The 72,089-nt window shown below is 33.7% G+C and overlaps 4 protein-coding genes across 20 annotated transcripts; 3 read left to right on the forward strand and 1 right to left on the reverse strand.

The window, feature by feature from the left end:
- Positions 1–12,827: 12,827 nt before the first annotated feature.
- On the reverse strand, positions 12,828–35,563 carry LOC105317929 (uncharacterized). 15 transcript variants are annotated; one of them, XM_066071571.1, is made up of 21 exons: positions 34,515–35,530; positions 26,818–26,918; positions 24,517–24,546; positions 23,854–23,971; positions 23,729–23,746; positions 23,170–23,195; positions 22,877–23,017; positions 22,106–22,201; positions 21,911–21,972; positions 21,010–21,132; positions 19,139–19,249; positions 18,687–18,698; positions 16,660–16,765; positions 16,330–16,473; positions 15,993–16,098; positions 15,482–15,567; positions 15,232–15,307; positions 14,592–14,680; positions 14,260–14,329; positions 13,835–13,975; positions 12,828–13,477 (listed from the first exon to the last, which is right to left on the reverse strand). In XM_066071571.1, exons 1-21 carry the CDS (start codon positions 35,118–35,120, stop codon positions 13,364–13,366), a joined length of 2,376 nt encoding a protein of 791 aa, XP_065927643.1. In that variant the 5' UTR covers positions 35,121–35,530; the 3' UTR covers positions 12,828–13,363. The 15 variants fall into 15 exon arrangements, with proteins under 15 accessions (XP_065927643.1, XP_065927655.1, XP_065927651.1 ...); XM_066071583.1 differs by lacking the exon at positions 34,515–35,530 and adding an exon at positions 32,660–32,820; XM_066071579.1 differs by lacking the exon at positions 34,515–35,530 and adding an exon at positions 31,281–31,871.
- A 3,364-nt stretch (positions 35,564–38,927) lies between these two features.
- Positions 38,928–49,068, forward strand: LOC105317928 (uncharacterized). Of its 3 annotated transcripts, XM_034477036.2 has the most exons (8): positions 38,928–39,301; positions 40,177–40,305; positions 42,773–42,938; positions 43,690–43,829; positions 44,656–44,769; positions 44,924–45,061; positions 45,569–45,609; positions 46,160–46,640. In XM_034477036.2, the coding sequence occupies exons 1-7, from the start codon at positions 39,262–39,264 to the stop codon at positions 45,571–45,573; spliced, it is 732 nt and encodes a 243-aa protein (XP_034332927.2). In that variant the 5' UTR covers positions 38,928–39,261; the 3' UTR covers positions 45,574–45,609; positions 46,160–46,640. The 3 variants fall into 3 exon arrangements, with proteins under 3 accessions (XP_034332927.2, XP_034332926.2, XP_034332925.2); XM_034477035.2 differs by lacking the exons at positions 45,569–45,609; positions 46,160–46,640 and adding an exon at positions 48,991–49,068; XM_034477034.2 differs by lacking the exon at positions 45,569–45,609.
- Positions 49,069–54,290: 5,222 nt separating this feature from the next.
- LOC105324468 (kelch-like protein 24) lies at positions 54,291–56,494 on the forward strand. Its single transcript, XM_011423548.4, has 2 exons — positions 54,291–54,449; positions 54,934–56,494. The coding sequence occupies exon 2, from the start codon at positions 54,938–54,940 to the stop codon at positions 56,441–56,443; it is 1,506 nt and encodes a 501-aa protein (XP_011421850.3). The 5' UTR covers positions 54,291–54,449; positions 54,934–54,937; the 3' UTR covers positions 56,444–56,494.
- Positions 56,495–64,607: 8,113 nt separating this feature from the next.
- On the forward strand, positions 64,608–68,433 carry LOC105317927 (uncharacterized). Its single transcript, XM_011414741.4, has 2 exons — positions 64,608–64,662; positions 66,131–68,433. The coding sequence occupies exon 2, from the start codon at positions 66,169–66,171 to the stop codon at positions 67,678–67,680; it is 1,512 nt and encodes a 503-aa protein (XP_011413043.3). The 5' UTR covers positions 64,608–64,662; positions 66,131–66,168; the 3' UTR covers positions 67,681–68,433.
- The last annotated feature ends 3,656 nt before the right edge of the window (positions 68,434–72,089 follow it).

Raw genomic sequence — 72,089 nt, forward strand, 5'->3', positions numbered from 1 at the left:
CAAGGAAGAAGCTATTGGCTTGTAAGCTGACATTGTGTTTGTATGATTGAGTTCTGCTTTAAAACATAACCCACCTTTTTCGTCTAATCAGCAGTCGATAAAAATTAATATTCAAATAAGTGATGTTTTAAATCATTTAAAATTTTTTTCACTTTACAGCGACGTCACATTTCGATTGACAGCTTTGATAGTCGTAACGAAAGAGACACGGTACATGTATCTGATTGGCGCAGAACTCTTGATCAGCAAATGAAAAAAATGGTTATGTTCTAAGTTAGGTTATATTCTAAGTATGATCACATTTAGTAGAATTAACGCGATTAAAAAGGGGTGAAAGGAGTTCCAACAGACCACAGGATATTGCGTGTTAAAATTTCTGACGCATAAAAGTGCCTAAGATCAATACACAGCTAATTTTCTTTTTGCATACAGCTTGTCGCCACTCGTTATAAATATAATTATAAAATTAACAAACAGGGGATCGTTTTATCTTATTTGTCTTGTGTAAGCATAAAAAGTAAAAAATTTAAGTTTTTCAATACCTGCTGTCGTGTTTCATATTAGGAATCAACTTTAATGTTATGTGCAAGACGTTATCCTGTTCAAGCTCTTCGACACACATGCTTAATATGAATAATCGTGCATAATGGAGTTATGCTATTAATTTTTACACCATTCGACTAGCAACTTTTTTATTCCCCTACCGGTTTCACCGCAGGGGACTATAGCTTACATCTGCGTCCGTCAGTCCGTCTGTCCGCCGTCCGGCTGTCTGTGTGTCCGTCTGTCTGTCCCACTTCAGTTTCCCACACTTTTATCTTTATGCGTTAGAGGAATGGTATGAAATTTGCTGAACAGCTTCAAAATGTCAAACTACAGATCAAGTTTACACTTTTGTAGCGTCTGCTTGACATATTTTCGAGAAAATTATTTTTTTATATTCCAATTTTTTAATGTTCGGGTTCGTTGTCGGGTTCGGTGTGTATTGAATAAACGAGGAAAGTATGTAGTCAGTAATAATAATATCGTGCATTACTTGTACCATTCCTTTTATTGTTTCTAACAAACAAATAAGTTTTGTAAAATAGTGTCAACCATTGTGTTGAAAATTTTATCGACAGGGTGTTTTGTATCATTATAATCGGGTTCGTTATCGGGTTGGTCTGTTTATTCGGGGTACAGAAGACGGTAAGAAATAATATTTTGAATTCTGCATAACAGTGCATTGTTTTCACAAATTTCTACCAGCAAATACTGAATGGACTTATGGCGAAATTACAGGAGATGATATAAAAAGTATTATTTTACCCCCTTTTTATTTAATTTCAATATCAACTATGTAGTTTGAATTTCCTCTGCTCTTTTATCTCTGATTAAAGCATAACATCTCGTTTATAATAGTTTTGAGATAGATGTATGCTTCGAAGCTTTCATAGAATAATACAAACGGGTAGAAGACTTGTATTGCGTATGCAATACTCTCAGAATGCTTGTTACTAGCAGTCAATTATAATGGTAAATATAAACTTGGGTTTACTAATTTTAGGTAGACTGATCAACATCGAAATGATCAGGCCGGTTGAAATAACATAAGAATAAAAGACTAAGTTACTACTGCGGAATCATATAAAATAGGGGGTGGTAGTTTCCGTGAATTGCTAAAATCATACAAATTCTTGGGGACATAATTTCGTGTGTTCTTTTATATCAACAAAAGAAGATATGACTTTATAACCGTAATTTATCAATTCGTGGAGGAAGTCATCCTGTGGATGAGAAGTATCAACGAATTCCACGAAAATTGAGCCATCACGAAATCTGATAATCCACAATATTTCTCTATTATCATATTGTCATTTTTTAATGAGAATAATAATTTTAATTGATACTCAAAATTACTTTCTTACAATCATACATTCTTTTTGTTCTCATTATCAAGTTTTAGGATTTTTTTTTTAATTGGGGCGTGCAAAGCATGAAATTGCATAAATCTCAGATACATTCTTATGTTTGTACAGCGTTACATTATGAATTAAGTATCGTTTTAGTAATTTACAAACAAACATCACCACTAGAAAACCAAGATTCATATTTTGGATGGGATTTGCTGCAAAAGTAGTATTATAAGACAGTGCTTTTCTTCAAATTTTGTATATGAATGAAAAGGAATGGCTGAATTTGATTTGTTATTGTCTTCGTTGATTTTATTCACTATGGATTGCTCTTTTTCTGTTCAAGTGAATATAATGAGTACAATGATCTAACATTTGTTAATGATGATAAAAATTTCTTAACTCTTAATAACTATGTTAGATATCGTCATTTTAACTCCTCACTGACGGCAAATTATGCCAATCAACAGACTAAAGATAGCCCATAAAACCTATATCTATGGTTGAAAAGTACTAAGAACGAAATGTTTGAACCTTCAATTTCTTATTTTAATCAAGAATACTCTTAATTAAACTCCATAAAATACAATACTTACTACAGTGTACAGTGTATATACCATATATTTATTCGAGGGAAAATAGTAGGAACAATAGTCACGGTCTTATTAACATAAATTACGTAAAAAATGCACAGCGGTTACTGTGGAATCATTATTTTTCGTGAGTGAGCAATATTTGTGGCTTGTGTGTGAACCCTTGCATACAAATGTACATCCCCACAAACGTTTATACAAGCATTTGTTTAGTATTTATTTACAAAATAGAACTTGGTAAAGACAAAATTACGTCCCCACGAAATAGAAAAGTGTTGACAACCCACGCACAATGACTCCACAAATAAAACATTCAAGGTTTAAAACAAAAATACTGCTACTCTTTCAAATAACGACTTACTGTCTTTGTATATGTATGCAAAAGACAACATCAATATTTATATGTAAAAACAAACGCAAAAAAAGAAACAGATGGCAAAATGTATCCTTCGGCCTGCAGCTTAATGGTGTATGGAATACGACCAGGGGTAAATCTTCGTACACCCTTAACGAGACCAGGTTAACTAATAATATCCATGTGTATACGACAACATAATCAGAATTCTAAACAAAAATTGCATCAAAATATGAAATACTTGAATTGCGACTTTCACATCTTAGTCTGTGTTTTAACCATTCAGTCATTTAGAGTATTTTATTATTCAAATACATTGTAATAAATAATATAACTGGTTTCAATCGTTCTGACCGCGTGACAATTAACTTTGTATTTTCAGGAATTTACTGATACAAAAATATTAGTTTCAACTGAATAATACAGTATTTTGATAGATATTTATTCGAAACAATACTTTTTTATTACTTCATTTGTAATCTGTTAATGTTTCTTAAAATGTAGATTAATAAATTCACTTGGGTTATGCAATAAATAGTGCCAAATAAATGAAAACTGAAACTTGTCAGCCAGCCATTCCAAGATTTCTATTGTTGTAACTGAAGGAAAGGGAACATTTCTCCGTGATTGTTTCATTGCAATTAAAAGATGTTCACCTGAAATTATTCCCATATGATATCATGATCGAAAATTGAACAGAAGAAAGTAATCGGGATAAGATATGAATAAATGATGCTAGAATGTCTTACTAAAAGTCATATTGAAAAAATTAAAAGCATGCAGCCCTTTTCCTTTTCTCTGAACTGAATTTTAAAAAATAAATCAGTGGGTTCACACTATGAACTACAATGTTTACGAGAATGAACGATGTTTCTTTGTCTGAATCTTTGGTAATTTTGTATTCAAAAATTAAGAAACGTACATTGTTAGCCAATGATGCAGCAACTTTTAAAGCGTTTAGCGCCAAAATGATTACAGTGACGACAGTCATTGGCAGTTTAGTGTCACGTGCAGACACAGATGTCTGTGCAGCCTTAAATCTGTTACAAAAGAAAATTATCAAAATAATCATAAGAAGTATAAATGACAATCCGTCGAAGAGGGTACTAAAGATTATATATTTGAGTCCTTTACTTCCAAATAAAACGATAACCGTTAGGTACCCGTATAAACCACTAAAGACAGAAGAAAAAATGAAGCTAAAAAGAACCCGAGATTTCGTAAGATATTCTATGCTTCTGAAGGGATGAACAAATAAAAGATACCTTACGTATCCCAAGATGAGCACTCCAAATTCAGAGAACAGATCAAAGGACTGTTTAAATATCTCGAAAACTATCATAAAACTTGCATAAGTGCATGCTCCTGGATGAAGTTCTAGAAAGAGTTTGCGAAAATAGGGATTAAATAAGAGAGCTATTATATCACCTAAAGCAAGATTAAGGACACAATAATAGAACGGTTTTCGTAATTTTTTTCTCATCGGAATATACAATATCGTGATTAGGTTTCCTATTATTCCAATCGCTATCATAATAGGCGGAACTACATTATTATCAGACATTTCAAACATCATGTTTTCCGCAATGTATGTAATATTTATCAGTCCAATCGTTTGGTTAGTAATTCTGGTTTCATTACTCATCCCCGGAAAATTTTCCATAAGGAATGCATTTGAAGAACAAAGAAAGTCCATTAATTCCTTCTGCGTTAGGTCATGAGTCGGGAGCAATATATTCCTGTGTTCTGTGTCAATGGTATCGTTGTGTGTTTCTTCAGTGTGTATCCATTCAATGGTGCCTTGAATTCGGTTGACAGGATACATCAGCAATAATAATGCCAGTGACTGGAGGAAAGCATCCATACCTGTTATTAAATAAAGTTAAATAAAGACCAGCATTTAATTTATAAGATACCAATGACTGCTGTCGCTCTATTTACAAGCCTTCAACAATCAAACTTTACCAAATAAAATCGAGCATGTGTCCTTAGAGCCTTACTATTTAGATGTTAACAACTCAGTTGTGATGATTTTCAAACTTTTACCCATAAATGGAATAATTAGTCTTAAATAAACATTTCATTTTTTTTTTTTTTTTTTTTTTTTTTACAATTTTACAATTTTACAAAATAATACAACATAGAAATACTTGCTATACAAAATATCACCATTCTTAAACAACCATTAAGCAATCACATAACAATAATATAATATAACTTTATTATTTCGCGCAGGCGCGATAATTGCGTGTAACCTTTAACATTAATATGATACTATGAGTGATGAACCTTTTTTTTGGGGGGGGGGGGGGGTTTGTTCATCTCTGTCCGGAATTTTCTTATTGCTTTCTTAGCCTATTCTTTGAAATAAAACACAATTGTTTGGCTGAATATTAAGAGGAACATCACAGCTAACTGAAAAAAAAATGTTTATGAACATAAAACATTTATGGACACTGATTCATATTTACTACCTTTAACTGTATAAATTAAATTGTCAGAGTTTATTATTACGCATGCTCAGCTTTATTTCAAGTCAATGTTTACATTAAGTTCGACAATTGTGTCAAACGGAGCACCACTATATCAGTTATCTATAAACCTTTTTATTTCAAACACGTGATTAATTTTTTAGTGTGTCTTATCTCTTAATTTTAATTTTGTTCAAGTCAAATTTCAGTATTATTGTCCTAAAACAGAATTTCAGATTTTAAAAAAAAATGTTTTGAATAAAAACAACTGGGAAGAGGGTCAATCCCCCAACAATTCATCTCAATTCCCCATGTCATGCATGCACGTACACCATTTATTGATATAAACTGTTGTTCTGAATATTTATCTTTGATTATTCCTAACACTAAGAATAACTTTTCTGCATATAAACCTAGGAACATTGAAAATTATACTTTACCTAGGTGTAGAACAGAATTATTTAAGAAATTGATTATACCGAACACTATTCAATTGTAGAATACATTAAGTATAGGAGTAGGAAATAAAACTTCTGTACAAAGAGTTAAGAATTCATTAAATAAATCTAAAAACAGCTAAAGCTCCTCCCTTTTTTACACATGGTAAGCGCAAGCTAAACATAAAACATACCAAGCTAAAATACCTTTGCATAATCAATTATTATTTACACAAAATAAATATCATAGAAAGCAGTAATTGTCGGTGTTAATCACCCGAAGATGCTAAAAAATATCTTAAAATGCAAAAATTATACTATTTATAATTGTTAGAAATATTTTTTGCTAAATCCGCGACAACCGGACCATTTTCATATTATTAGCTCACCTGAGCTAAAAGCTCAAGTGAGCTTTCCGGTCACATTTTGTTTGTCTGTCTGTCTATCTGTCAGTCTGTCCGTCCGTCCGTCTGTAAAATTTTCACATTATAAACATCTTCTCCAGAACCACTGACCCAATTTCAGCCAAACTTGGCACAAATCATTCTTTACCTAAGTAAATTAAAAATTGTGAAAATTAAGGACCACACCCTCTTACAAGGGGAGATAATTAGGAATTAATGAGAAATTTTGATAAATTTTCAAAAATCTACTTCTCAAGAGTCATTTGGCCAGGAAAGCTGAAACTTATGTAGAATCATCCTCAAGTAGTGTAGACTCAAAGTTGTGAAAATCATGACCATTGGGGGTAGGATGGAGCTACAATGGGGATCAACTTTTTACATAGCAATATATAGATGAAATCTTTAAAAATCTTCTTCTCGGGGACCATTTGGCCAAGAAAGCTGAAACATATGCGGAAGCATCCTCAGGTAGTGTAGATTTAAAGTTGTGAAAGTCATGACCCTCGGGGGTAGGGTGGGGTCATAATGGGAGGTCGAATTTACACATAGGAATATATAGATTAGATTTTTAAAAATCTTCTTTTCAAGAACCATTGAACCAGAAAAGCTGAAACTTATGTGGAAGCATACTCAGGTAGTGTAGACTCAAAGTTGTGAAAACCATGACCATTGGGGGGTAGGATGGAGCCACAATGGGGGTTACACTTTTTACATAGGAATATATAGAGAAAATCTTTAAAATCTTCTTCTTAAAAACTATAAGGCCAGAAAAGTCTGAAGTTGTGTGGAGGCATCCTCAGGTAGTGTAAATTCAAGTCTGCTAAATCATAGTCCCTGGGAGTAGGGCGGGGCCGCAATGGCAGGATGAATTTTTACATAGGAATATATAGCAAAAAGTTTTTAAAATATTCTGGGAAAGTTTTCAATCCAAAAAGCAGTAACATGTGTGAAAGCACAGGTTGTGCAGATTAAAGTTTGATGAAACCATGATTCCCTAGAGAAAAGTGGGCCACAAAATGGGGGGGGGGGGATTATAGGGATAGAGTAAAATTTTCTTACAGGTACAACAACAAAAGGGGCTTTGTATTTACACCAAAAATAATATGTGGGTAAAAATTGTCAGATTTTAAATTTTTTGGCAAGATCTACAGTACTAAGTTGTCAAGATATTTTGATTTTGATATTATAATGCTAATTTAATCATTTTGAAACTCTAAATGCTCTGTAATCTACAAGGTTGAACACATAAGTTGACAATTCTTGCTCACGTGAGCTATGTGGCCCCTGGGTCTCTCGTTATTACTCATCTTTTATAATGAGCCGAGTAGTCATTATCCCTTGATATTAACAAGCAATTATTCTTATTAGTTCAATTGCATATCAACGAAACTTGTAAATTCGTTTGAAGAGTACCTGCAGTGACGGTCAATTTGATATTATGGAGTGATTTTTTAATTGTCTAATAATTATATTTTATATTAAAGTTAACTCCCTTTTTTTAAACAAAATTAATTGCCATTCATCTGAAAAGATCCACCGGAAGGCGCAAGTGTCTATCCTCCAATTTTGGAGGATAAAATCTATCCTCCAAAAACGGAGGTTGCCTAAACCAGATATATATATATATATATATATATATATATATATATATATATATATATATATATATATATATATATATAGAAAACTTGATGAATAAAAACACAAAGTCCGAGTAAAACATAAGCGCTTTCATTTTCATCTTCAGATGTTTAACAACTAACCAAGGTAACACCGTTATTTTGACGTCATAATAACGTTAGCAAAGTCTCTGGTGTTGATATATACATATATATATATATATATATATATATATATATATATATATATATATATATATATATATATATATATATATATATATATATATAGTATCGACCAGACCCAACCTAACAGAAAGTAAACCCCAACTAAACCCTGGGTTTGATTTCTGGGTTTACTCTGGGTTTACTCAAGGTTTACTAGAGTGGACCCAGAGAATACCCAAAGTGAACCCAGAGGGGACACAGAGAGTAAACCCGGTGTTATATAGTGCCTTTTCCTCCTAGCCATTTTTCCTCCCGGAAAAATGGCTATATAGCAGTTCTTCCCCCCGGAAAAATGGCTTTATAGCAGTTTTTCCCCCACGGAAACCTGACTATATCGTGGGCTTTCCCCCTTTTTATAGCCAGATTACCCCCACGGAAAACCTACTATATAGTGGATTTTCCCCCATTTTTACTTTCCGGCCATGTTTATGTTGGACCATTCGTGACAATAATTTGCAATAACTGATATGATATTAATTTCTCATAAAAAGGATAATTATTAATACACAGAATAAAATACATGGATTTTCAAACCCAAATATGAACTAAGGCATGCGCCTTCATAACATTCATGTGTCATCATCGTTTATTTCACCTGTTCTCACACCTTTTTGGAACACCTTTTACACGGATTTCGGAATACCTCGAATCTTTTTCATCTAATCGATGCTTACAGTTTTGACCTCGACGTTATGAACACGTGAGAACACATTTGAGTGAAAATACGCCGGTTTGGAACTTTAATTTTCCAATGTATTACCATCAATGTATAAGTTTCTCCCAGGGAACTAACTGACCAATCTTGACTTAATTTTGTAGAGGAAGGGAATAAAAAGTAGAAATATTTTACTCCCTTCGACCGAAAGGGAAATTTTAAATTAATACCGTTAGAATTGACGATCTTAAAAAATATTATATATATCTTCTTCTAAATATCAAATGGGAGACGGGGTGCAATGATATGATAAGAAACTGAAATGTTTTAGTTTTACTTTGATTGATGGGGTTCTAAATCATGGGTAAGGGGTATTTTAATTATGTATTAAAAGCATGTGTTAAATTAGTGTTTACCATTTCGTTTTAAAGTTACGCATATTCATATTTTTAAGCACATTTTTACGAAACACGAGATTTTATGATGTAAACATTTAAAAAAAAATGAAATGTCTTCACAACCAGAACAATGTCGGTATCTTTGCTGGTTACTTTGGAAAATGTGAAATGGAGCCTGAACTAACCTTATGTATATTTTGTTACTCACTATTTGTTAATTTTTCCACTTTTAAGTTTGCAACGTGATTTATAAATATACAATTTTGGAAACGATGCCATATAAATCAAGATATACATCTAAACATCGGGCCCTGAAACATCAAGGGCCCCTACCCTGAGGACTGGAATTTTCAGAGTCATCTTCAAGTGGTAAACCACTGCCACTATAAAAATATGGTGATATGGTCATCTCTAGTTTATGAGACATTGGACCCTAAAGAATATGCACTATAATTATTATAATAGGATTTAAAAAATTGGGCTTTGAAACATCGGAAACAATATTTTCTCTAAAACAGGGGTTAGCCTGGATGAAATTTTCACAAACAGACAAACAGTCTGATAAATTTATCAAAAAATTCTTAAAACATTCTCGCTTAATATAATTTCAGAACACAGAATTATGCATATAAGTGTATAACTTGTAAAACCAAGTACTTTTTTCAATAAATTACCTAAATTAAGTTCTATTTGTAATTCCATTACACACATGTTCAATTTTCAGCATTGTCTATAGAAATAATAAATCGGCAAAACGAAACTTAACCTGTACAGATGAATGCAGATATACATGTATGCAACCTGGGAGTGTAGACACAATGATTTTAATCCTTACTGGATTTCCATAAATATTTTTGATAAAATCTGAAGCAAAAACGTGAGGGAGAAACCCTACTATGGGGGAAAAACTACTATATAGTAGCTTTTCCCCCCGGGGAGAAAGGCTACTATATAGTAGGTTTCCCGGGGGGAAAAGCTACTATGGGGGAAACTCTGCTATACAACACCGGTCAAATATATATCCCTGAAAGCAGAGGCAGAAGGATGTTAAGATTAAAGACAGGTCTGCTTCAAACTTCAGCGCATACTGTTGACCTCAAATACAATTTCCAAGTAAACCCAAAATAAACCCAAAGTACCCGAAATAAAAACTCCAAGTGGACCCAAATTTTCAAAATGTAAACCCAGAGTTAACCCCAAATAAAACCCAAAAGTAAACACGGGGTTTAGGTGGGGTTTACTAAAGTGTTAGGTTTGGTCTGATCGGTATACATCTTACCTCGATGCCTGATAATTTAATTGGCAATTTCAGGGAAATGGAAACCTTCTCGACCAGTAATTTCTAAAAAGTATGGTCCGATGTAGAAAGTTACCTGTATGGTTACCTGTATGACACATTATTATGTACATGTAAATTAACATTTTAATTCAATGTCCTTTAAACGTTCAGTCTAAAACATTGTTTCTAAAATGAATACTTCTGCTATTTAGTTACCTAATAGTAAATAAACCTTATAGTAAACAATAAGTTTTCTTTCGCATAAATAAAATTTAAAAGTTTGTTTTTTCACCTGCCACTGATTATAATTTTGATTAGATAATACACATGCCTCTTTACTCTAAATGCTCTGTAATCTACAAGGTTGAACACATAAGTTGACAATTTTTTTTTTGAATGCAAAACTATTAGTTATTGAAAACAAACAACTTTTACCTTGTATCCACAATCTTCTGTCTAAACCTTCAAATTTTAACAAATGAATATATACCATTTTTTTTTACACACGTGACATTTGATCATTACAGTGGTTATCATCTTTAAAACGAAATTATTTTTGTCTGAAATTTCATATAGTCGAATAGTTGACATTCTGAAACGAAAATTGTCAACAGTGTACTTTATCCTGAAAAAAATTGTTGATACCTTGATCCTCATTCCTGTCATTATAGCATAAATATAGGATGAAATCTTTTCAAGAGAAAATTATCTTCTCTGTGCATAATGATCATTATACATTATTCTGACTTTTGTTAAAGTACAAACCAGAACAACAATCACGAGATCATCGTTAAGTCATTATTTTCCATTAAATTCTGTCTAGGTCACTCTAAGGTGTGAGGAAAAAAATGTATAAAATATAGCTCTAACATTCTAGTTTAATATTTTCTACGTTGTTAATCTACCGTGGATCAAAAAGATCTTTTTAACTGTGCCTCTTTTGTACTCCTGGTAAATTCGACTCATTATAGTCCGATAGATTAAATGTGAACGTTATCAATACACTATAATATTCTCATATTTCCCTGTCATCTTTGAAAATCAAACCAGCATTTGTATCTAGAATTATATTATCAGAGTTATCGAATGCAGCTAATTGTGGGCAAGTTGCAAGGAAGCTAATTTCGTTTCTGTTGTCTTGTAAGCAATCCACGTTGTTATTAGATAAATTATGTCTGACCTTAGCACTAAAATAACCTTTTACTACCACGAAATATTTTACTTCGAGGACTTTATCTCTATTTCAAAGTCCGGTTACTGCTAGCTAGTCAGTTATTGTGAATACATCCGTATACCCATAAATCAAGTTTACTCTTAGTTTTCATTAATCAGGCTCTTCCAAATATTGTTGGTATTACACACGTATTTCATACGTTTGGTATTATTATCATTATTTATTCGAAAGCTTAATTTTGTGATAGTTGCTTGTCAAACTCTTGGTTTTTTTTTTCTTTTTTGTCCAACAAAAACAAATGTATAGACAATGTTGCACTTTTAACTTAAGTGTGAACTGAAAATGCACAAAGTGGAAAATTCATAACCTCAGATAACTTTCTTATCTCAAGGTTAATGTGTGATTCCAATTTAAAAACCAAAAATTTAAAAAAAAATAATAATTAGCATTACAAGAGAAAATTGCACCACCCAAGACAGTAAGGTAGGGTGAAGTCAGATCCAGAACTAAACTGTCTTATATCTATACTACTATATTAAAATAATAGACTCGATTTTTTGGGCTTTAATACCGAGAAATCGGAAGAGTACTGTCTTTTGTTTTATATATTTTTAACATCATTGGTACTTGGAGATTACCAATTTGTTTTTATTTTTTCTCAATCAGGCTTCGCTAATTAATAATCAACAAAAATTCCTTTAAAAAATCCGGAAATCGTCTGAATTTTTCGGATTTTACAATCTTGCGCATGCGCATTAGATTCACGCTAAATCACGGGATGCTCTTTAGTTTATGTTTCCACAATATCACATGTGCATGGATAAACTAAAAAAAACGATAATACAAATACGTGTAAATTTTCATTAAAAATTTGCTATATATTCTGTTCATGTAAGAACATACGGGATATAACTCTAAGTGCGTTTTAAATGAACAATTCCGAGAGTTCTGAATGTCAACATGATGTGCAAATTTGATGCATCTATTCTAAAAATGCCCGACATAATATCCAATGTCAACCCGTGCACGCACGGGTCAAAGTCTAGTCCTTATATGAAAGAATTAATTTTCATTTTGATAGAAAATCATTCTCATGAACCTTACCTGGTACTATCTTTTCAATAACTAAAATTGAGATAACCTTATGGTTTACTGGGTATTTGGTTCCCTCAATAATCTTCAAAATCTTCACTTTCGGTTATCGGTCAGATTGTTGTTTTTTGTTGTTGTTTTTGTGGTTTTTTTGTATTCATAAAGACACTCTAGAATTTTGTAGTGCCACTTGCATGTAAAACAAGAAAACTGAAAATAAAAGAATGAAATTAACATTGTAGTAAAACTTTATTTCTCACAGAGAGAGATAAACATGATTTTATACATGTACATCATGGAATAACGTACATACAAAAATATAAATAAACCTATACACAAATTCACACAGAGTTACAGCACTTATTATATATCTATAAACATGTACAAAAGACGGTTTGTTTGATATCACAGGTTAGCTTCGATGAATCGTTGAAACCTACAGCTTAAATGGAATGAACATTTAACACACATAATTATTGTAGTTAATAGCGTCAAAAGTGTCCATACAATAATTCAAGATTTATTACACGACAAATGCATATTTCTGCTGTGATTCAAATATCACGTGAAAAACTTTTAATTTCACCAATTAAAACTTCTCTATCACATCTCAATTTAATATTACGCATAATTTAAACACAAATCAATAAGTATAAATAAGTATTTCGAATGGTACACGTTTCAGATGCTTAAATTTAATGAATATATGGTCAATCCGACTAAATGGATTGAATTGGTAGAATATGGACTGTAGTTGTGCCCGCATTTACTGGAATCGCTGACTATGAGGCAACGCACCAGGTCCAGGCTTTAGTTTCAAACTCAGAAAATATGGAATGTGTGCTAGGAACTCGATCTTGCTTATTTTTGCGCCTTCGTCCTAGATTTTTTTAAAAAGTAGAAAAAAGCATATGTTATCTATACTATACTCAGGATTTTATTACAATTACAATAAAGTTGAGTAAACAACTGATTTTATATGATATATCTTGTCTTTTTTTTCACTATATTCTGAATGCATAATTAAAATAGCGCAAAAATTACAGGCACTTGTCGTAATACTTGTTAAATAGGAAGGCCAATTGGCTTCTATGTTTATTTTCTTCTGCTCAAAATTTAACAAAAATCTATTTTTATGTTTTCATAAAAAGGGTCTTTAGTTGCCCTTTCCCACTCCAATTCCCTGTTGCTACGTGCCAGAACTACGAGATTTCAAATGGTCGTACAATGCACTTACAGGGTCCACAGTTTCAAGGATCTTGTTCCAGTTGGTGTCGTCTGCTGCGAGATCCGTTTCTAGGGCCGCGGACAGCACTTCCTGTAGAGACTCGAGCGAGATTTTCCCGCTGTGAATTCTGTCCACAGACTGGAACAAATCCTGCAAAGAAGGGGCAAGTTGTTAGTATTTCTTCAATTTGAATGTTATTTAGTACAACTGATACAATTTCATGCGTATTGGTATTTGTGTACTCTAAAATAACTTATTATTAAAAATAAAATATTTTTTTCATTACTGATGCAAATATCTAAATACGTGAATTTTAACTTTAATTTTAATACATAGTCTTTGATTGTTTTGTGTGGGGTTTTTTTTATAATTAAAATTGGTTATTTTACCTTATGTGAACTAACATATATTACGCGATTTTACTTTTTACTTACCACGTATTTAATAATTTGATCATGTAATAAAGCGAAATCTAGATTTCCAAAGCTGTCTGCTGCTTCAGATCTGGAAATATACAAGAATAAACACTCTGTAATTAACGTGATATAATTTCATTTCTATGAGCTTCTTAATAGGATCCTATGACATTTCATTACACTAATATAATTGTTTTAATATAAATTTGAACCCCTTAAAGTATAGCTCTGGTCCAATCTTTTCATAATCAAAGTTTGAAATTACATTCTTGCACTGTCTGTTCGCTGACAATTACAGGATAATGCGTGTTGAAGACATTTAATTATTTGCTGATGCGTCAGTGTCTTACTTGAGGTCCTGCACTTTCTTTGTGAGTGTTGACATGGTCATGAATTCGTCCACCCCAAAAAATGTACTGGAGCTAGTGATATCGTATACCTGTAAAGCAGTGAAGCCAAAATGTTAAAATACCTATTGATCTGTTCAATGTTTTAGATTAGTTTTGTTGATTTAGGTCTTCCGATTGAATATACAAATTAAAAACATTCGAGATCACCACCACTGAATATACTGAATAAAATAACTTCAGATCAAATGAAAATATGCAGATTTGTCATTCATGCATTTATAATAGAAAAAGCAATCCGGCGAAATATGATGCCGTTATTAAAAAAAACCATTTAACAAGCCTTGGACTTTCGATAGGATTTAAGTAACTATCTTTTTAGGCATCAAAACACGTTAAAATGACGCTGCATTCTGGTGAAAAATATACACTTATTGCATTGTCTTAGCTCTAAAACCAGACAGATCTTGTTCAGTTCAAAGAGCCATGGTCGATTGTGCAGCAGTGAAATAGACAAGCCTACGTCACATTGCTATTTGACACGACTACCCAAAGTCCAAGCTCTTCTTAAAATGGTAATTGTTAAACTGTTGAATGCATTACACTAAAATAGATATAGTTAAATTGTATGAAAAGTTCTCACCTGTTTGAGGAAACGTTCTTGCTGAACTGACATCTGCGGTGGAAGTTGGGATTTGATTTGCTGATACATTAAATGCCTTCAATGATAACAATTTTAAAATATGAAATAATTTAAATTATTTAATAATTTAGATTTTATTTAAAAATAATAATGATTATAAATGTAGCCCTACATTACATTTATATACTGTCATATAGTGAAAATCTTTAAATTTTTCTATATGTTTCATTTAGCACGTGTACAGTCATACCCGTCAGCATCTGTGTCCAATTTCTGGAAAGTTTTTTTCAGCTCATCTCTCTTTTCTTCCGGCAAAAGATGTGAGAGTTCACTTCCCTGTTTCATGAAGAAACGTATAACATAGTCTCAAAATTATGACAAAAGAATTTAAAGCATGCGTATTTTATACAGGTTACATGTATTAACTGGCTTTTAAGACAACAGTAAATATTCGAGTCCGGTAAACAAGTTCGAGTTATCGGGCTTTGAATTTAAGGTAGTGGTATCAGGTGCATGCAAAAGACACACAAAAAAGAAATCGGATGCTATATCTGTTTAATACATTCGATAAATACTTTCGATTACTAATCATCAAGGAAATATAGCAAGTAAACTATTTCACACAAAACGCGATGTCTTGATAAAACATAAGGTTTATTCGCCATACTTTTTCATTTAAAAAAGTGTACACAGAAATCTCGACTATATTTTGTTTGGGTCAAATTCAATGTTGATTTGGTCAACATGTATGCATGCAGTACCTTCAGGGGGTTGGGCGTCGCCGCTTTCACCGGGCTATCAATCAGCTTAGATCTCCCGGAGAGGCGGGACTCGATTCTCTCCAAAGCCGCCACATCCTCTTCCGGTCTAGGAAAGTCAGTATGATTAGAATGTACTATGTAAGTTAAATTGTTCAAAGTTTATATTGTCATTCAGATTTTTTTTTTAATTTGCAATAAATCCTTTATTTTTGGTGAATCATATTTTGCCGGTTAACTATCATAATGACATGAAGGCGTGAAATGATTGTCGGAATAATGGTATCGATTTACACAAAAGTACAGACGTGTAAGGTGATATAAGTCGGTAAACACTTACAGGTTTTCTTTAAGATTGTCGATCTGCAAAGGATTGGTGTCCGGATCCACCATGGCTTCTGGTTTCTCTGTACCACGTGACTTTGGTAAGGCACCAGCAGACGGTATTTCCACTCTCTTCACTGCATCGTTTCTTGTGGAAAGACTACAGCATTGAACAAAAATAAAATTGGTTACAATCGTATTAGAAATGTAGTTGAATCTTTCGTGATTTTAATTAGGCTTAAGTTTGATGTCGCGAGGAAAATTTAATTTAGGATCCTAAATCATTAACAGAAATATCCCTTTATTCCTATTTTTATTTTTACAAATACTAGTAGTGTCCTCTTACTTGAGCTGTCTGTCGTTGGGCGGTAATGTCGTGCTCCTGTTGACCATGGGATCCATCTTTGATGGGACATTTGTCCGTGATCGCTTCAGGTAGGCTGGACTCATACCTAGACAACGACCAAAATACATTTAGCATTCACTGTTCTTTACATGGCTCAACATAAACGTTGACGAGAGAGACAGAGATAGGAGGAATATGGTTCTCTCAGGTAAGTTTGTTAAAAAAAAAGGCAATGTTACTGGGCAGAAAGAAATTCCCGTTAGTTCTCACACGTAATGGGAAGTTAATATGAAAGTGTTACAAATATATAAGGTCATACATATACATGTACTATATTATTAGAATTCAACTGGTTAGTTGGCTACATTGAAAGCATGCAAGACATTACAAAAATTGACTAGACTATTGTTCTAGAAACATGGCTGCAATTGAATTTAGATGCCGATTTTCTAGCGCACTTTGCGGACTGTTTGAGACTGTTGGTGAGATGACATGATGAATCTGAACACTCAAGATCATACACAGACGGACATACTTACATCTGGACAACTGAAGCAATATAACGTTTTTACAAACTACATCCGTCATTTTGTTGTTCTCTGAATTCGTGCTTTCTGCAGACGACATCTTGCGCACTAGTTCCGGATCTCGCGTGCAGATATTATAAAATCATGCTCGTATCTTTTTAGCATTTTTTTGCGTGTAATTCCAATCGAGTTTGGGGTTTTATCTTGCTCGATAAATCATTCATAACACAAATATAAAAGATTTGGTTAAATCCTAAAGCCAGTTTAAAACACTACGAATGGCTATAATCCTCTTTGTATAAAAACCATAGTGTTAATTAGATACATTCAAACTACGATCATGCAAGTAATTAAATCATTTGATTGTTTAAACTCTTTACTACATTGACCCAGAGGTTAGAATTTAATAATCCTTAAATAATAGGTTTGAGGTCAAGCATATAATGGGCACAAGCAAATCAGGGGGCAGTTGTCTTTAAATTACACAATTCGTTATCCTCTTGTATATTTTGTTTGTACACCTTTAACACAATGATCCAATTTCAATAGCGATTGTTAATTGTAATCATTCCAGCGATTTGGTCCTCCTTGACGAGAAGAATTTCATTGAACAAAATGAATTTTCCTGAGACTATACCCCAAATCATACAATAGTTCGATATTTTGTTTCTGTTCTAAAAATCAAGTTTCCATTCTAAACAGATCAAAGCCAGAAATATAACCGTAAATTCTAACTTGGTTTTTTTTTTTTACTGTTTCAAAAACAGTGGCATTACTTCATAAAATACATTCACCGCAGTTTAGCTTTACACGGTCAACGATTATCAATGATAATACATGTATACTCTTCATCTCAAAAAGCTTATTCCTAATGTGTAAAATATATTTGACTACATTTTTTAAATGCTGTTCCAATATGGTCAAGGTGAAATACCTTAACCTTTGTCAAGAAAAAAAAAATAGCTGGAGTACTTGTTAAAAAAATGACCTGGCAGAAATACATTCACTTCACTGAAAAATTAATTGTAAGAACAAAATTGATAACAAGTAAGCTTGTAAGTGTTAGTACTGCCAAGTTATTTGGAGTCTTTGCAAAACATGCTGCTTTAATGATAAATATAGCCAATGGAAAGAGATTCAACACTAAAGATAAAGACCTGAAAAATGTTATGAAAAATAGACAGCTTATATAAATATCTCAGCGATCAACGGGAAAAAAATTATCAGCCTGTATAAAAGATAAAACTTTAAAAAAAAAAAAATATATAAAATCACTCGGCTGTAAAAATTTTTACAGAATCATGCATTGGTTTATAGTACTTGTAGCTTTATTATGATCCATGATAATGCGAGATGTTGATCAAAATAAAAAAGTTTCAGAAAGGTTAGCTTTGTTTGAGGTTTACAGCATGCAGCATTAAAAGAGATGTAAAATTCAACATGAAGACCAAATAACTTTGCAATAAAAACACTTGTACATCAACAAAGACATCAGCTTACCAAATTTTCGACCTATTTAAAAAATTCTCACAAAAATGTTGATTCTTTCTGGAGACAATATAACAATTAGAGAAGAAACATTGTAAACTAAATTTAATTAGTATTCAAATCTATATACTATTAATTTAACAAACCATATTGTTCTTCATATCTTACAGCATCAATGTTAATTAAATTGACCATCGGTTATAAAATTGTATAACATAGTATAACAGTGCATGGTCAAACTTTATTTTTTAACAAAAATTACATCAGAAGATGAAAATTTTTAAAAAAAAATCAATTAACATCACGTACAAGTAATATATGTACATGTAATATACATCAAGTACAAATTGCAAAAGCAAAAAAATAAAAGTAATATACTTTTTTTTTTAAAACTGAGGTATAAATTATCATAAATGTGCATGAGTCTCTTGTTCAAAGTCTCGGGAAAAATGAAATGAGTGTACCTTGGCGAGCGAACTGATCTCGTGTCCACGGTCCGTCCTCCGAGAACCGAGGCGTTTCTTGGGCCATATCGTGGTTTTTAATGGAGATAGGTCTCCGGCCGCGCTGTAGCTCTACAGGCAAAGCACACAGGGTCAAAAAAGCTCATCATTTTTGGCATGATCGCAATCGTTGTTGTTGAAAAATCGGAAATTGTTTTTTTTTTTTTTGTAATTATTTCAAGTGCATTTTGCATTGGACTAATGACCTCCGTTCATTTTGTGTTCAAAAATTGAAAATATTATTTTACTAAAGTGATGTAGATGCACATATTGTGTATATGCTAATTAAATCATATGATCCTTTGGTGTATGGATTGAAAATTTTGCAAACACGTCATCGGGTTTTTTTTAGCACAGCATATACACATACGTGTTAAACAGCACTCTTACCAGTCACAGCTCACCACACACGTCATTACACGTGAATTGTCTCTCAACAACTACACTTCTCAAAAGCTCGGAAAAGAAACAAAAAGCAGCCGATACGTAAAAAGCAGAAGCAAGCGGAACATATATAGACACAGGAAATGACGTCACAAAGTACAGGAAATGGTCGGTTATATAGGATTTTGTTTCAGCGATGGTGTTTCACACAGTAAATGAAGAAAGCAGAAAGCTTGTTTTTTTTCAATCTTCCTCCTTTTGGCGACTGTTTAATCTATCTGGGTAGGATGGTTGACACATTAGATGATCAGAATCCATGTTATTATAAACACATCAATCAAATCGGTATAAAACAATATACTGTGTAGTATTTATGCTTAACATTACTTATTTGCAGAACATATCATATACATTACTTGCTTATTTAACATAAGAAGTGATCTTTATCAGAATCTTAAAAACACTGTACAAGACTTTGACAATTCGAAATGAAAACAAAAGAAAGCGACTAATTGAAAAAAATTATAAAGAGACATGTGCAAGGGAAGCAAAGAATATTCAACTGTGTGTTCATCATGTGATCAAACCTGCGGGAATGCTAATTCTAGCTTTAATTTGATCTACAGTGCGCTTTTCTCTGGCTAACAGAAGAGGTGATTCAGAAGAACCTGAAGAAGGAGTAGAACAAGTCACGTGTGAGTCACGTGGTACGCAAAAACATAAACAGTGCTACTTTATCACAATGTTACAATACATAATTCATTTTTTGGAAATGTGACAGTAAAATACTACATGAATAATTACATTTTGTTTTTTAATTTTTTTTTCCAACAAATTCGTTACACATAATAATCTAACAATTTGAAAGTAAAATGCACATGTGCCAATAAAATTTGATTTTAAAAACTGTTTATAGGTTAAAGAATTAATCAAAGAAGTGTTATATGTATTATTGTATATTAATTTTGTCGTTCAGACATACAATTCGAATGTTATTCATTTGGATTTGCTTGATATAAAAAATAAAACTTTAAACTGTTTTGGAGATTTTGTTTCCATTGGATACAAAATGAAACGTTCGCCATTAAACTAGACTTGGAGTACTTTTTGATTATTATATTCAATTGTTGAATAAAACTGATCTCCTTCATTCCGATGTGTACAGATCTTTTACTTCCTATTCAAAAACTAAACACCAACGTCTAAACTACACAAAACTACATTGTCACGTCACAAAACTACATTCAAGAAAAGCAAGGCTTTGATTTTGATTTTTGCAAAACGCTACCTTGAAGCACAATTACAGCAAATGAAATGCATGGAGGTTAAGGGTTAATCCGGATGGTTTGCAATTGGTGCGGGGTTAAGAATACAAGGTAAAAGGTGTTTACCACAAGTCAATCAAACAGTGGAAGCCACGCAGGGATTGTTTAGCATTAAAATTGTACCTATTATGTTTTTGTTGACAATTCTGGGAAGTTGACCGATATTTTGCCTTAGCCTCGATCTGGGCAACCCAGTATCTGGGTCAACGGCTTGCTTGCCCAGACGGTGACTAGATGGAACTGAGGCTGAAATTAACATTTTGGTAAGGCTTTAAAACAGGGTGTCTTAAATTATCTAACCAATTTAAATGTAACATGTCCCTAACTAGGCAATGTGTCTTGGCCATTTTCTACCTATGGTAGATTTTTACTTCCTTCGTACCAAGAAGAGTTTATTATAATGTTTTAAATTACATAAAGAAAGTGTTAAAGATGTTAAATTAGATAATTTGAAGTTGACTGTCCATCAGTCTCATCAATTGAAAAAAAAACTATAAATAATATCAATAATAAATACTTTGATTTTATATAAAATCCCAACTTTTATGTCCAAATTGAAATAATTTATCAACATTTACAACTATAGAGAGTAACTGCGTACGTAGCAACACAAAGATAATATCACTTAAATATTATGTATCAATTTGCAATAAAGTAGTAGCTTAGCTTTTTATCATTACTATCCAAATATTGACTACATAACTCATGCGCGGATCAAGTAGGGGGGATGGGGGGGGGGGGTCTCCTTTTTCTTAATTTTACATATTATTATAAAATTACTGAAAATTTAAATATCCCTCGGCGGCCCCCCCCCCCCCCCCCCCCCCACTTGCAAAAATTTCTTGATCCGCGCATGTACATGTAACTAGTATTTATAGTAGCAGAATACAGGAGACAGGAACAGTTTAAACAAATTAAATTTGATTAAGATATTTAATGATAAAAATTAAACCATAACTGATAAAAGAAATTATATAAAGTAGAAACATTTAAAGATTAAAACAAAAAAAAGGAGACAACTCACTGTCCTCGTCGCTGTCATAGTCCAGCATAGGAGCTCGCCGAGGCCTCAGAGACGAGTGTTCACTGTACAAAAAAAAAAGGAAAAAACGAATCTATCAGTGTATTGGTCAAGTAGAAAACAGTAGTTATTTTGGTTTTTACGATTAAAAAATTATTCAAGTTTTCTAGTAAGTACTGAATAGAAGCCCAAACTTACTCTGGCAAATGGAACCCTTTGCCGTGGAATAGATCCCGGGCATTCTGTGGCATGATCAGAGACTTTAGTTTCTGTATCTCCCTCTGGATATCAAACCTACAATGAAAATATTGGTCTGAAAATGTCGCTTTAAAGGATGAACTGGCATACATGCATATGAAGGCGAGTACTATTAAATGAAGTAGTTACTATAGATCAAAAGACTCTCCGAGGCCTTTTATAGCACACGGTATACAGTAGAGTTAGATACAGTCATGTAGCACTACAAATTTTTACATTTGCCTAGTCAAAATTAGTACTTCCTACAATCATAGAAAAATGACATGTAACATAGTTTACGATTTTATATTGAAGTTCAGGCACGTAACATTAAGGGGGGGCTGCCCCCTCCCACTTTTTTGTGCAGCAAATATGTTTCTAAAATTTACATACAAAAAAAAATTAAAGTAACGTGGAGTTGCCCACCTCCCCACTTTTATGGGACCATGTAAAAGACTGAATTGACAATAGGGAAGTAAACTATGAAATTGAAATTGAAGATATACTTGCTGCCCCCCCCCCCCCCCCATCCCAATCCTCCAACGCATTAGGATTTTCAGGATTTTGGAAAGCAACCTTTTTCATTTCTTTTTTTTGGCTTGTCCAGATTGTTTGGATGAGCACCCCCCCCCCCCCCAACACTTTCAAAAGCGATGCTACGTGCCTGAAGTTTCATGTACAGTAACTTATCGATGCTTTTCTTGGTGGTGTCAGAAGGTTATCATATCATACCTCTCGGAAAATTCCACCTTTTTGCCCCCCATCAGGAGGTCGAGCTGTGCCCTGTGAGGTAGCATTTCTCGTCGTCGTTTGATCCCCCGCAGTCTCTCCATATACTCCAGCTCTGCCCTTAGTCGATCTCGTTGACTCATGCTGCAACAGGGGTTCAGGAGTCAGAGTCAAAAACAGTTATAATGTCTTGCATCTTTATGGGGTTTTTTTTACAATTATTCTATGAGACATTAATTTTAAAATAATTTATTAAGCGTCAATGGAAGAAGCTTGGTGGTATTTAAGGTACGTACCCCTCAAACGACTTTGGGGCGTCCCACTGGAAATTAAACAAAGGTACTTAGTATGTTTCCATTAAAAAACAGACAGGCAGATAAATGAATTTGAGTTCAGATTCTGGAATGATAAGCTTAAAGCTAATTTAAAAAATCACAATAGAGATCACAACATGAATTTTCTAAAATCTAGCTTGCCACTGACAACATGGTATCCGAAAAACACGCAGAAAGAAAATATCCGTAAACAGTCGATGAATTATTATACACGTTCAATTTTAAGGAAACTGCAAGAAAAATGTATTGTGGAATCAACATTCTCGGAATTGGCTAAAGGTGTTTAGAGATTTCATGAAAATCATTGCTACATAAATTTACCTTCCCAAGATCATGTTTTGCATAGATCTACATTTAATTCCAATAGAGTTATCTTTTACATAAACATTTATCTGTGAAAGATTTCAGTCAATACTACTAATAAACATTGGCCACTATGATATAAATAAGAGTTGATTCCACAGCATCTAATATCGAGAAAAAATTCTAGCCAGTCATCATCATATTAAACATTATTTACCACCAGAGCTCCGTCTCTCTAAAAACATGCCAAAGAAATCAGTCAAATTTCGGGGTAAATCATCTAATTTTAAAATTATTCTATTAAACAAAGTTTTATGTAAGATATGCTTTGGAACTACTTACTTGATACCGATCTGTATGCAGAATCACTCCGCGTTTTGAACCTAATGAATATTCATAACCTCCGAACGAGTCTAAATGACGCTTAGGTATAGGAACCTTCTTAAGTAGTGTGGAAGACCTGTTACAGATTCAAAGATTATTCCTTTTGATTAAAATATTTTAGAAAAAAAGCACATTATTAATAGGTCATAAAGTCATGCAAAAGGATTTTAAAAATCCAAAAAAAAAAATAATTTTTCAGATGTGTTATAACAAAATCATGATGATGAAGAATTCTAGTACAAAGAAAATAAAATTTCAATATTATTTTCACGACAAACAAATTAACTGTATATGATCAACATCAAACCATGCTTTTTTAGTTTTCAACCGCATGCCTGCTATGCTAACGTCAATAAACTTTTATTAAAACGCTGAACATATGAAAGTTTCTATCAAAAAATCAAAATTGGATTCTCAGGTAAAAATGTCTGTTTTCTGGAATCTAATTTTTGAAATTAATTTAACTCCGTCGATCAAAATAGATACAGGTTCTTTTTGTTGTATTTCTGTCCATGTCTAGTATGTAAATAGCCATGAGAAACATCCAACGGTTATGTTATATCTTAGTTTCAAACTATCCAACATGTTTCCATGTTAGACACTTCAGATTTCCATACTTACTCCGGCCCTATACGGGGAAGCGGGGTTTGCCTGGGTAGAAAGAAATGTGATGGTGACTTTTTATGTATATGAACATAAAATCGTTAAGTCCAACTGTGTAACAATGAATGGCATTCGATTTAAATACTTACGTTGGTAAATATATCATTCAGACTACCTAAATCTAAATTTTAGGACAAAACTGTATACTGTACATTAGAAGTTCTTCACAGACAACATGAACACTCTATACCTTGACTTTTTTTCTGATAGTTTCTTTTCTTTTGTTTCGTTTTGGGTTTTTTTTAAGGGTTGGGGGAGGGGTTGATATATATATATCTTCTTTTTTTTTGGGGGGGGGGGGGGGTCGCTTGGGGTTTTTTCAAATTGTTTTCAACTTATGTAAAATGCGTGCATGTATTTCTACATTTTGATTTAATGTAACATAATTATGTTAGTTGTTTTTTTCTTCATTTTTTCATTTCCCTACCTTTACCAACCCCCCCCCCCCCCCAAAAAAAAACTTCGGGGGGGGGGGGGGGCGGAAATAAAAACTGGACAATTATCATCAAAATGATCTTCAGTATCTGTAGTATTTTGAAATCTGCGTTCAGCTCAATGGGGTCTAAACACAAAATGCAATTAAAACAAACATGACATTCATTAAGTTTAAATCACATGTGATTTGTTGTCACATTCTTTGTCTACTTTAATAAATGCATTTATGCATATTCATGTAATAATCGATGTTGACATCTTTGCCCTTTGACCTTTTTTCCCTGATTATCTAATGAATACATCGAATAATCATATTTCTATAATTCCTATTACCCATAAGGCGCCAACAAATGCCAGGATATATATTGCAAGTATGGCAAAAGACGTTTTATGTACAAAATTACTGTTCTCCCTATAAACGACCTAGTTTGATACAAACCTACCAACATAATCAAAACATGCACCCCATAGGTTCTTAACTTAAACAGACAAACAGCAACGCAGAAGCTTTGAATGCAGAAATCTACAGATTGTTTGGCCTTTTAAATACAAGAGATTTAATCAGCGCAAGGTATTTTAAACGATTAGTCTGATATAGGGCCCCCCTTAAATAAAGAGGCGCATTGCCGGTATGTTGTGTGATTTAGAAACGTTCAATATGTGTGTGTCCATATGAATTATACACAAAGTTTTCTAATTGACAATTTGTTTTACTAGCTCTTTATTAATCCACAAACCATCTGGCTTTTTTTTCATACATGCAGAAGTTAAACATTTGTCAGAGTTTAAGACATAGGTAACATAAATCAAGTTGTGGGGTAATAGTCTTATTACAAGTAACGCGTTTGCTGTCTGTTAAAACTGTCAATTGCATAAACGTATCTGCATGTGCAACTACATGATTGTTATACATTTTTATGAGAGTTTCAAAAAAAAATGTTTGCTTGATATTTTTCATTTTGTATGATGAGCTTTTAAATTTCATATTCGTAATAAATCTAAGTAAAAATCCAAAATAAAACAAAGTCTTCAAAAATTGTATATGTAAATTTACGTAACCATAACGATTATGAAAAGACATAATACATATATCATAGTGTATAAGGTAATCTATTAATTTGTTTGACATTGGACGTGATTCGATATGTGTAATGATTTTCTATTGACAATAAAATGGGTGTAACCTCAACGTTTTAAATTTCTGTTCGCATGCATCATTTTCGAATACATATGTACCTTCATATAAAGGTCTTGGTAATGAAGCAAAGTAGTATAAAACTGGTGCTGACAAAATTCTACTCTCGTGACATGATTTCAAAGCACCATAGTGAATCACTGACTGTTTTAGTTAATCTTCCACTATGGTTTCATGTAAATAACTGGTATACGTTTCAGTGTATGCACAGTTGATAATTTTTCCGGCATTTCTGAACTGAACCTCGAATGGAAAATGATATGCAAAGTCGGATCAACTAATTTGGGTGTTTATAGCAATGGTGGAGGCCCAATACATCATTTTGGTGAACGCCTATTGTATGACTAGGTTTTAGTAAATGTGCATCTACATATATTTACAGTGTTTTTAATGATATTTGGAAGGGGCAATTGAAACTTGTTCGGATGTATGAATACATGTAACCTATAGTCTATATTCTATACATATAGTCTACTAACATGAAGTTTTGAGGTTGGTAGGGGACCGGTTCGGGTTATATATAGTCTATACTTACATGAAGTTTTGAGATTGGTAGGGGACCGTTATACTTACATGAAGTTTTGAGGTTGGTAGGGGACCGGTTCGGGGTATATATAGTCTATACTTACATGAAGTTTTGAGGTTGGTAGGGGACCGGTTCGGGGTTGATGTTGAATTCGCCATCCTCCATCGACGTTCTTGTCCTGTTAGTATAGGACATATGACGAAACTGCAACCAGACAGATTGATACAACTGTAAACACAACCAGACATATAGATACAGCTGTAAACACAACCAGACATATAGATACAGCTGTAAACACAACCAGACAGATAGATACAGCTGTAAACACAACCAGACAGATAGATACAGCTGTAAACACAAACAGACAGATAGATACAGCTGTAAACACAACCAGACATATAGATACAGCTGTAAACACAACCAGACATATAGATACAGCTGTAAACACAACCAGACATATAGATACAGCTGTAAACACAACCAGACAGATAGATACAACTGTAAACACTTCAATGTGAAGTACAGCCTTATGCACGTATGTAGCCATCATGGTAAGCGTAATGAACAAAGTTGATCGCAAATTTACTTTGTCTGCAAAACCTTTATTTTATGATAAATTTAATGATCTATACAAAATTCTCAATTTTTATATGGGCATTCTAACAAAAGATAAACCAGAAATACGAAAAAAATCGCCAAACATCGGAGAAAAAGTACATGCTTTTTTTAAAAGTTGAATTCTAAACCAAATATTTGCTTTGATTAATTTTGAATCATTCACATGCTACAGGTACATGTATAGTGCTGCGTACCATACTCAAATGAACCTAAACATATACATACATGTACCGATATAATGGTACATTATGACTTATATGTGTGTTTTAGTCTTTGCTCGTGGTAGCATTGTATTACGTTGGTTTGCGTGTACAATACTTATTAGGAATCCAAACGCATCGATGTCAACCAATTATGCATTTAAATTGACTAAACATGTACAAGGCCCTTGTACTTTATCAAAAGCTAAAGGTTGCAAAACGCAAGATGGTGTCAAAGGTAAGCAAAGCATTTTAATATACACATAATATAATCTATAGGACATTAACATTAATTTGGAACTGAAACAAGAAAAAGTTAATATGCAAGACGTTAGACGACTTTAAATTTGAAGTTGGTTGAGCAGGTAGCCTACCGAGCAATAGTAATCAAGAGAATTTGCCTTATCGCGCTTTTAATGAAATTGATAAAACAATATGACTTTTTTCTGGCACATGACTACGTTGAACACAATGAGCAACATGTATACCTCCGGTACTTTGAGTTTCGTGCCCTCTAGTACGAAGGTCGTGATTGGTCCAGCGGGGTTAACATTTGAGGGATAAAGGTCGTGAACACTAAAGGCCAATTCACCACCTCCCTCCATCATGGTCAATTGTAATTGTCCTGAGTGAAACTAGTATTTAACACAGATCATTTAAATCCGGAAATCTTGCGAATTCACTGTTCAGTCTGAAATGACATCCACACCATTGTGAAATCGCACACATCTTTTTAACACCCTCCGGACAAAATAGTCATTCCACACGGGTCTTACTTTTACACCCTACACATTTGCGGAACAAGACTGAGTCTCCACGAAAACCTCTAGGCACAATCGATTTACAAAATAAATCGATTAGATAATTAACCAAGTTTTGATGGCGGTCTTTGTTAAATTAAGATAGTAGATGAAACAATATCGGAGGGGCATTGTTTTTGCTAAACCGCCATTGTTCCGAGCGGCGTCCTTAACAACGAGGGACCCTACTGAACGCTACCATCCTCCCCGTGCATTCGGCGTACATCTCGAGTTTTCAAAACCGCTCGTTTGTGACGAATGTTAAATATCCCTTATCGGACAGGCCTTTACAAAAGGCCTGTGTTTTATGAATTGATATGAGGTTCGAATTTTATCTATCAAAACATTTATTTTACGGCGGGTCGCAGGAGTTCTTTCTTCCCTATGCAGTCACTTTGCTTTGCCTTTTTTTCAAATTTTATCCATGTGTGCCAATTGAATTTATTTAAAAATCTCTGTAAGCAAATGTTTTGAATAAGTTGTTTTTTCAATATCTATGCATATATAGCCTTCCATTAAGATTGGAGGATTTTAATTTAAATGTAAATATTTCAAGACTTTAGCACTTGATACAACTTAAAGGTGTATTGATTTTTTTTTTCGTCAATCTCTATCGTCATAAAATGTCCTGAGAGAGAGAGAGAGAGAGAGAGAGAGAGAGAGAGAGAGAGAGAGAGAGAGAGAGAGAGAGAGAGAAAGAGAGAGAGAGAGAGAGAGAGAGAGAGAGAGAGAGAGAGAGAGAGAGAGCACATTTAGAAATGTTCAACCGCAAGACGGTATATAAGAATTTGATATTAAATGACAAATTATTTCCCTGTTTTACCATGCTTTGGTTAGTAAACGAATAAAGTATTCTACATTGTTTTATTAACCTGAACAATAATTGTCAGTTTACTAACGTATTCGGCAAGTTAAACATTAACAATCAAAATATGAGGTACCAATGCGAAAAAAAAATATATGATATTAAAATCCAGTCTTCAAGGCAAAAAAAAATCATGCATTTTCTTTGACCACTTCAAGAACACGTGCCCTGTACTGTACCTTAAGTAAAACATCCGGTAATATATTATTCATGTATCAATGCTTACAAATGTATTTATACGCCCCATGTATATAAACATCAGAAGTTAACATCAAAGAGAAAACTATTGATCAAAATTCCAATTTTACCTTTTACGATGTTTGTTATGTATTGAATTTAAATACATTCTTGCGTTTGAAAATTTTACTACAATACTATTGAATATTTTTTTTCTTTCATGTATGTTTGCTGAAAATTTTTAACACTGATTTGCCATTTTGACTGTCCACTCAAGTTTTGAATTACATGTAGCACTACTGTAAGTTTCTTTTTCCTTTCTGTTCTTTTTTTATTTTGAAGGGGGGGGGGGGTATATAGCATTTAAAAAACAACGTACATACCCATGCAGGTGCTTGTGGACAGGACAGTGCACTACCCCCCCCCCCCCCTTTTCAAATTTTTTCCATACATATTTTCTCTATGTTTTGTTTTCATTGTTTATTATCGTTAACAACTCCTTGTATATGTCTCAAGTAGAAAAATGACGTTTCCCTATATACTGAGAGAGAGAGAGAGAGAGAGAGAGAGAGAGAGAGAGAGAGAGAGAGAGAGAGAGAGAGAGAGAGAGAGAGAGAGAGAGAGAGAGGGGGGGGGGGGGCTTTTTACATTTTACACCCTTTTTTCATCCATCATTTATCCCTAATCCAACTCGACGGATCTTCATATAAAACATACACTTTTTTAGGCATAGAAATATCCATAAAAGTAAACATTTTAATTTCTCGGAAGGGGGGGGGGGGGCCAGATTACGTAACGTGCAAAACAGACTGTCCTAGTTACACGGAATTAATACTCCTGGATCAAAAAAAAGCATTGGTGACTAGGTGACGGAACGCATCAAACGAGAAAACTAAAAAGTCGCTATCCTACATGGATCCAACACGCTAACCCTAGCTTTCAGTTGGCATTTTACAATGCTTGCCAAAACTGTCCTGATCGAGCGAGATTTACGGCTTTTATCTGAGAGATAAAGGCATTTGCAATCAGAAAAAATAAAGCTGTCGTTTTCCGTATGTGTGTAATCGTAGCAAGAGATCTTAACGGGTAGCTTTCGATCGATTTAATAGAGACTTTTTGACACTGTAGACATTTGTCGTTGGTCTTCCCGTAAGATTGAGTGTTTAAACTGAAATTTTAAAGGAAAAAATAAACGTCGTAGCCATAACGTGATGGGAATCGTACGTAATTAGCTCCAGGCAACATCTTCTGGTCTTGAATTCTTCAACTAAACCACTATGTAAACTTAAAAACACTTTTTAACAATTTTCCTGTCACGACTAACTAAGCATGAAATGAATTTCAGATGGCAATCGATGAAGGGTGAAAATGATAGATTTAAACATCCCCTGCTAAGTTCTTAGCCTGTTTTTAGGTCTTCAAAAATGATTTACATCATATGAATCAAGGGGCTTTTTTCTAGAAATGTAAAATAATATAGAGATGAATTTCTTTTTTTTATACATGAACTTAAATTTGCTTCATTTTTAACAGACAGCGATGTATTTTTTTCTATAAAATTAGGTTAACGACAAACTTAGAATTCGTTGATTTCTCCTCTGTTGACGAACGTTCCGAGATTTGAGACTAAAGCATTAAAAAAAACTAAACGTGAAAACTTCTTCAAAGAAATACCTTATCTATGAATACCGAAATTGTTTCACATATCGAATCAAACGCCGAATCAAATGCCATGGTAATTTTGAGAAAAAAACAAAACAAAACAAAAAACCAAAATTTGACGAAACAACTGAATTCCGTCAATTTGATATCGGCCTACATAGATTTTTCAGCAGAATTCAGCAAACTAAGAAGAGATTTAATAATCTAAAGGCTTGGAGTTCATACAAAAGAATAGTTATAGTACCTTGGATCCAGGCGTGGTCATGAGGGGGTTTTGTCGGGAGGGTAGGTCCGGGAACATACTCTGTGATTTCTGTAACACACACTCTGGACATCGCGTTGGGGGAGCGTCGTATAACACAGCCTTGGTGCTCTCCACCACTAAAAACGCCTCCCTAGCATCCATAATGATTTATAACCCAACACTAATCACTATATAGATCACTTTTTTGAGGGGGGTTTTTCTCCCTCCGAATACCTATATTTCATATTCTGATAGGAATGTCAACATATTAAAATCCGGCATGTAGCAACTCCGTTCTATTACAGAAGAAATCCAGCAAATGGACTCAATTCAGACTTCATTTAAAGCCCTTTTTGAGACATCGAATTTTAATTTCTTAAACGAATTTAGACCCGTTTTTGTGACATAGAACACTTAAGTTATTGCAACATGAGACTGGTTTAAAGCTACGTTCCTCGGCTGTGCCTTTTGTGGATCATCGTATGATAAATGCACTGTGTACAAGAGAAAACAGCCCTACTACCTGGAGACTAGCTGGAGCAATAAACACTCTTAAAAAGATCGAAAACCGAATTTCTTTTTTAAAGCCTGTCTACAAACTTCTTAGAGCCCCATTCCTGACTTTGGTATCTGCTGATGACTTGCTAATCTTTCAAAACAGATCAATCGATGAGTGTTTATCCTATATATACGTGCGACACTACATGAATTATGCAAAAAAGGCAGGATCTAATATCTTTGCCAAAAACAATTCGCAAAAACAGACTATCTTCAAGTATACATGTATAATACATGTATATTAATGATTAATGATTAAGTTTTCGTTGGTATGTGCTTGTTACTAATTTATGAGAATATTTTTGCTGTTGGAACGACAAGGTTTGGTGGTTAAGAGTAATAAATTGTGGGCCAAAAAAATGTTGTGGTACCTTTGAATATAGACTCTTACAATAATCGCTGAATATTTTATTGATTTTCATATTTAAAAGTTGAAAAAGTTACTGAAAATTTTCCCATTTCGATTTTAAACACCGTACCTTATGATTAAAATAAAAAGTTATCTATAAAAATCTTATCGAAATATTCAGAAGGTCAGAATTATTTTTAAAAATGTATCAGTTGTACGTGACAAGTTTCTTTAGGTTTATTCCTCCGCATATCAAGCCATATTAAATCAACCTAATAACTGTTATAAAGTTGTCCAGTTTTTAAATGGAAATGAAGAAAACTCATTTTATCTCTTAAAGGTTAAGGTCAAAGTTGTTCGTTTAATTGCAGCAATTTACGATATTGCTATCTTACACAGTCTTCAGGTGATAACAAAGAACGTACAATACGTTAAAATTTAAATCACTTTAAAGATTTCTAATAGTTCTCACCTGTAAAAACAGCCTTGAAATCTGCCATTTCAGATTTTGCAGTTAGAAAAGGGAATACTTTTCGGAGATTTCAAAGTAACAAAAAAGGCTAGGCAGCTGTTCATTGCTCGGTTCCATGTCATACATTACATAAGCTCTGTTCTTCGCGATCGATTCTAATTAAATAAAATGCTAATTGAATATCTGTTAATTGCAATGTGGACCAAAGATTAGGCACATTAGCGTTAAGAGTTGTCATATTGTTGGCAACACATACAGTCGAGATCATGCACTGTATTAATGGTGGACCCCGTCATGAGGTAGATACATGACTGTTGGGCTTCAATGGCACACCGTTTTAAACATATTTTCTAAAAAGTATGAATTCATATTTAGTTTGTAAACTTAGCTTTCTCCACAGTAACCTGTGATTATTTTTCGCCTTCTAAAGAAAAACGACATACCCTTGCCATATTCTAATGTAGGAGTATAATTTTCAATACGATTGCGAAAAATATCTCAAGGCAAGAGGATAAGACTAGATATATTGCCCCACGAAATTGTCTGAATCTATGAATCATCATTTCATTCTAAGCACGCCTTATACATGTAGGCTAATTATTCTTGAGTATATTTCACTTAAATAAAGACTCTCTCATAATGACACATTGACACAAATCTCCAATGGTCGGGTCATTATGTTAATCCAGACTCCAGCCATAAACCAAAAAAAAAAAAATTCAATTCACTTTAAAACAGACTAAGTACTTAAGAGTGGACTTAGCTTTCAGTCAGGTTAATCTAGAGTCCATCTATATATTCAATGTTCATTAAAAAGACGCCATGGTGGCTAAATAGCTGTTTTGGATTGTCAAATCAATTTGTCGCCGTATTACAAAGTTACAAAGTCAGTCTCAAATTTGCGATTTAGAATGTCTACAGAAGCATTTATAGGTTTTCCAAGATCATTTTCCTACCCTCTTCTCTCCCAGTCAACCCCCCCCCCCCCCCCCCTACAGGATGATTGGTCATTGTGATGTCAGAGGGTTTCTAATGAATGTTGATTCAAAGAAGTACTGTCTTTCGTGGTTAAGAACTTAGAAACCTTAAAAAGGGCATTGGCAATGCCTTACATATAAAACAAATTATCAAAAATCACCACACTAAGTGTCGATACCTTCCCAATCCAACACGACAGATGTTTACAACATTATGAGAACCCTTTGCCACTGTCATCATTCTGCTATAAATAAAAGAAATTGTGTCTCGATCTGTGTCTGTATAGCTATTTAAAATCCGACAGTCAATTCCCATATTAAAGAAAGTCATTCGTTTGTACATTATATTTGTCAACAATGATCCCATTATCAAAGACGGAATTAATTGAATCAATCCGTCCTCTCTTGTTGACAGACTTGTATAGTTTGTAGTTCCCGGGCCAGCCCCACACACATCGCACGGTGGGCCGTGTAAAAGACCCCAGCGGGAGAGCGGGGGATTATGTATAGAAACCCCTAGGAGATTAAGCATGTCTATTTCGTTTTTATCAATGCGGACCAGATATATTACCTGTGTTATTTATCAACACCTATTGATTTCAATTGGGGGACTGTGACTGGTGAATTGGATTATTTTCAACGCCGTTGTTCGATACACTCGTTGAACCTTAGACAGTTGCATTCAATAGCTATTTCAATGTTACAACTTTATTTATTTTAGACCGTGCTGATAATTTATATGTTCCATTTCTAATTATGCTGACGAGTCAAATTTCCCTTTTCTTTCCTTATAGGGTAAAAATTATTATAATTATACCCGTTATATAACATCTGGGAGGGGAATAAAACTTGTATGAACTGATAAAATCTAAACATACCGTTGGATGCAACAAGCTTTTCTTGGACTCTGATCTGTGTAGTGGAGCTGATTCGCTGATTTTGGCAATTTCCAAAGAACCGTTAGAATTCCTTTCCATTGAGGAATACGCTTTAAGAGAGGGAGGATTCCCATTGCGTTTGATAGGACCAAGAACCTCCTTCTGACTCAAGCCTACCCTCGGGTTTTTGTCCGTGTTTGTAGAATCCTTTTTCAACACCGCCTCATCGGGCGCATTGTTGGTGGACTTCGTCCGAGATGTCTCGGAGTTCAAGTACGCGTACGGCGTTATACTAGATCCCCGAAGCGTTACGTATGTAGAACGAGATATAGAGTCTGACGTCATCGTTGTGGGCGTGTCGCTGATGCTGCTAGCGGGGATTCTAACCAGCGGCGATGGGAGCTTGGGCGGACGGCGGCGCAGTCCATATTTCGGCGTTTTGATGCTGGCAGTGGCCCTATTGCCAGCGTTCATCCAATCCGTAACGTCATCTCCTGATTTGAACGCAATGGAAGCGATTCTCTTCTGAAACGGTGTGCTTCCAGCCTTGTTCACAAGATTCATTCCAATCGCTGAATCCATACCTTTATTGGTTTCAACCTCCATTTTTATGTCAGGAAATTCAGATCAATCTTTATGTACCAGAGTGCTCCAGAAACGCGCCAATTCCCTTGTTTAACATACGTTTCATTTTAAATCCTTGTTACACATCAACACGGAAAAAATTTAACACTTCACTCAAGATGTATTTGAAAATGAGTTTCTATTAACAATATAGGTTTTCGATTTGGCAGGCGCACCTTTCGCATCGTATAACGGTAGGGTGAATGTACATTGCCAAGGTTTCAATAAAAGCACATGCCATGCATTTGGTTAAGAGACAAATATTAGGGGATTTTTTTACTACTGGATTAAAATTGATAATCGGCTTGTACGTTGGCAAGTGTAAGAGTACGCATGCGTGGTGGAGGTTACAGCTCCGATCTATAGCAGATATTTGCCCGTAGCACGAGCTTTTTATATACGTTGCATTGTTGACCCTTATATTAAAGGTAAATTTACCTTCAGTTATCAGGAACAAGAGATTACACACCGCGTTTTGAAGTAGATCCGTGAGAAGTCTGCCAAGTATTTACAGTAGTTTATACTTTTTAAATCACTGTTTGACGTTTTTATTGTGTGGTGGGGATTATTCGGCCTTGCGATCGCGAATCTTTGTTGATGGTTTATTCTTCAGATTGTTCTGTGAAGGTCTGCGACAGCGCCTACTCGGAAGTATGTCGAACGGATTGAAAGGGTTTTCCCTAGCATAGACATGGCTTAAATCGATCTTTCTCTCAGAGAGAGAGAGAGACAGAGAGAGAGAGAGAGAGAGAGAGAGAGAGAGAGAGAGAGAGAGAGATGTTGCTATGCTGTTACAAAACACGACATTGGTACATATGCCTGTACATATGGCTGGAATCTATCTTTCTGAGAGAGAGAGAGAGAGAGAGAGAGAGAGAGAGAGAGAGAGAGAGAGAGAGAGGGGAGAGCTTGCCGTACTTGTGTACTTGTCTCATACTCACTGAATACATGTAGTAATTTCTGACTGATGGTTTTTCTTTGAATAACATTCTAATACACTGTTACAATTGGAAAATTTGGATTAATTAACACAGTAATAATTTGTGTCTGTGTGAGTGCACAGAGGAAGAGTAGGGGTCGCCCTGTAGTTTGAAGCCACGAAGCCAGTGCAATAAATGCTTGTTAAACGATTAACTCTCTATGTTTTAATATTTTTGGTTTAACCATGCTTCCACTATATTTCAATTACAATTGTAATATTTTTTTTTTGTAAATTTCCAGTTAGAACAACAGTTTAGTCTTCCGGATAGCAGACTTCTGTAAAGAATATTTCATTCTAATAACCAAAATGTTTGTTGGATTAATTCTCTAACCTTGTATTTATAACACTTTTTGCCATGTCAGAGAGAAATTCTTTTAATTAATTATGCTTTTGGCATTATTATGTGAATTCTGGGTTTCAAATTAAGTTTCTTTGAAACAAGAACCATAGCGACAACAAAACGCGCACGAAATGTGCAACATCAGCACTACATATTTCGGCATAGTAACAATATCAGAGCAACCTGCAGTGATAGCAACTAAGTCACGACAGTGAAATATTAAGATTAATCTTAGTACTAGTATATCATGAATAGAACCTTTTGCTTAAAAGTTGAGATTTGTTTTTATTTTATTGAATTATTATGACTACATTTTCAAAATCGTAATTTCTGAAGAAAAAAAATTACATTTAAAAAATAGATATAATGGACCCACTTGCAAAAGCATTTTTTTTTAAGAATTTAAAAAAAAATTATTTGCATGGACAACTTGTAGAGATGATCTGCGTCATAGTGGTTCAGATGTTCAATATGTAGCTAATGTTTATATGAAATTAAGTCCGTGATAGCGACATGTATTGTATATGAATATGATTTTAGAAAACTCCGCAAATCGGTTTTGTAGTAATGTGTATGAAAGTTGGTTCGATGTATGTAAATTTTGTAACAACGGCCTAGCTTCCCCATGTGCATACATAGCGACGATTTGGGTTTGTGGTTCTGCTCAATAACTTCGTCCTTGGAAGACGGTATACAGAGTTGAAATAATTTACTATCTTCGGGTTTCTTTAAGTTATTTCATTGGTAATTGTTATGTTCTGCGCAGCCGCAAGGAAGATAATTTGCTGACAATGTTATTTCTAATAACAATATTACATTATTTTTAATCTTTCAATAAAAAACAGAGAAAAGAAACATAATAAAATTGTTATGATTAAAACTGACGCTTTAATTTTGCAGTAGAACTTCATGCAGTTGAAAACGACATTCTATATCATCTATCAAAAATTGTGGTTTTCCTTTTCATTTGCTTTTTTTTAATGAAAACACTATTATTATTAAAGTGCTTTGATATGGTACATGTAGTTGTAAATCAAAAGCCGTTGGAATGTAGAAATATTTACTATCGTTTTATTTATTTTACACTCAGCTCATAAACATGTGAGGTTTCAGATTATTACGAGGTTTTTTTTCTTCAATTTTAGTCATGCATGCTTAAAGATGCACAATTAATACTATTGTCTATAGTCTGTCCCAAGATATGTTTGCCGCATATGTTCTTAAATTATTCGATATTTATAAATACCTCTTGATTCAGACGATGTTCATTCAAAAGTATGAACAAATCCCAAGATTTCCCTTATAAAAAGCCCCCCCCCCCCCCCCAGGTTTCAATTCAAGGTTCTACAGGGATTTTGAATGGCATGCGCATCAGCCATAAATATCTTGGGACAGACTAGAGAGGTTGTTCGTCTCTGATATAGTCAAGGGTTTTCGGCCCACTTCGCTCCCTACAAGGTGCGGATTAGAAACCCTTGAGCTGTGAAGATGGAGGTTGTTCTAAAGACGGTGATCTTTTCTTTAAAGCATCGTATGCTGCAATTTTCACGACTAAAAATTGTATTGTAAAATCGTTATAACCATAAAATTTAAAAAAAAGCTTTAAAAAGCTAAAATGACAAAAGGACTATGAGTAAAACAGTTCTGTTAGTCTTATTTTGTGGGGCAAAAAATATTTATGAGTCCCTAATAAAGGTACAATAATATTATTGTTGTCCTGAACAAAAACTGTTTTGCTGATTATGATATAATCCCTTTGTGGAAAAATCTTTTAAAAAATTTCTTTGGATAATATAGAATGATTAGTTTGTTTATACTAATGTATCATAAACTAATGTTAATATATATAAAAAGCTTTATCATAAAACTGGGTTTTTATTAAAATTTATTTGCATTAAAATTCAAGAATACGTGCATAGCTGCCAACTTTATTTTTTTCTATATATTAGGTTTAAGATAAAACCAATATTTGGTGTACATATTAATGAAAGATCATGAAAGAAAAGCGGAATAACTCCAGCTCTCGTGAATGAATCGCTGTTAATCAGTTACTTCTCGTTGTTTCCTGCAAAACCCGTCCAACGCTGAACATATTGATTTTCTCTATTTTAAGACTTTATCTAATCCACTTTGATTGATAACTAAGATAAGAGCTCTTTCCATTGCAAAAAAGTGCATAAATTATTCAAGTTAAAACATTTTCTGTTTTTTTTTTTATCCGTGAAGTTTTGATAATTCTCTTTTTCCTACAAATTGGACAACTCATGCATACAACGAAATAAACGTTGCGTTCCAGGATATGGGATAGGTTCTGAAGTAAATTCCTAAATAATTTAAAACAAATGTTTAAAGAGCAAATCAAAGAGAATTCGTTTTCTTCCAAAAGGCAACATGATATGTTTATGTACAACAAGATGAGTCAGTGCGCGGACAATGAAATCAACGTTGCGGAACGCCGCACACTGTGCTATTTTTATGGCGCTGTCCAAAGCTAAACATTGAAATCCCGTCTACATGAATGTCAAGGCAATTTGTTTTAACGCACGCCTGAATAATTAAAAACTGAAACGGAATAATTTCTAAAACGAGAGATAAGGGTTTGTTATTGGATTATTGTACAAGCGGCGCTGGGTTGTCTTTCTATGCCATAGCGTCGTCCGACTCATCTCGCTTCAACAGAGAGCTACCACATTACGCATCATTTACTGCATACAATATTGATCAGAGAACAATAGCACTGGAGCGCGTGTGATGGTTCTAAAGAGGAAACACCAATTGCATTTGTGAAATGTACAGGAGCAATGAATGGCTCAGGATTTTCAAGCGTTCTCTATGCAATAGGTAAAGTTATTTCATTCTTTATTTAATAGCGTTCATTTATATATTTCGATGATGATTTATTCAACGATCGAAAAGATTCAGCGAGATATTTTTTTTTTTTCAATAATCGATAGATATTTAATTTTCGGCGACACAACATAGAAATGTTAAAGCGTTTTATCATGTCATTGGTAGATTGCTTTCCCAGCATTAGGCTTCCTTAATTTTTTCTAGAATCTTCGCAGGGCGAAATTAATTTCGATTCTTAGATAATGCAGACGATAAACTGTTACGTGCAGATGCTGCAATGATATAATAAAGCGCGGTGTAATCTTTAGGTTTGGGAGCAGACATTCTGATAATCCCGTTGGCTATTGATCGCATTGGGGTAGCTTGTGACATGTGACCCATTTTTTATTTCGCGCACTGTTTTGCAGATAATCTGAACAGCTCCCGCGTAATAAATAAAAGCGATACTATATTACCTCTTTTACGATCGATTCATAAACGTGCTGGCCTTTCTGAAACAGCCCTCTTCCATTTACTATAGGCAATTCGAATTCCCAAACGACATCCCCAGGCTGAATATTTTATCAGTCAGAGGGAAGAACTTGGAAAATATTGCAGACAAAAAAAAACTCGCCGTTTTTTTTTTTTATCAAAAAGAATGTCCAATCAAATGAAATAAAATGCTATGTTTCAAGTCTGATGAATCGAATGAGGGTATCACATGTTATGTCTATAGGTTTAACATTTACGTATCTGCGTGTGTGCTCATATTCTTAGTACGTCTCTGTGTATGGCATTGCAAATGACACCGTGAAATTTAAATTACGATAGTTTGTAACTGTTCTGCCATGTGTTCAGCATACATAACAATATGATGTGTTTTAAAGGTATCGTGTTATTGACCATTTTTCTGGGTGAGCGTGGGATCTCCTCATCGGAAGCAGGCTCGGGAAATACCACCGTGTACAACTCAATATACGGGTACAGGGAGTTTAAGGAGGCTTACCCCAGTGCAGGTTTGTGAACGTCGACAAAAGAGGTGGGGTCGGGGGGGGGGGGGGGTAAAAATTTTGAGTGACCAAACTTTGTCTTATAGACTAACTTGGGATACATATTATGGATGTAAATGAACTCCATCGTGCTAAAAGTTTATGACGAGCGAAAAGTATACTAAGTCCTCACCAATCTATTTACATGTTGAATATATTAATATTGCTATATTACTATACGGTACATGTATTTGAATTTTAGTAAAGATGTACCACTCCCCCCCCCCCCTCCTCCGGGTTACCGTGATTTTTTTTTTCTTAGAATATAGCTGTCAAAAGTTGTTCAATTTTTTGGTTAAAATACGCAAGTAAATGACGTTGAGTACATATACTTCCTAGTTTGTTTGAAATAAAACGTAGCTACATGTATATATACAGAATCCAAGAAAAATATTTAATTGATGAATTATAATAGATATATAATTTATTTTTTAACTTTTGGATCCAAAAGGCATACAAGTGTACAGTTATAATTATTTGTGAGAAAGTCAAATTTGTGTTGATTTTATATAAATCGAAATTGTGCTTTTTTCAAGGTTGTACTTTACATGCCACATATTTATATTCATTAGTCATAATTACAATTTTTGTCAAGTAGAATTTTTTTTTTTCATACAAGAAAACATTTTATAGCTTTGTTTTGACGCTATGTATGATTGGCTCTCAAAATTTTGTAACAGAAACATACGTTGTTATAATGAAGTTCCAAACCTCTCTTGAAAATGGCTACTTAAAATGTCTGCAAGAAAAAAAACCCCAAAAAAATTCTAACAAACGTCGATGTTGCGCATAGAACACTTCATGCAAGACGATGGCACAGAAAAATGATGGGGTTTGTTTATAAGCCTGTAGTAATACCACCCTGTAGTAACTGCCGAATCTATTCACATGGCGTGTTGCAATGTACCGGTAGATAGACAATATAATACCACAATGACAATTCTAATTAAACTGCTCCTTATATACAGACATATTAATCATTACAATGCGAGAATACGGCAGGTTTCAGGGACGAATATCTTTTATTGCATGCAGCAGTTAATAGTTTTGTTAATTGGCATGGCTGGGGTTGGAGTTAGTTTATATTAGCTGTGCTGTGTTAGTATAAGAGGGGATGATTGTACTAAGTGCCCGTCTCAGTTTCGGACAAAGTACGGCAGCTGATCTGGTAATAACCCGCTGTTAATTAAATACAGGTCGTGTCTGTAAAGTACTTTGAAGGTACATGTATATATGCGTATCAGACACAATGGTAGCTTAAAATTACGTTCTACTGGTGAGAAATTCGAATTAATGAAATATTGTACACAGGGTTTTCTTACACAGTTATATATCATAACACACAATTTCAATATATATCTTACCATTTATTTAGATACAGGTGTGCAAGAAATTAAAAAAAAATATGTTACATATTTCTCAGAAAATCAGACCATGCAGCTTTGTCTTGATTCACAAGTACACGTACATTTAGCACGTTACAGCTGTAACATGTTTATGGCTTGTTTCATGCTTCAATAGCGTGGACCAGAAATATACCTATATGCTATTATCGATAGGTCTACATTTGAATGAAAATAAGCAGGTGTTTTTTCACTTTCCAAAAATTTTCAGTTGTTTACACAGCCGTACTAACAATTGCAGATGTTTGATTCATTAAAAAAAAAACCGGAGTATAGTTTAAAATCTTAAAGTTCCACTTACATTGAAGTGTTATTATTCTTTGTATGCTTAGGTCCATTCAAAAGAATCAGGCTTCTTTGTTTTAGTGATTCATACATTTACTAATTACATTGTAGCAAAGACCGTGGTTGGTTGGGAATGATTGGTTTGATAAATTAGTCTAGAAACTGAAAAAAATGAGAAATTTCAAACAATTATCACAAAATGTTTCCAAATTTATTTACATCTCCTTCATTAAAATATGAAATCATGTTACTCAAGACGTGTGCCTTCTTGGGGGGGGGGGGGGGGGGGGGATCTAAAAAATGTTTAATACATGCATTTTAAGTATGGTTTCTGACATAGAATTTGGACGATATCGTATACACTTGTATACTGAATACGTCGTTTTTTTCTGTTATTGATATATATTTACTCATTAAAAAAGATCGAAAGGTGTAAACGAATAAAATGTTTTCCAAGGAAATCAAATTTCCTGATCGAATATTACTTTGTTTTTATTTTACATTCAAATAATGCATCAAGACAACCCCCACATTCCCTTTTTTCACCCACTCGATGATAAACCTCAAGACTTTTAGTATTGGTGTATCAGTATCAATCCCTTGCTTGTATCGACAAAATTTCTAAAAGATAGTTGAAGGGTCATCAAAATCTTCCTACATCATCGTTTGTTATTTAAACGTTATTATTACGAATTTTCCTTCTATGGGTCAGAAAATATACCACAATCCAATAAAATTATTTTCAGAACCAACACTGTGCTACAGTGAACCTGGGGTCGATGTTAATGGAACCGTTTTTACCAACTTTACATGCCCACTTCCGGACCTGGACCGGAAGTTAACCAGATGCTGCAACAACACCTGCTGTATGCCTCAAGTGGTTCCAAAACATGACAAGAGTGACAATTCAGTGTATGGCTCGAACTTTATATTTTTCATGATTGTACACTTTATGAACGCCAAATTTTTGGTAAAAGTTTGATGGGATAATATAATATCATGAATGAACTTCTTTGAATACTAAAGTAAACTTCAAGTTTTTGGTAAATAATGATGTGAAAAAAAATATGTTCATAGATTGTTTGGTCTCTAATCAAGAAGCTACATTTAGGAAGCTATAAATTTTGTTGAAATGATATTTTTTTAACACTAATGCAAGTGTGTTTACTTCTTTTCAATCTATAGTTTAAAATTACATGAAAAATTATGTTAACTGCAGACAGAAATTAAAGTTGGAAAAGGACACAAAGTGTTTAATTGGATGACGCGTTCACGTGAACTTATAAACATAGATTTTTACTTTGGTGGGGGTATTTTACGTATAATATTAAAGTTTCAAATTCAACCTATCAACCATCTTTGTTTCTTAATGTGGTAGATTCTTCAAATAGGATAAAATTAAATCGACTGCGTTTGCTTTGTATATTATATCTTAAATTCCAAATGCAATATTTCAAATAACTTGATGTCCTGTGTGCACGTGGCAGTTATGTAATGTATAAGATTAATAGTGGCGTCGGAAGCAAATTTGAAAGTGGGGGGCAAGACGTATCAAAAATCATGAAAAGCAATAAAAAAGGGTCTTTTGTAATGGTTATGCACAACTTTGCATAACACACCTATGATTAATTAATTATATTTGAGTTAATTTATTTCTGTACAGGACTGTCGCGGTGACGATCGTGGTGGTGTGCGCGGTGGGGATCACACTGTGTATGCTCCTCTACTGCTGCTGTTGTCAGAGGAGGCCGGGGATCCACGAGGGGAAACTCATATGGATCAAAAAGAAAAAGGATAAAATAGGTACGTATGCAACACTGTGATTTATTAAAAGGCAGAACTAAATACATATATGTCTGAGATACCAAATATCGAATTGTTGAGTAAATATAGGAGTTCCAAATTCCCGTAAATAGGCCTCTAACCTTACTATTCTCCAAGGAAAGCAAAATTATTCCTCGGACCCCCTCCTTGGATTTTTTTAGTTTTCAGGATTCGCGCATGTACATGTACATTCATGTATATATTAATCTCTGTTACTTTTTTTTTGGTCGGTTAAGGGGGAAAATATCATTTCAAGGAGGAAAGGACGCCTGCATTTTTAACCTGCTCTGTTTCATAATAAAGAATGTATTTTTTTTATTTGAAGTTGAACAATCAAATACATTTGTATACAATAAAGTGATTATAAAAGCTTTGAGACTTCAAAACAAAATTTTTCCTTGAGAGAGAGAGAGAGAGAGAGAGAGAGAGAGAGAGAGAGAGAGAGAGAGAGAGAGAGAGAGAGAGAGAGAGAGAGAGAGAGAGAGAGAACTGGTTGTTAAACATGAGTTAGAAATTGATTTATAGTTTTATATCATCTCTATACAGTCAGAGTCTGCTATAAGTGTTCAGTCAAGTCTATTAAGAAGTAAAAGCCAAGTTTCCCATCTCTTATAGAAATCATCTAATCTGCAATTTCGGGTAGCTATATATATATTAGAGTTGATATATGTGTTTTAATATCTATAAGTAATTCATGAATTGTTAGTGCTTCATTAAGACATCTTTTCATATAGGAACTGTTACAGTGACTCGTGTATTTTCTGGAGCTCGAGGGTAACCTGTACTAACATTTTCTGTTCTGTAGTTTACGAGGAGGGCGGCGTATCCCCCGCGGGGAGCCCCTCTCAGGAGAACGATGACGAGGAGGTGCTGGGTTTCGTGTACTCTCCGGACGAGAAGGGACACACTGACCACTCTTGTGAGTAGACTGAAAAAGTAGCATGCATCATCGGCATAGGACATACATGAATGTTCATGTATTTACAGCGGCCATATTGTTGTGTGCCTTTATTATACAGGTATCTGCTTTCTCATATGAACAGTTTAACTTATTTGCAATTTTCTGTCACTAGTGGAAAAGCCTCTAGAACTGGACACGCCCACCCAGCAAAAGAGGGTGTTACCGGAAACGAACGGAGTGGACAAAAAACCGGACCGGGACCTGACGATTCCACTGATTACAATCCGGAAACCTAGCACACCTGGTCCAGGTAACGTGTTAATAAAAAGTGTTTGCAATTAGTCCTAGGAAAGCACATCTCATTGGGTTTCTGTTTCATAATGCAATTTTGTCATTGAATTTATAATAAATTATTATATTATTTTATTTGAGAACTGAAAACGTGTGTTCATACACTCTTGTTGTTATGGACATATGAACAATTGTATGTGCATATGTACACCCACCCTTTGCATGGTAGAAATAAAAATCTCGACTTTATATTTCTCTCTATACAGGTTGGTAGATATTTCTTCCTACAATGATATAAAACATTTTCCAAATTTCACAGATTGGAAGGAAAATTAAAGCTACATACATATTTATTGGCAGGTATAAGTTTTCAATTCAGACGTGACTACAAAGTATCAGTCCGGTAATCAGCCGATTTGTTGAGAGGATATAGTCCTACAAAAAAAAATCAACATCTAGACACCAGTATCGGTTCTCATATATGTATAATGTATAAATACGAATGAAATAATCTCTTGATTTTCAGAATGAAAATATTAAAACTGAAACTTTTAATTGTTTCTAAAGGTAACATTTAAAAAAAAAAATAACAGTTTGATTTGTGCTTTTTACACTCATTAATCGTAGCAAACGCGTGACTTGTTCTTCGTTTTGGACAGATATATTAAATAATTCGTTCACTGGCTGATCACTGGCCGGATTCATCTAATAAAAGCTTATTTGGCTTGCAAACTAGAATAAACTTTAAGCATAAACCAAAATTTTGTCAGGAGCTTCGTTTGTTTGCCTTTGTGTCTGTTCCGTTATATTCTTGCTTAACTTGAAGTGTTTTCCTTGTTGATAGGGTGTATTACAATTGTACCTAACATTATTTTCATTAGGGGATGGTTGTTGTCACCGATGTTGATATGGAAAAATTTGAATTATTTAATAACGTAATGAATTTTTGTAACGGATGACATATGTTCATTGATGTGTACACGTAATCTCATAAGTAAATATCATGCAACAATGTGATCTACAGATCTATCAATTATGTAAAATTCATTGCAGTAACATCCTTTTAAATAATTTTGTTACATAATTTTATGGATTTTTTCTTCCCGACTCTTTTTAGAACAGGAAAACGACGCTTAATCCATGAGGACATGAAACATCACCCTGAAGGTTTAGACCAACGAGTGAAAACTAATTAAAAAAAAAAAACCCACAAAAAACAATGCTTCAGAAAATGGCTGAAATTATGCAAGGATATTCGTCTCATTTTAGTTCAGCATATTTGTTTGCGCATGTGCATTGGTGATGGACTAAATGCTGAACGGCTTATTATCTTGAAATTTCATTTTTCATATCATCACATTAACATTTTTAACGCAATATCAGTGTTTTTACTCCAATAATTTTACATGACTGTTTACTTGTAATTGACTTTTTCGTTTAAAAAAAATTGTAAAAAGATGTGTATATTATACATGTATATATATACGCAATATACACTGTAATACGATGTTAAAAATGTATTTTCTGTTTTTGATTACAAATATGTTTGTATAATATGCAATTTTTGAACAACTTAATAAATAACGATTTGTATCGAGCACCTAGATAAAATTTCTAAATGCTTTAATGATAAAAGAATCAATCAAAAAAAAGTACTTGTCTACATTTAGGGTTATTTCCCTTTGTTCATAGACTATTAGACATGCATTCTGTCAGTTTACTATAAATTACACAAGTTCTTTGGTAAATCAATTTGAATTCAAATAGTGGAATGTATTTTTTTTTATATCAAATAATAAACTGCAATTACATGTAATAACACTGTTAAAATTATACAGATATTTAAAAAAAAAACGGTGTGTTTTCTTAATAGTAGTGATTTATAATAAGAACATTTTAAATGAAATGTTTAGACCGAAATATAAAGTAACATTTTTTTTAAAAGGAAATTAAATTAATTTACAACTTATTGTTGGCATATTGATGAAATTTATTTTAGCTGAGCGTTTTAAGAGTATTTATGAAATTATGCTTCAGATCTGCAAAATTGACCAAGGAATGTTCAATTCCTTCGCAAACAATTAAATGCAACGCCACGAATGAAAAAAAAAATATGTTGGAGAAAAAAAGATCTAGAAATTATTTTACAGGTACAAATAGATCTTTTATACTAGACATGAAAGACACAGAATGCGGGAAACAACATACCAAAGAATACTTGGGTTACTTTTCTTTCTTTGTCTATTTTATATGTGTACACCCTTCCCTGTGTATAAAGGTGCAGAACCCATTTGAAAATAAATAAATATTCTTCGACAATACTAAAAAGCGCTAGATCTTATTTTTACCTGTCGAAAACTGACATAGTTGATCTGTCTACAGCCACTGTACTGTATATATACATGTACGTGTACTGGTGTACATACGAAAAAGATAGTAAAAGCACATACTAAATTAAAATGAGAATTTTAATTTATATTGAATTTTTAAAAAAAAAATTTTTAAGTTCGTATTGTTTTATACAACATGTTTTTGAATCTGTATATGCAATAAACATGTATTCAGATAAAGCTTTCGGCTTAATACCGTAAAAAAAGGTACATTTTCCATATTTTTTTTTAAAGTTGAAATCTTGCGCAAGTTATATTTTTTTCGGTATATAAAAAGTCTCCCCCAAGGCCGACAATCTTGTTCCATCTTTGCAGAAACCTGTCAGATGATGCATGATTCTGTCGACCGTCAAATAGACTTCACATATTCATTGTTCACGTGATGAAAAAAAAACAACAACAAAATATAGTCCATACACAAGTCCTTGTCTACGAGGGAGCTAACGCCGATACTTACATGTATGTCACTGACTTTATCTTACTGTATCACTTTATATACAATCATATATTTACAATATTTACAGGTTCGAGCTACAATTAATCTAATATAATACGTTCACTTTGAAAAAATAAAGAATTTACAAGTAGAATTCATATATGATACAGAATTTTCAGACAAGAGGTGACCCAAAATGGCTACCAAAAAATCAGAGGAACGAACTTCTTTAATCGCGTTCACAATAAAGAAAAAAAACAGAAGTAAAATTTACCTTATTGTGAAGGGAGTTGTCTTTTTTTCATAAGGTTAACATGTAATACCCGATCGGGCTATATTCTAACAAATACTGTATCATGTGTTTTTCTACAATTTTAGAGCCATTTTTTAAAACCAAAGTTAAAAAGATCCTCGGAAATAGAGAGAATTTTGTAAGACTCACATCTTTAGTTATTACAATTGATAACAATTGATACACGTGTTGCATACAAAGAATTGATAACTCGCATTCCTCCAATACACATACATGTATTGTAGTCTTCCTTACACTATTTCTTGTAAAATTCGTTTACTGAAATATATGTAATCATTTTTCAACTTGATTAAATAAGTTTTCGCCCCATGTAATTATAGCCCTTTTACATATGCAAACAGTTTTGCCCAGACACAGTTGTGTTAACAGAGATAATTAATATTTGCAATATAGAATTCGCCCAGTCTTAAATTCGCCCTCTGAGAACGAGCTCGAGGGCAAAAGTAGTGAAAATAAAAAGGGGGAGAATATTTCCTTGTATACAGTATTCTGGTTTGATTTAAAGTGTTTTCTTTATTTGATATGGTGTATAACATTTGTACGTAACATTATTTTCATTAGGCGATCGTGCTTGCCATCAATGTTGAAATGGAAAATTTTGAATTATTGATAACGTAATGAATTTTTGTAACGGATATTGAACGGATGACATATGTTCATTGATGTGTACACGTAATCTCATAAGTAAATATCATGCAACAACATGTGATCTACAGATCCATCAATTATGTAAAATTCATTGCAGTAACATCCTTTTAAATAATTTTGTTACATAATTTTATGGATGTTTTCTTCCCGACTCTTTTTAGAACAGGAAAACGACGCTTAATCCATGAGGACATGAAACATCACCCTGAAGGTTTAGACCAACGAGTGAAAACTAATTTTTTTTTTAAAAAACAATGCTTCAGAAGATGGCTGAAAATATGCAAGGATATTCGTCTCATTTTAGTTCAGCATATTTTTTGCGCATGTGCATTGGTGATGGACTAATTGCTGAACAGCTTAATATCTTGAAATTTCATTTTCCATATCATCACATTTACATTTTTAACGCAATATCAATGTTTTTACTCCAATAATTTTACATTACTTTTTACTTGTAATCGACTTTTTCGTTTAAAAAAAATTGTAAAAAGATGTGTATATTATATATATACGCAATATACACTGTAATACGATGTTTAAAAATGTATTTTCTGTTTTTGATTACAAGTATGTTTGTATAATATGCAATTTTTGAACAACTTAATAAATAACGATTTGTATCGAGCATCTAGATAAAATTTCTGAATGCTTTAATGATAAAAGAAGTACTGGTCTACATTTAGGGTTATTTCCCTTTGTTCATAGACTATTAGACATGCATTCTGTCAGTTTACTATAAATTACACAAGTTCTTTGGTAAATCATTTTGAATTCAAATAGTGGAATGTATTTTTTTTAATATCAAATAATAAACTGCAATTAATAACACTGTTAAAATTATACAGATATTTAAAAAAAAGGTGTGTTTTCTTTACAGAAGTGATTTATAATAAGTACAATCGAAATGAAATGTTTAGACCGAAATATAAAGTAACATTTTTTTTTAAAAAGTAAATAAAATCAATTTACAACTGATTGTTGGCATATTGATGAAATTTATTTTAGCTAAGCGTTTTAAAAGCATTTATGAAATTATGCTTCAGATCTGCAAAATTGACCAAGAAATGTTCAATTCCTTCGCAACCAATTAAAGGCAACGCCACGAATAAAAAAAAATATGTTGGAGAAAAAAAAATCTAGAAATTATTATACACGTACATATAGATCTTCTATACAAGACATTTGGTAAGGACACAGAATGCGGGATACAATATACAAATGAATACATGGGTAATTATTCTTTTTTTGTCATTACGTGTAAACCCTTTCCTGTGTATAAAGGTGCACCACATATTTGAAAATAAATAAATATTCCCGACAAATTCAAAAAGCACTTAGTCTAGTTCTTGTATTACATGTAACCTGTCGAAAACTGACAAAGCTTATCACTGTATACAGCCACCGTACGGTATAATTTATATATATATGTAAGTGTACTGGTGTACAAACGAAATGGATAGTAAAAGCACATACTCAGTTAAAATTAAATTTCGCATCGTTTTATACAACATGTTTTTGAATCTGTATATGCAATAAACTTTTATTCAGATAAAGCTATCGGCTTTAATCCCGTGAAAAAGGTACATTTTCCATATTTTTTTTAAAAGTTGAAATCTTGCGCAATTTATATTTTTTTCGGTATAAAAAGTCTCCCCCAAGGCTGACAATCTTGTTCCATCTTTGCGGTTAACCTGTCAGATGATGCATGATTCTGTCAACCGTCAAATAGACTTCACATATTCATTGTTCACGTGATTAAAAAAAAAAACCAACAAAATATAGTCCATATACACACGTCCTTGCCTACGAGGGAGCTACCGCCGATACTTACAATGTATGTCACTGACTTTATCTGACTGTGTCACTTTAAGTACAATCATGAATTTACAATATTTACAGGTTCGAGCTACAATTAATAATGTAATAATACGTCCACTTTGAAAAAAAAGAATTTACAAGTAGAATTCATATAAGACACCAAAAATCAGAGGAACGAACTTCTTTAATCGCGTTCACGTAAAAAAAAACCAGAAGTAAAATCTACCTTATTGTGAAGGGAGTTGTCTTTTTTTTTTCATAAGGTATACATGTAATACTCGATCGGGCAATATTCTAACAAATAATGTATCATGCGTTTTTCTTCATTTTAAGAGCCACTTTTTAAAATAAAGTTAAAAAGATCCTCGGAAATAGAGAGATTTTTGTGAGACTCACATGTAATTAAGTTCTTATAATTGATACATGAACACGTGTTGCATTTAAAGAATTGTTAACTCGCATTCCTCCAACACACATATATATATATACAAAGTCTACACACGTTTAATTCTTTTTGTTACACTATTTATTGTAAATGTCGTTTACTGAAATATATATATATATATATATATATATATATATATATATATATATATATATATATATATATATATATATATATATATATATATTTCAACTTGATTGAACAAATTTTATTAAAGAGAAAATACATGTAGGTACATTGATACAATATGAAATATTTATCTGTTCTGAGTGCATTTGCATAGCGATTGTTGATATTAAAAAGCCTTTCCCTGGCCCCAGTAAAAGCAAAAGAAAAACTTCCTCATTTTAATACAGACTATTTGAAAAGAAGAAGTTAATTCACTTCGTAATTTCCATTAAATTTAATAAATTGCCTATTCTGCGACCACACCGGTATTGGATGGACGTAAATAACCATACACTGATTTTACCTTTATAAACACACCGTCACACTCTACGTGTTTTTTTTGTTTTTTTTTTTGTTTTTTTTTTTAGATTCATTTTGAAAAAAATGTAGAATGATAAAAAGTTTTATTCAATTTCATCAATTTTATTAAAAAAAATAAATTCTGGGATGGTTGGGGCGGGGTTTGCATCCGATAGCACACGTAAAAATCCAATGTTACTTTGATAATTTATTTTGATGAACGACAGAATTAACCGCAGATAAGATAAAAGGACATTCCTCCGAGTTGAATTTAAATGATAGGCTCCAGAGCTGAATAAAGCTGATGCAATGAATAGAAATATCAAGTGTTTACCGGAAACTGTCCACTATTTCACAACCTTGATACCGATATGCAGAAACTGTTTTCGCTAAAAGTCGGTCGTACACCTTGATAATGACACTTAAAAAAGGAATGAATAAATTACTTAAAACTGTCCACTGTCTCCATGAGTGGATATAAAGGGGGGGGGGGGTCAGATGGGGAGAATGAGGTCTGGACCCCCTCTGGAAAATTCAAATTTATTAAATTTACATGGCAAAATTACATGACCGAAAATATGCCTCAAGTCCCCTGTAAAACTTGAAAATCCTTCGAACCCTCCACCACCAATTTTCCCCCGGACAAAAAAATTATGGATCCGCGCGTGATATACTATGCAAATGTCACATGTGATTAATTGTCTTAGAAAAACATAGCTGTATTTCCTTTTAAACTTATTTTATTCGTAATTTAGAATACATATGTATCTGCAGATAAGAAAACTAAGTGTAAACGCATTATTAGTCGACAAAAATCGAGGTGAACTTGCATTGATTTTTCCTGGAAACCCTACAGAAAAGCGTTATTCACGTGTATATCAGCAATGCCAATTCAATAGACTATTCACTTCCTTCACAAGAAAATGATGCATTTTATTCAAACAGAAAGTCTACACTTTCCTTTCAAACTTATAATTTCTACTTGGAAATATCGAAGTCTCCAAAACCTAATTCAGTAGCGTGTGTCGGTGTTTTTGGAGACATGTACGTTTGAATCTCAGGATTAATGTGGAAAAAAACGCACATTAAGTAACAAAAACTCTGATAGAAAAGTAGACATAAAACGATCGACGATATCAAACTTATCATGTAACGAAATAAAGATTACAAAAATATACTTGTAAATATTAGATTAGATATTAATCTTATAATGCGAATCGAAAGCAAATTAAAGTAAATAAATTTTTATCGAAAACTGATCAGTTTTAGCTCAGCTTCATGTAGCGTTAATTTTTCACTGATAATTCACTGATAAAAACTTAGTCTTAATGGTTTAATATCCGCAGCTGTATCGGTAAGGTTCTTCGAAATTTTCTAGGAATCATTGTGTAAATATCAACTACCATCGGGCAAAGAGCATTCAAGTTTAATTGCCAAAGTGAAGTGTCAAGCCAACTAAGTTTTTACTAAGTTAAGCGTCCACCGACAGAATGAAAATAAAACCACCCACAAACATAGTTCCCAAAGAAATGTGCATATTGATATGTATTATGTATTGAACAAATCAAGATAAAATATATTATTATAAAACACTGAAAAAAAAAGATTATTTCGAAAAACAGAAAAGAGAGCTAATTAATTTGTTTCAATTACTTAAGAAATAAAACAAAATGCATGAAAAAGTATACCCAATTGCATGCTATCTGAATTTATGATTTGTTATTTTCCAAACACAACTTTTCTTTTATCCATGATTCATTAACTTATATGATACAATGGATAAATATGACTTTCATTGCAAAATGGAAAGGTTTCAATGGAAAATGACATCTTATACAGTAAATTATAATGGCATCTATAGAAACGACAATCACATAGCGATTATTGACGTCACACCGCGTCAGATAAATGACGTACAATGTATTATATCTAAATGATTTTGATCAACATCACCCCCCCCCCCCCTCCCGAAAAAAAAATTCCTCCAACACACTCACGTCACATACAAGGAATTACACGTGGTAATAGATATATTTATGTTTACATTTGGCGATATGGTTTTTACCCAATGATAAATAACTGCGCTTTAGTTGTGTTTATTTTGAAATTTATCGCCACCTCACGAGCGAGTGGAATCCCCAAGATGATATACACGTGGTCGAAATGAATAAGCAAACCACAAGCTATTTTTAAATACGAATACCCGTTGATATTTTTACTCCAATATAGGAAGTTAATTTTTTTGCGTTATTAACAATTACATTGTATATCTTAATTTATTGATGAAGCTCTGTAAATTAAAAAAAATATTTGAACTATAGCACTGACAATGTGAATTGCAAGTCTATTTACAGTGTTAGATAAGTATACGGCCTGGATTTAAATTTTCAAACCAACTATGCAATTAATTGACAGCGAGGGAAAGTTGTTTTTAGAGAAGTTATCAACATCCATGTATACATGCATGTATGAATTAATGAATTAATCAGTAAATCCATAGTTACTCTTAATTTTTTGCCTAGAAGCAAAGGGTTGGTACATTATTATTTGTCTAAGTTACTAAAACACAGGTACATGTAGTCAAAAACAAACGCGTCGATCGCAAATCTATTTCATTTACCTGTGCAAGATCACCTGTATACGTCACTCGGCTAAAAATAGACACACAAAACGCGTCACCTGTGGAAGAGATCTCGAGGATTTTCCCGTCCTATTTATAAATTTAAAGTTATTCTGCATATATATACTGCCCGTCAGATTTCAATTTATTTATTTTATTGCTTATCGCGAATGGTCGAAGGAGAAAGATTTGTCTGCCTCCTGATTTTCATTTTTTAATTACTTTATTGCTGAAAAGGACGCTTTGGAAACTAACTTGTGTTTGTGCAGGTAAGAACACTTAAATTATACAATTAAAATTCGTTTTGCATTTTTTTAATCAATGAAATTTAGCAATTTATAAAGTTTATTTGTTGAGGATACAACTTTTGTCGATGCATCGATCAACATTTTTCTTTTTTTTTCATTTAAACGAGCAGCATTTAATTAAAAAAATTCTGGGTCTAAACAAAGGGAATTACATTATTGATGAATAGCGTGCAATATGATACCGCGATAACAAAGGACAGAACAAACAAAGCCGGAATACTCAGAACATTTTTTTTTCCGTGGACGAGTGCTTATACTGTGCTAACTTCTATACCCACGTTGTGTTTGCGCATGTAACACTCTAGCTCGGAGAATTTAAGAGGCTTTCTAAGTTATTGAAGTACTTGGGAGGAAGACGGAAACCGGCACTTTGCGATTGTCTGACTTCCTGCTGTTGAAGTTGAAATTTCTGACATAATATTTTCATTTTAATTTTATGTTACAGTGGGATGCATAACGAGATGATGCTTCACCGGCAAGTCGACAACAACAAAAACAACAACAAAAGGGCCATGGAGAACAAAAACAACATGGATGGAGGGGCCGCCATGAAAGCTGTTACTGCATATCTGTCTATAAACCCACAGTGTAAAAAAGCCATGCAGGAATACCTGTGTACAGGACAAATTAACGAGAATTCCGTGCGGTACGAAAATATTCGGGAATATTTGACCATCTGCAGCTCGATTCCGAACCTCCGCGATCTTAGAGATATTTGCGTGAAGAAACTCGTCCATAACTTGGACAAAAGAAACATGTTTGAGATTTTTGACTTGGCTGATGAGTTTGATTTGACAGAGGTTTCCTGTAAATGTGCGAACGAGATAGTGGAAAGCATAGAGCGCGCTATCTTGTTTCCGAAATTTTTGTCGCTTTCGAATTCGCAGATGGAATCCCTTGTGAGCAGCCCAATGTGTAAAAACAAACTGTGTCTTCGCGACGCTTTGTATCAGTGGTGGCAGTGTGATGCTGAAAAACGCAGCCAGGTCTATAATGATCTGAAACACCAAGTTGACAGTAATTTGTTCCCAGTTCAGAAACGACAGAGTGAAGACAGGTCGTACCTGGTGACATTTTCTCTCAATCAGACGGTCAAGAATCATCATTGCCCGGGCGGGAAAGTTTTGGATGTGCAGCTCGGAAAAGAATACAACGCTAGTATGAAGAAACATTTGGAAATGGACCCTGGATTCGCCGTGTGCTGTCTCCAAAGGGACGTCTCGGAGCCTCCTTACATCTTCCTGTCCGGCGGCTGGCAGAAATCGTCCAGGAAGATGATCGAGTATGACGTCATCATGAACAAATGGAGGGTCTGCAGCAATATGAAAAACCCGCGATGCTTCCATACAATGGAGGCCGCTAATGACAAAGTCTACGTTTTTGGAGGAACAAACGGAAGTAAGAATGTCTCCCAAATCGGCGAGTTTGACCGCAAGAAAAATTCCTGGACGGTCGTTGGAAAGCTGAAATGGAACGTCCATTCCATCATATCAGCTGTATACGGAGATATGGTTTATCTTTTTGGCGGGGAGCAGGAAAATGGCGACAGCGTGTCCGTTATCCAAGTGTTTGATCCTAGTACAAAGACAGTTGAAATTGTCGGATATCTTCCGGTGGAGTGTTCCGGGGGTCGGTGCGTCGTTGTTGGAACTTCCATCTACATTCTGACCGAACAGGGACACTGTATAAAATACTGTGTCGACAAAAACGAGAGTGCCATAATGGCGAGTCAGCCTGAACGCCGCCGAAAATTTGGCGCCTTCCTGCAAGGGAGCGAAATCTGTCTGACTGGGGGCGTTGACTCGCAGAAAAACTCCCCAAATAACAACTTCCGGTATTCTATAGTCGGGAACACGTGGTCTGATGCTCCCATCACAGGCAACAAGAGCCAGAGTGTGTGTGGACAATGTCTTGTAAAAATTCCTCGCGACATTCAGTACATTCCATTTAATTAACTTGCCGATTAATCGTGTTCTTTTATTTTCAAAGCAATGCAAAATGTATGGGATTGGTGCAAAAAAGACATATGTTCAAAAACTTTATGTATTTTTATTGATTTTATGCATTTATTTTTTATTCCACGATATTTATTGCTACAAATGTTCCTCGAGTGTTCATCACATTTGTTGAAGGCATGCATAATATGCGTTTTCTTTTTTTTTTATACCCAATGCATGCACAGTTTTAAACTGTCACTTTGTGCATTTATGAATTGTTTTTTTTTGTATATTTACAATAAATTAAATGGAAAAAAATTACAGCTTTGTTCTCTTTATTCTCAAGTTAATGACACAACCCTTATTTGAATATTGTACGTGAAATCATGCAGAGAATTTGATGCCGGTACGTTCGCAGTCTGGTCCATCCAAATACTTAATTCGATGAGCAATTCATGTATTATAGCTTTAAGCACTGTAGAAGAAATCTTCCCTAATGATAAAGTTATAAAGGCATCCGGACGTATTACTTGGAGAGTATTGTGGGCAATAAAAATGGTTTTCTTAAACTAAGCTTGATCAAAACGGAAGTTAAAATATGACGAAGTTAATGATTCAAGCTATTCTGTTTTATTCTTCCTCAGCTGCTTTTTAAAGTTTCGTCTAATTCGTATTTTTTAGTTAAATTTTTTTTTATGATGAACCGAATTCCCTGTTTGTTTTCATTTCTCCCTGAAAAGAAAAAAAAGTGAGAAAGTTAGATTGAGTTCGATAGGTGTACATGTGTACATGCGTGTTAACATCCATATGCATGAAGGTACGAAAAGGTGACAACGAAATTCATAAACATTGTATGAAGAATAATGTAACTGACGTTAATATATATAATTTCGTATTATGAAATTTCATGGTTTACATATGATTTAATTAAGACGCGTGAAATGAAAAGGGAGATGAACCAAAGATATTTTCAGTGTAAAAAGGAGATTTAAATTAATGTTCTAAAAAAAAAATGCAGGCCATCCCAATCAATCGTTAACCAAACTGTTTATCAATAATTTAGTATCACTTTGAAAAAAAAAGCAGTTACGCGTGTTCTGTGTGATTTGCTGCTTAAATATTACGTTGTCCTCTTTCAATAGATCTAAATATATAGATCCTATACAATATTATTTCAAAACGTTTTTGCAATTATTTCGGACAAAAAATATATTTACACGTAATATGGTCCAGATTTAAAACAGTTTATCAAATTAATATGTTTCTGCTTGCGTCGCTAACATGAAAATACGTAACAAGTTGTTTGCCTCGGTTAAACTGATTATTATCGTGTTTCTCCGTTTAGACCTTCGTGATCGAAGCGATGGCAACTTCGGTACAAATTTTGCTTGTTGCGAAGTATTTAATATCAAGGCAATCCAAATCTCTCAGTCAATGAAATAAATGCGATTGGAGTTATTAATTAAAGCAGATTTAGATTTTGTTGAAAAGTTTACCCGTACTCTTGGTTTATACAACTGTACATGGACCCTGGCGTGCTCAGAAGGTTAAGAATGTTCTTTACTTATACTGAAATGAAGGAAGGAAGGAATGGAGGAAAAAGATAGAAAGATTTATTTAATTTTTTGGTTCTTAAAATGGTTATGAATTTCAATGCGCATATAATTACTAGTGTATAGCCATAGATTTATTAGACAAGATTTATTTCATAATGTTTGTGTAAGTACATACAGGTACATGAACACCACAATCCCATTGCCACCACATCTATTGTCTACTAGTATTTTTTTTTCAGCGGTGGTTGGAGGGGAGTCTTATATCTTTGAAAAAGAAGTCTCTCCTTTCTTTGGTTCGCTCATACATGTAAGCGTGGTGTTACAGAATCAAAATGGGAGGGGTGTGAAGAATATTTGCCCTTTTTTATTGGACATACTTTGAAAATGCACCATGTACATTTGCTCCAAGTTATTGCGATTATGGGAATAAATATTCAAAGTCAGCAAATGCACACATTTTATTTATCAAAGTTAAGATGTGGTTTTCCGTCGCCAAAGATCAATGAAGTCGCCGGCACCTATAGCATGCATGGTTAATCCGGGTCTTTATTTCACCTGACCTTCGACTATACATGTACTAATATAGAGATTAACCAATACACAAGTAGATTAACACGGGATTAAGGATAATCAGATTTTTTTTTGTTGATAACGGAAAGCACACCCCCTCCAAAATAAAAAAAAAATATCGCTACTTGCATAAAAATTACTTCTGGAGATTGTTGCATAGAAGACTCTAAGTAGTATTATATATATAATGTACTATATAATTATAGTTTTATAGCTGTGCGGGGTAAAAATGGACAACATCCTGTCTGCATCCGGAGCTTTGTCAATGTAATGCGATACATACATAGATCTATAGCGAAAAAATCGGCCGTGTAAAATTTTTAATCTATAGCAAACTTAAAGTATCAAAGAAAAGAAAAAAAAAACATATCCGGAAAGCACTGTCATGGCTTATACTTCTCATCCAACCCCCACGCGTACAATATAATTCATAGTCCAAATTAGAATCGTACTAGCACACATCTAAAGGTGGGGTATTTGAAGTGGGGGGGGGGGGGGTCCGGAAACTTCCGAAAAAACACTTCGGCCCCCCCCCCCCCTTTCCGGGCAAACACAATTATCTCTCGGGCTCCCCTCCCCCACCCCCTGCCCTCCAATTGATAAGTTTTCTGAATCTGCGCACCTCATAGTTGCACGGACAAAAAAAGTGCAGTCTGTAAATTAATTAATTATATGTAATTACTGATGAAATCCACATGACGAGCTACATGTCTATGCCAGTTTACATGCCGGATGATTTATCACGTTTATTGATTATTCTCGTAATTATCAAAAGTAGAAGAAATAAACTTGCAGGCATTTTTGTCAAATTGAGCTTCATGCTCAATAATAACTAATGAAAATGGATAACGGTTCGATTTATATGCGCTTTTTTTGTGAAGGGAGTTAGAATTACAATTAAATGTTAACCCCTTTGAAAGCTCTTTTACCTAAATCATATAAAACCAGCGCAATGCTCGATTTCGCGCGCGACTATCAGGGTGGAATATGAGAAACATGTCTGAAGAATATTGAATAAACTGGTAAACGATTTTATAGACAACGTTTATTCAAATTCGTACATGTTTTGTCTTGCACAAAATATTGGTATACCATTTCGCAACTGAACTTTAATTTTCTCATTTAAAAAAAAAACACTTTTAAATTACTACAGCTAAAATGAAATGAAAAACTCCCTTTTCTCTGTTTACATATTTAAATTTATATCATTGTCACAAATTTCCCCAATTATATATATAGAAGTGATTCAGATCTAGAGCTCTTTGTGTTATCAGCTTTCATCCAGAATTTGATACACATGGTTGCATGGTCTAATGTTCAAGTCATTCATATTAGAGCATGTGATTTATTTAATTTACTAGAGCTGCCTCCGGGTTTAAAAGCCATACAGTCAGGTAATTTTCCACGTATTTTTTTATCACAAGCCCTTCGTCGGAAAGGGGTCTTAATTGTGTAATATACATTTATTTGATTTCCACTAAGTTCAAATGGATTAAATGTGTTGGAACGTAACACAGCACAGGTCAAGTGCCCCCCCCCCCCCCAACATAACATTTCTTAAAAGATTATTTTGTAAAAAAATAAAAGTAGGGTAGGTTAGGATAGGGGCACCCTGTTGGAAACTTTGATAACGCGCCTCCTTCCATTATTTACCGTTCATGCATGGACCATTGTCCTGTCAACTTAACTTCCGGATATGGCAGGGAACAGCATGTACTAGACTAGTATACACGTGTAAACTCAACAGCTAGTGCGCTGTGCAAGATGAAAGAGTGTGACTGTACCACACATGTATTGTACACTGTTTTTGACATATATATAGCATCCCATGTTAAAGATACACGCACAACCACTGTTAAAAAATTGTATTAATAGATTAACAATTTAACATGTATCACATGAACACATACATGTATAAATGTGCATATACAAAGTGGTATTACCGCCTCTTTGGTTTGGGTTTAGGGAATTGGATAAGGTTGAAACATTCATGAATCAATTTTGTCTGAGTGTTATTTTATCAAATTAAATACATGTACTAGATCGATCAGATAAGATTTAGTAAAACATATTTGGTGCTCTCAAGTTGGCGAACATAGTTGGAGGTCTATTTCCTTAAAATTGTCAAAAAAAAACTTTTAATAGAAATCTTAAATTCATCTAAATGAATCCTTAAGTCTCTCTCTCTCTCTCTCTCTCTCTCTCTCTCTCTCTTTCTCTCTCTCTCCAAAGGGAAATTTCTCGTTTTCGAATGCAATTGACTGCAGGGAACTTACAGTTCACATTTCGAAATGTAAAATACATGTACAATAACCTTTCAGCTATAATACTTTCACAAATATGGCTCCCTTGCAGTACCCAACCCATCAAACACATCCACTTAATTTAACGCATACACATGTGTATATACAAAAATGTATACAAACAGCATGTAAAAATATTTTAAGAACTACAGAGTTGTCTTTCCTGATTTAAATTACTCCGTAAGGGTCCTAATAAAGAACTTTGCCCAGCTTAGCTATAGCATAGCTTAAGCAGTTTTAGTCCATCAATAGTCATCAAAAATTGAATTTCTTCAGAAAAAAGGAAAACATTTAATTATGTCATTTTTCATTGGGGTTCTTTTCCAGTATGTTTAAAGTAATCATTGAGTTTAGAACAGTATTTTATAGCGTTACAAACCCTCATTAGTTCATAAAATTCTCAACAATAATTTTCTTTTATCTGAATTTTTTGTTGGTTCAGGTTTTTATTAAAAGTATAATTGTTTGTATAACTTATTTTGTGTTATGTGCGTTAAAGCAAGCGGCATAACTCTCAGGAAAAATATACAACCCAAGCGACGACAATTAATTGTACAGCATGCATGCATGTAACGGTTTGACAGAATGATGAGAATTGCCGTTTAAATAAATAATCTTGTTTTGTTTTGGTTGTTTTTTTTTTGGTTTTTATTCATTTCAAATTTTGTTTTAGCATCAGAGGGCCAGAGAGAGAGAGGGGGGGGGGTTGCCCCTCCCCTACTTTTGTGGAAGCAAGTAATAAATGGAAGTAAAAATAAGGAAATCAACAGTGACATTGAAGTAACAAGGAGTACATGTACTACAACCCCCCCCCCACCCCCCCCCCACCCCCGGAATAGGATTTCCATGATTTTAATTATTGACTTTTTTACTTCTCTTACTTTTTTTCAGATTTTTTGGATGAGGTTGCCCCCCCCCCCCACTAAAAACAATGCTAGATGCCTGGTTTGTCCTTGGTTTTTATCGCTAATGTATTAAACTGATGCGTAGTGTCTGCTCCGTAAAACTGTTGAGATACATGCATTAATGTATTACATGTATAACTCAGTCACAACAAAAGAAAATCCTTCCGCCGCTTTTACACCGGCACCAAGCATCCGTAAATTTATAAATATTCATAAATCAAAATCTAAATAAGTTTGAATTAATTCTGAAAAATATCTCGTGCGATAATCTATTCCTACCTTGCTTACACATTTAAAATATAATTATATGTATTTATGTACTTACTGCAAATGCATATTGAATGTTGATATAAGACTATATAAAACTGTATAAAACTATAACTTATCGGATCCAGGGGGCCCCTGGCACCCCAGGTGACGATATACCTGAGGGTCTCTGCGGAGATGTTGCCTCGCTTATTTTGTAATTTATTGAATAATATATATATATATTTGTTATACTTTCATGTTAAATACTGAAATCTGATTGGTTAAGACGCAGTTAATAATATTTACTATTACCCTCAGCGTTAGGAACGCACTTGGCAACGGGTAACATTAAAAAATGTTACATGCGCGAAAATTATGCGCGTACGGTTCGCTGTAGAATTCACGTTATTCCTATATAAAAGCAGTAAAATTTTCTTAAAAATTTTAAAAAAGACATTCAGTATAACAAAATAAATAGTGCCTGTTTGGGAGGATAACAGTTGAAATTGACACCCCTCGAAAACCATTGTCAACCTCCGCTTCGCGTCGGTTGACAATGGTTTTCTCGGGGTGTCAATTTCAACTGTTACCCTCCCAAACAGGCACTATTTATATAATATATTCCTTCCTGTCTGATATCTTCCCCTGTGTTAATTGCTCTTTCACGGAATCTTTACTCTCCGCTTTATCAAAATACAAAATGTTCGTGCAAATTTTTCGCGCCAATCATAGAATGACGCGCTCATTACAGACACTGGTAATGGGGGGTGGGGGGGGGGGGGGGGGTGTTACAATCAACTTACAATCATATTTTGTTTTATAGTGACAGAATTCCTATAAGATGCATGCACACTCACTTAGCCTTTGTGGGCTTTAGCAAATTAGAAAAAAAAAATATCGTACAATTATGATGTTCAATCACTACATTGTAGTATAAGTCAGAGAGAATTTAATAAAAATAATCAAAATTTTCGCACACTGTGAAATATGCAATGATATTAAATTACGCCAATTTTGTTTTGTTCCGATTATACATGCACGTACCAATGAAATCTCTTACAGTACAGATAAATATTTATATAAAGTAAGTACTGTACGAAATAAATGAATTCTATAGAACATTGCAACTTTTGATAAGCCAGACTCGGAAATCGGTGATCGTCTTTTAGTCGAGACATGAATACTTGATAGTTACAGCTATATGAGTTGTATTTTAAAGAATTTCATATTTCTTCAAAATCGTACTTTTATCATGATTACTCTGAATGAAGAGACGTTATCCTCTATGGAAAAATGAAATCAAACAGGGTGTAGAATTTTATCTTTTAAATACAAGTATAAATGTACATGTACAATGTACTTTGAAAATCAATGTATATACATGTAGCAAACCAATTGTTTTACTCGTCTGGATGAAAATGATGTTACTTGTGCTTAGATCTCCAAAAAAAAAAAAGCTCAAAAATATGATAAAAAATTACATCAGCTGGGTATTTTGTTTTCTATTTCTAAACCACAGTGATTTTAATTTTCAACTCTAACAGGGCTAAAATCTACACGATCCAGTTCTAACCAGTTTTTCGATCGATCGAAATCTTCAGTAACTTAGTCACGGATCGACTGCACGAAATAATCGTGATGATGTCAGACTCAAATTCTCCTATTAGAAGACTCGTGTTTTTTCGTCTTCTCTTGCGTACAAATGTACATTAGATGTACCAATAGTTTTAATAGTTACTTTTACCTATCTTATATAATTAATTCAATGATTTATATATAAACAAAACAATGTTTGTTTTTTTTAAATATGATTCGTGTGTGCTATGAAGGTAGCGATCGTTGCAGAAAAAACATAATTCGCAGACGCAAAGTAGAAAATAATTCATAACAGGGTTGCAAATGAATAATGAATTATTTTAAAATTAAAATTGCTGAATGGTTATAAATGTAAACTCATGTGTTTTCTCTGCGCAAGTGTAGAATATTTCGAAATATTGTACACTTTTGCACAGAAAACATATGAGTAGCTCTTGTTTCTATTTCGGAAAATTTTACACACACAATTTACAAATTTTAATTGATTCACTCAGCAAAGGATATAAATCAAAACCCCATTAATTTAAAGTTTACATATTTCAAAGGTATGGCCGTTTTGATAAAAAAAAAAGTAATGCCCCGAGTGAAAAAAAAAATACTGAAAACTTTTTTTTTTTTTAGATATTAATTAATCGACTTCTTCATTCCGGCTGCCGATTTTTACGACATTGGCTCATTAATTCTGTTAAAGTTTTTGCATATTGATTATATTATCAAACAATTTTTAAAAATTTTTTTTTTTGGTTGCCTTTCATAAAGATACATGTATGCGCAACAATAACAGTGGACCAGTCTATATGGATTATACCTATAAGAGTTATCTATCGTTACATATTGAACATTTTTGCTATTTTGTGCTAATTACTTATTTTAAAGTAATATCTTTATTAAAATCATCATTTATATCGTAAAAAAAATTAAAAACATTCAAATTATCCATAAAGTAAAAGGCAGATGTATAGATTTTCTCGGAAGTCTTGTTTTCCCCACCAGGCGTGTATTAGGCTTACCTTAGCGTAACCCCGAGAAATACCTGTATCGCCATGGAACCGTAAATGGTTTGTAGTTTGTTTATGAATTAAGGAAAATGTTATCAAACTTCTACACTGGATATCATGCACGTTCTTTTTTTTTCGCTGTAGGTCTTTTAACTTACCGAGAGATACGGTCGTTTTCCGGTACTGTAACGAATATTCGCCGGTAGCGAAGATTTAAAAAAATATATATATTGGAGGAAACGATGTATCTTAGCTAGGTAATTTTAGGCCTAATACAGAAATAAATATTCGATCAGTGTGAGGAGTTGTTTGACATTTGTACGAAAATTTATCTTATAATTTACATTAACGTAAGAAAAGGAGGTGCGTCGATTTACCCAAATGAACCCGAATGGCGATCCATATGGAAAATTATTTCAATAAACGATTATTTTATAGTATCAGTCTTGTTAGTTCTTACAAATTTTAAATGAATTAATTTGTGAAATAATTTCTACAAAATCATATATGGGTTGTTAATCATTATTTCGTCAAGTTAATGAACATGTCAATAATATAACATTGTTTGGGGGAGGGGGGGGGGGGGGGGGGGGTAATATTGAGGGTAGAGCATTGATTTATACCAATATTATGACAAATAACTAATATTAAATTTAAATGAATATATATATTCTATGGATACTGAGTTTAATCTAACAAAAGTACTGAGAGGTCCTGATTTTGATGGAGAAAACATTATTTATTACAGTCTGCCTTATCTACAGCCTTACATGTATATTTTTCTATCATTCCTAAAACATTATTTTAGGATGGTGAGAGCATTATTAATTTATCGATGTTTTCATACTTTTGACAATTTGTAATGAGATTTATTGTCATGTCTCAAATGAATATAATTATAAGAAAGACTTGAAATGAACATTGCATGTACATGTTTTTATTATCTTAATCAAATCTATTTGATCTAAAATGGTCAGAGGATTTAATACTTTAAATTGTCATCATATAGGGAGTCTATAACTTAAATATGATTAATAAGTGTTATCTTTGAAATTGTGAAAATTTTTTAATTTATGATGTCTTCAATGATGGAGCACAAAACATATTCCCGCTGATAATCGGCTTGTAAAAATTTATCCTGAGAAAAATATGAAATTTATTTTATTTTAAAGAATATTTTATTCAAAAGGCAAAGCCAACAATCAAGTTTAATGATATGTGAATGATCAATCTGACATGAAACTAGTTGAATCACTGAAAAATTTGTTTAAAGAAACATTAATAGATTTTCCTGTGTCAAAAAAAGACAATTTCAGCATATGTAAATGAGTTCGTTTCCATGGCAATAACCATCAAACTTACCCATGTTCAAAAAATTTGAAAAAAATTAAATGCAAATTGAAAATGTCACAAAAGACAAACGGACAATTATCTTGTCAAGAACACTTTTCTTAGCAAATAAAATGTTGCTTTAGAACTATGACATTAACTAATTGTAATACATGTAACTGTTCTTTTGTTCTTGCAGAAATCAATAAAAAATTCATCATCTGAAGGTGTCCAACCATGGACAGCCGTACTTGGGCCCAGGATGTGTTACGTTGTCAGCTCTGTGAGACCCCGGGCCCCCCTTTATATTGTGACATTTGTCACATACATCTGTGTAAAGCCTGTGTGGGGGAACATCTCATAGATGAATCTACAGACCACAAAGTGGTGCCATTTAAAAAGCGGGGACTTAATCCTAAATGTTCAAAGCATCCCACACAATTATGTGACCTTCTTTGTGAACAATGTGACATTCCTATTTGTGTGGAGTGTGTTTCCTCTAATGAACATCTAGGACACAAGCAAGTCGGCATTTTAAAAATACAAGATACCAATAGGGAAGCCTTAAAAAAAGATCTACAAGAATTAGAAAATTTCATTTATCCTAAATACCAAGAGATTGCATCTAATATCCCAGTTCAGAGAGCTGATCTTATTAAAAACTCCAAGAAATTAACAACAGCTTTATACAAACATGGAGAAGAATTGCACAGAGAAATAGACATTGCCATCCTAAAATTCAAATCTGATGTGGATAAAATGGAATCCGAACATCTGTTTGTTCTTGATAGGCAGGAATATAAAATCAATCACAGTATTTCTGAAATTGAACAGAGCATTGCTGATCTGAAGAAATTACTGAACTCCAGTGATGCCGGCCTTGTCACTGCCTACAAGTCAAAGAATGCTGAATTCAGAAGATTGCCTCCTAAACTCACAGTTTCCTTACCAAGATTCACCCCTCAGAAGATTAACAAAGAACAGATTTATCAGCAGATTGGTTCTCTGACAGCATTATCCATCAAAACAGAAGAAAATGGCTACACAATGGATTCTGCCGGTGTTGAGTCCTCTCCCCCGAACAAACCGCTCATTGATGTACCACTGATCATCACAGATATAAACACAGAGTATGGAGGATCTAATAGATTAGGCAGTGTGTCCTGTCTGAGTGATGATGAAGTGTGGGCGAGTGGTACGGACAACATGATGAGACTCTACAATCTCCACAGTAAACTAGTGAAGTCCATCCAAACAAAGTCAGGGAATGTGCCATACAACATAGCAGTGACACAGAGTGGTGAACTAGTTTATACTGATCCCAAGGACAGAACAGTGAACATAGTGAATAATACACAGATACAAACAATGATCAGACTACAGGGGTGGAGACCTCTCTATGTCTGTAGTACCTCCTCTGGTGACCTCCTGGTTGTCATGGTCACTGATGATAAGAAACAAGCAAAAGTCGTACGTTACTCTGGCTCCACAGAGACACAAACAATTCAATACAATGACAAAGGACAACCTCTCTATTCATCTGAACTTTTCACTAAATACATCAGTGAGAACAAGAACCTAGATATCTCTGTTGCTGATTCTGCAGCCCGTGCAGTAGTGGTGGTCAATCAGGCCGGGAAATTCGGGTTTACCTACTCCGGGCCTCGATCGCTCTACTACCAAGAAACCATTTGGACCATTCGGAATCACTACAGACAGCAAGGGTCGGATCCTGATAACAGATGGTAACAACAACTTTATTCACATCCTAGATCAGGACGGACAGTTCCTCCGCTACATTGACAACTGTCATTTAGAATATCCATACGGTTTATGTTTGGACACCAGAGACAACCTCTTTGTGGCTGAATGGAAAACAGGTTACATGAAGAAAATCCAGTATTAACATGTGAACAAACTCAAACTGTGATCAATATTTTATGTGTAGTTGTGTGTACGAAGTAAATATCAAGTGTCAATGTAAATAAACTGACTGTGTTATAAGGAGGCTGGATGGTCAGCAAATTAAGGTACCTCACTACACCTAGACTTGTACTTTTTAAGACACTACGTCACAAGGTGGCAATTTAAATGTTTTGTTAAACTGTTTATATTGTTCGTTTAGCTTAGTGGTTAAAATATTGGGCTTCTGAACCGCAGATCTTGCGTTCGAATCCGCTTGGAGCTTTTGCTCATGTTTACTGAATTAAATTTTCGAAGATGTAATTCTTCATCCAAAATTGCACATTTATTTGCCTATTTAACTTAAATATCTTCTTATCCATTATGATATTTATCATAATCAAGTAATTTTCTGCTGATTTGAGAAAATATTTCAAGGTGTAGTGAGCTACATGTACCTTAAGCATCAAATCAATGTATTGCTATATCCTTATACAGAACTCTTCTTCTTAGAAGATCAATATTGTGTAAATATGGCCAACCCTATCCAGCTTTCTTAAATGATGTACATCAACAAACTGTTTATAAATATAATTTTAATATATATCAAATAAATTTTAATACCAAACTGTGTGTATATTAGTATGTGTTATCATGGTATTACTAATATGTTTCATTAAACTGGTGACGTCGTGTATATATAATATATACATGTATTATATGTCTTGAATACTTTCAATATATGTATTACATGTATCTATATACACTCAACAAAACTTCTATAACCATTTTAACAATTAAGACTTGGACTTTCATTAGGACGTAGCCATCTATTTCTTGAGTCAAAACAAGTTAAAAATGACGCGGTTTGAAGCAAAATATGCACCAATGCGTGGTCTGAACTCAAAAGCCAGACAAATCTTGTTGATTTCAAAGAGCCATGGCTGACTGCCTAGCAATGAAGTAGACATGCTTACGTCACATTGCTGTTTGACACAACTACCTTAAGTCCAAGCTTTTCTTTAAATGGTTCTAAGTGTTCACCCTGATAAATAGAATCATTTGAAAACTACAAAATGAAATAATGTTCAGTTTTCAATATTTCATAACTGAAATGTCTTTTCCTGAATAGCACAGATAAAATAAGACAACAAAAATTAAAATCAGTTATCCATTGTGAAACGTTGAAACATCAAATTGACATTTTTCTGCGCAAGTGATTGCCAATATTCTGTGATTATTATTATTTTTTTATGATAGCTTAAAAAAAAGACCACTTAAGTTAACATGGCCAAAATTATCATTCAGAAAACTACATAAGGCGTTAGAAGATTGGTGTCTGTTTTGTTTCTACAATATAAAATGGTACTCACTTTAAATGTGATGTTTATTTTTTCCTCAACATTGTTTTAATTAAATAGTAAGCAATTCAAAGGAAATGTTACTTTGATTAAGATTTTCTCTTCCATAAGTGTATTGTCATATCCATGGCAATTTACAACAATCCAAACTCTCTGAGCGAAATTCAACCAAACCGGAAGTGTTTGTGATAAATAGCAAAGGTCAGGGTCTCGGTTCGCAACCCAAGGTCAAGGTCAATGCATCGTCCTGAACTATTGGAAAGTTACATGTAAGAGGAAATCGGTCACCCCGACGACAATACAAATACATGACGTACATGTGCCTTTATCATATAGACAATACATTATACTGGGTGAACACTTACAAGTTTTGATCGGGGCATGGTCAAAACCACTAAAAGCCGAATGGTACCGCTGCGCCGTAAGTTGCAACTCTCTTTGTAACACGTTTAATGTATAAAACTGTAGCTCCCAGGTCGTCCATCAGAGTTTTTATTTCAGACCGGGAGCTAAAGACCTGCAGCTAGAAAACTATCTATGTCTTACCTTCTGTTAAATTGTAAGGAAATCATATCCCATGCACAGTCAGTACGAAATATATCAACCGTTGAGCATTATGACGTCATTCTGCATCATTTTTAAAAGTGGGGGGGGGGGGGGACAGACTCATCCAAGAAATCTTGACAAGCAAAAAAAAAAAAACAAAATAAAATAAAAGTAAAAAAGGAAAAGGTTTTTTCAAAATCCTTGAAATCCTTATGGGGGGGGGGGGGGGGGGGTTGGCGGTATTCATTCCATGTTAAATACTGGAATCTGATTGGTATAGACGAAGTTAATAATCCGTTTTATTATACTTTCATGTTAAATACTGAAATCTGATTGGTAAAGACGCAGTTGGTAATCCGTTCTATTACCCTTAGCGTTAGCAACACACTTGGCAACGGGTAACACAACGAATTGTTACATGTGCGTAAATTATGCGCGTACGGTTCGCCGTAGAATTCACTTCATTTCTATGTAAAAGCAGTAAAATTTTCTTTAAAATTAAAAAATTCAGTATAATAAAATAAATAGTGCCTGTTTGGGAGGGTAACTGTTGAAATTGACACCCCTCGAAAACCATTGTCAACCTCCGCTTCGCGTCGGTTGACAATGGTTTTCTCGTAGTGTCAATTTCAACTGTTACCCTGCCAAACAGGCACTACAATGTATTTATATAATGTTGAATTATAAAATATCGGTATATTTTGATTTGTCGTTATTGATTTCTGCCGAATGAACACTATTTTCTGACACTATTCCTAGTTTATTATGATATACAATATAACTGAATTGAAATATATACTTCGTTGACTTTTCCAATATAATTATTTATCGGCTTACCCATCATTGCCTCTTTAGCTCACCTGAGCTGAAAGCTCAAGTGAGCTATTCTGATCACATTTTGTCTGTCGTCCGTCCATCCGTCCGTCTGTCCGTCTGTCCGTAAACTTTTCACATTTTCAACATCTTCTCAAGAAGTACTGAGCCAATTTCAACCAAACTTGGCACAAATCATCCTTGGGCAAAGGGGAATCAAAGATGAGAAAATTAAGGGCCACACTCTTTTTTAAGGGGAGATAATTAAAAATTAATGAAAAAGGTGGTGTAGATTAATAGTTGTGAAAATCATGATCCCTGTGGGTAGGGTGGGGCCACATTGGGGGGTGTTAAAGTTTTACATAGGAGTATATGGAGTAAATCTTTAAAAATCTTCTTCTCAGAAAATAATCAGCCAGATGATTCTTTATAATTGTTAAGACTTTGGCTCCAGGACAATTCTTCGGCTTCACAAGAAGGTTCAGAGTTTGATGTAGCTTTAAATCCCATATATAAACAATTGTTAAGGATCTTTTTGAGAACTGCAATACTCAACGTGTGATATGACTATAAAATCATCCTGTTAGAAAAGGGACTAATGATGATAAACATAAGAATATCCAGGGGGGAATGGGTTTTATTTATACAGGATCTACATGTATTTATTATTGTACATCGTCCAGATTGTTTGTATTATGACTCAATTAAGCTGATTTTATCATACCTATTGTTCCTCAGGTGAGCGATGTGGCCCATGGTCCTCTTGTTTAGAAATCTTTTTGAGGTTTTTTTTTAATAGCCGGAATAGACATGTACTTCAACTATCAACATAATATAGTTTGAGTAATCAATTGTTTGTTAAACCTATCAAAGAAAACATTTCTTTCCATCTTCATGGAACCTGAACGATGAGTTCATAGGCGTCAGAACCCCCATCACCATTTTTTTTTTTACAATAACATAAGTTACAATATCGTTTACTTATTTGAACACCGCTTCTCCTGCCTTCTCCAACAGGAAGGTGGTTATTTGTAGTTCAAAATTTAACTTATATTTTTCTTAATTTACTTGCAATTGGCAACTGTAATAAATAGCGTTCAAATTCAAAACCGAAATTTAATTGTTTTATAAATTCTGTCTAATTATAGTCCCTTTATTGACGATTCTTGAATATCATATACTAGTAACACACAAGTTATAATTCCAATTTAAAAATAAATTAACCCCCATTGTGGTCCTATCCTACCCCTGGGGATCATGATTTGAGCAAACTTGCTCCACACATACACACAAGTTACAGTTTCCCCAGCAACTTGGTTTTTGAGAAGAAGATTTTGAATAGTTTTTCCCTAGATATTCCCATATAAGAATTCGGACCCCCCCCCCCCCCCCCCCCCCCCCCATTGTGGACACAGTCTACCCCAGAATCGTGATTTAAACAAACTTGATTTTACACTACCAACGCTTGCTTTCACATAAATTTTAGTTTTTCTGAATAATTTTTGAGAAGGTTTTTAAAAAATATCAACAATATTC

Source organism: Magallana gigas, chromosome 9 (genome assembly GCF_963853765.1).
Source record: "Magallana gigas chromosome 9, xbMagGiga1.1, whole genome shotgun sequence".
Lineage (NCBI taxonomy): Eukaryota > Metazoa > Mollusca > Bivalvia > Ostreida > Ostreidae > Magallana > Magallana gigas.

Coding starts and splice junctions, on each gene's coding strand:
- LOC105317927 (XM_011414741.4), top strand. CDS start 66,169: ATGGACAGCCGTACTTGGGCCCAGGATGTGTTACGTTGTCAGCTCTGT.
- LOC105317929 (XM_066071571.1), bottom strand. CDS start 35,120: ATGGAGGTTGAAACCAATAAAGGTATGGATTCAGCGATTGGAATGAAT. Junction 16,099..16,329: donor GACAATCTTAAAGAAAACCT/GTAAGTGTTTAC, acceptor TGACTTTCCTAG/ACCGGAAGAGGATGTGGCGG. Junction 15,568..15,992: donor CGACGCCCAACCCCCTGAAG/GTACTGCATGCA, acceptor TTCATGAAACAG/GGAAGTGAACTCTCACATCT.
- LOC105324468 (XM_011423548.4), top strand. CDS start 54,938: ATGCATAACGAGATGATGCTTCACCGGCAAGTCGACAACAACAAAAAC.
- LOC105317928 (XM_034477035.2), top strand. CDS start 39,262: ATGAATGGCTCAGGATTTTCAAGCGTTCTCTATGCAATAG. Junction 42,939..43,689: donor GACAAGAGTGACAATTCAGT/GTATGGCTCGAA, acceptor ATTTCTGTACAG/GACTGTCGCGGTGACGATCG. Junction 43,830..44,655: donor AAAGAAAAAGGATAAAATAG/GTACGTATGCAA, acceptor TCTGTTCTGTAG/TTTACGAGGAGGGCGGCGTA.